The following is a 72,089-nucleotide window of genomic DNA, read 5'->3' as shown; positions in this document are numbered from 1 at the left end:
ATTGTTTGGTGAAAAAAATTAGGGGACCCTCAAGGTTTGAGTAGAACACAACAGTGATATCCTATCCCTAGTGCATACTCCAACCACCTAGTGCATACTTTTTGCAGGGTAACATTACTTGAAAAGTTTATACTGCAGATTATTACCACGTAATCAATGTTTAAAGTGGCTTGTGCTAGTAAGGGTTTCGGATATAGTTGCAGTCTGCGTAATGGATTTCTAAATGGTGGCTAAGCGAGCTTGTTGATACGTACACATAGTTACTTCGAAGAGCGCAGAGATGGGACACAGGATAGACCACGCAATACAGGTACCGTGTAGTATGCTTTAAACCACGAGCAGCTATGTGCATGAAATGTTTTTAAACTTGATATGCACCCAGTACATGGTCCTAAGAGAATACTCCAGTAGCATTTGTGCCTTTTGTTTTTCGTGGCTGCTTTAAACAACGAAGTCATTATGATAATCACATGTTCTGATGGCCAGTGGCAATGTACATTTGTACCATCAAATACTGTGATATTACATATTGTATTGTGAAGCATGTATACTAGACGCGTGTATTTGTAAAGCATAAAAATTATTTTTGAGCAGGCACGTGGCTTTGTGATAGAATGCCTACTTGCCACACAAGCAGCTTGGCTTCTATTCTCACTCAGACCTAGAAGGTTTTATTTGTTATTCTTTTTATTTCCATGTTTTTATATAATAGACCAGATGTAAAGTGAACATGGAGAATTTCATGCACCAAAAAAATGCCAACACTGCAGCTGTACAGGTGGAATCACACTTGTCCAGAGCAGCGGAGCGCATGGCTTTTGTTAGTGACGGCTTCTACGTCACCTTAGCTACATGCTTCTGTTCACGCTTAAATTATCGCACAAAGGCCTAGCACGCCGTATGCCATGTTAGATATTCATACGGCGTCGGCATTAACATATTTCTGCAGAAAACAGCAACTGGAGCGGTCGGCTGGGTGTTTTAGACAAGTGTGATTCGATCTCTAGAAATATTAAGTGATTTAACACTTCAAATTTAATTTTGTTGTGTTTGATTCAACAGTCATGATTTGCAAAACTGTATATGTTTTAAAAGTTTACTAATGTTTTAAAATGTTAAGTACACCAAAATAAAAGAAAACTTGTGCAACAGTATGATACACAGCATCCGCCCTGGCACATTAAAAGAAAAAAGACTTGAGAAGTTGTGTAGCGCAGCTGGCTACTCAGCTCCAGGAATGTGCTTGTACCAATGAATACTTACCCTTTCTTAACGATTCTGTGGATTTCGAGGGCCTGATTGTTTCCTACGGCCAATCAATTTTTTTAATGTACATTTCTTTTATGTCACTGGAAAACTCGTAATTCAGAATGTCTAATCACGCATTGGCAACACAAAAAAAGGCAATGAAACAGTTTTCACCAACCGTTGTTGCTGATGGAGTCTCATATGCAACACATGTTGAAAACAGTGGCCTACAGCTGTTCACTGCATTGGTACCAAATTCTGCCATGACAGAGTGCATGAGCAAAGTGCTGGAGATATGGTGTGTGCATGCACTGTGGTTCAATGCAGGTTTTTTGTTGCTGTGGAGGAAGCTCCACTGCTGAGCATCAATTTCTTAACCTTTTGATGGTTAATAGGATGAATGCATCCCACTTTTTCCTCAGTAAAACTTTCTCTGCCACTTTACGTAGCCATCAGCACAATGCCTTCCAGTTGTGGTGTACCAGAAACATTAAGGAAACTGAGAAACTATATATTGCACATTTACAATGCATAGTATCAGTGCTACGTTGAGTTTAAAATCTTTTATTCTGTTAATATTTTTTTTTCAGCCGGTGTCATATTGCGTACCAGGTAGCTAAAGTTTCAAATTTATGGTATTCTTCTGTTCAGATTTTTTAAAGAATTTTAGCATGCAACTATAGATTTTCTTTCTAAATTGCAAAAATTATATCTGCCTAAAATCATTGTGAAAGTGCACTCGAATGAAAAATGAAGCAGTTCCTTGCATAGCCTAACAACATAGCATACATGCATAACTGTTTTTTCATGTTTGATGGATGCCACAAAACAGCACATTCTTTGATATTTTTTACCATTATGAGGAGAGGCAATGAGACCAAAAGCTGTGGCTAAGACACTGTTGCTAAAATTTCATGCCAAAGGAAAAATATGGCAAAATTGCTGCTTCATACAGCCAGGAAGCCAAAGAGAACACGAATTTTCAAGATCATCAAATCATGCAAGATATATGAGAAAAGCAAATATGTCACACCTGAATAGAGTTCACGAATATGATGCAGCATTTGTTAACACACTTACAGCATTCAGTGCATTGACACCACGTCAAAGTGGCTTGCCATGATTCATTACCACAATTTTAATTATTTGCGGAAATGCAGGCTCAACTGAGATGTTCGCCCTTATTCATTGCAGATACAAGACAAGACATGCATAGACACAGCTTCGTTAAATGTGAATAAAAAGCAATATTCTCCTTTTTCTTTATTTTTATATGAATGCGTGCACTCATCTATGCCTGCTGTTTTCTCCTTGTTTTCGACGAGTTTCAATATTATCGCCACCTACCGACGAGACAGACACAAGCTGAAAGGGTACGTGTGTGTGAATACCTTGGGACAGAGCCGCTAGACTCAATGCCACAGGCAGAGGCGCAGAATTGCGTAGAAAATCTGAAATTAAGGTTCACTGCAATTTTTCTCCCACAGTTTTAGAAGTGTTCCTCTGAACTGCTTTCATTGGGCCTTTTTGGGCAAGAAATTTGGCAGCAGAATTACAGCTTAGTGCCCTTATGAGACAATGTGACATGTGTTGCCCCACTTATTTAAAGATGCTTCATGAGTCGATGAGCCACATGCGTCCCACTTTTTTCTCATAAATTGATGGCCATATTTTAGTGAAGATTGTGTCACACTATTTTTAGGCATGAAGTTCTGCAAATTTCTGTTATTATGTGAAAAATATCGATGAATTCACGAAGGGTAAGTTAAATTGCATAATAAGAAAAATTGAAAGTGAGAATGCAATATATATACTATATAATTTTAAGCCAGATTAACGATTGTCTGAGCTGCAGCAGGCAACGTGCAGAAATTCTCCAGAACACGATACTAAGCTTTTGCCACGAAGCAGTGTAATGGCACAGCTGCTGTGATTTTCAAACACCATTTTAAAATACATATATAACTCAAATTACTCAAGGGAAAGGGAGCTTGACTTTATCATACTTCTGTATGTTTCCAAATAAAGATCTATTTACACTTCCTGGCCAGTTAATTGCTGTACCCCTAAACAGACATAAAAGTGAAAACCATGACATTTGGTAGTCTAACAATGGACCTAGGGATTTCAACATCACACCAATGTGATTTGGCATAAGCTGTAAAAGCTTATTCAGTCAGTCATACATTGTTACCCTTTTATGCCAGTTTTAACGCGATAGTTTTAAAAATCTCATGGGCATCATTGGTTGTGAGTGATGAACCTTGTGAGCAACCGGAAAAATCAAGAAAGATGCAAATAAAATAAGTAATAAAAAATTTCTTAGTTTGCGGGAGGATCAAGCCCGGGCCGTTTGCATGGCAAGCAGGCGTTCTACCGCACAGCCACACATCTGCTTGGAAATTAAGGAAAATAACTTCATCTGCTTGAAAATGCAGTGAAAATAATGTTAGGCTTTGCAAACACATGTGTCCTGTATACTGTCTTCACAATTCAATATGTAATATCACAGTAATATTTCTTGATACAAGTGTGCATTGTAATCAGGCATCAGAACATGTGATTATCTTAAGGATTTCATAGTTAAAAGGTGGCCAGCCATAACAAAACACACACATTTTGCTGCACACATTTCCTTCAGACCACATAGTGAGTGCATACCAAGTTCGAAAATATTTCATGCACCAAGTGCTTGAAGTACGCACTAGGGCCAGGGTATCATTATCGTGTTCAATTCTTGAAAGCGAACCTTAAGGGTCGCCCAATTTTTCTTTTTTAAGTGATGGAAATGAAGCATTATTCTAACCATGGATATTTTTATGCCAGCAATTAGACTAGTAGGTTAGCTCAGTGAGCCATTTTTGCATTTATATCAGGTTTATTTGACTCAAGGAAAGCAATATTATTTTCAAATGGCACTGTATGCCAAAGACCTGACATGGTGTCTATTGTTGGACATTAATCTCCAGGTATCCTCGGCCCTCCCTCTTTCTCTCGTTGAAGGGCCTGTTTTTTGTTCAAGAAAAGGTGGCAACCCTGGTGGCCGCAAAGTGTGAAAACAGTATAAAAATATTGAAGCAGGTTGTGTAGACAACAATCTACAGACAGTGAGTGGCATACAGAATTGACTTGGCTGTCTTTAATGTGTGTGTGTGGGGGGGGGGGCATAAAGAAAGCTGCTACAGGGCCAAAACAGATCCCTTAATTGCAGTAGCAACTATGCAAAGGGCCAGCTGGAAAGTCTACTTAAATCTTCCAAACATGAGCGTCTCGAATTCTCTGTAGTTTTATCTCGAACAAATTAGGACTTGAAAAAAAGAAAACCTAGTCCTCATATATTTGAAACAGGCACATATTGCAAGAAGGCTGTTGATAAACCAGGAACAAGTTTAGCCATGCCTTCATTGTTGCCAATTGTGAGCACACAATACATACCACAGCGATACTTTTGGAAAGCACACCTTGATGTGACCGAGGTTAGGGGCACAGGCTTTCACCCAGGTGCCGGGGAAGAAGACACCTTTGAGAGGCTTCTTGACGACAGAAACACACGATTTATTTACATATTTACAGGTGTAAAAACACAAGGCGTCGAGATGCGCTTTTACAGGAGACAGGACTGGCCGTAACGAAGGCCACAGAGAGAGCCCTGAGTGCACACGCGACGCGCTTTTCATATCCTCGGTCCGTGCATGCGCCTCTCCTCAAACACGAACTGTCTGTCCCAGCAACGCTGATGCGTGTTCCCTGCAGCACACCCAGACACCTTTTGCGTTTCTGCTGGACGCGTACCACATTTGGCTGGTACGCCAATGTCACAGAACGAGCGCTAAAAAAGAGCGCGCCGCCAAATCCTTGCGACAACGGGCGGCAGAAACGCCGCGAGGTAAAAAAAAAAAAAAGCAAACATCCAGGGCTCCCGGGCGCGCGCTCTCCCCGCAGAAGCACGGCTTCGCAGACGATCCTCCTCACCCCACTTCGGCGGCCCAGCAAGCCCGCGATTTTTCCAGAACGAAGGGGGCGGGGCCATACCGAGTTGACTCACCGGCCGGAGAGGGCATTCCAACTGTCTCGCCCTCTTCCCGGCTTTCGCCGCGTATCGCGCCGACGAAATGACCAGAAATTTCTGGAAGGTGGCGCGGAAGGTATTTAATCGAGCGGCCGAGACGACAGAACAGGAGGTGACGGAAGTTAACGCCAGAGCGCGTAGGGATTCCGCCGTGTAGTCGGCGAAGGTTCTGCCCGTAGTGACAGAACAGGAGGAGACGGAAGTGAGCGCCAGAGTGCGTAGAGAGTCCGCCGTGTAGTCGGCGAAGTTTTTGGTCCGTAGGGACGGCTCGAGCTACAGGCAAGAGCGTGGGTTTACCGCTATCGAGCGAAGACGCGGGCAACAGCTGCGTGTGTGAAGCCGACGGATTTCCGGCGAAGAAGTTTGAAGCTTGGAGAGTGGCCATTTGAGGACGCGAGGTTTCCTGGAAGAGAAACTTCGAGAACTACGGAACGACAACAACGCTGGACTTTGAGTGAGTGATTCTCGGAAGAGTATCATTCAGACTTTTGTTCCAAGGACTTTGGACTGAATAGGTTTTCTATCTCTTTAGTCCTTAAGTGTCTTGGTTGTTCAATGCATGCGACTGCATTGTAGTGCGTATTGTTGTCTGTGTCCGTTGTTTTGAGTGTGGCTGATTGTACTGTGTAGTACGTTGTCTGATTGGTGACGTATTGTATGTAACTATTGTGGAGTGTGCATTCTTGTGTATTGTTTTCGATCTGCCATTATTGAGAATATAATTTTGTTTGTTTATCAACTCTCGGCTCTGACTTGTTCTTTGGGCCACAACCGGCGTCTGCTGGCGCGCCAATACGAACCACTCCTAAATTGTCCACGCTTTCGTGGTGCGGTTCGGGGGGCCGATACTTCGGCTCTTGGAATTAGCCCGGCGATTGCCTCCCTAATAACGGGACAGGTGTGACAATTAATCTGGCGTCCGCGAGACAGGACTTTTTGGTGCACAGTGTGTCCAAAGTAGTGAGAAAGAGCCTCGAGTGTTGATAGTGCTATCGGAACGATTCTGTGTGTTGTTCAGTGTTCTCGTTGACGAGTGCAGTGGAGTGTTCCGATAGACTGAGTGAGGCAGATACTTTTTGCACGCGGCAAGGTTTTATTTGCGAGACACCATGGATCTCGAAAAGTTAGTTGCTCTTGGTGAAAAGATGGGTCTTTCTGGCGCCGAACTACGGAAGTGGGTCACCCAGAAGGAAAAAGAAGAAAAAAAGAGTGCCAAATAAGAAAAAGCAGCCGAGCTGGAAAAAGAGAGGTTGGCGGTCGAAAGAGCCAAAGCGGAAAAAGAAGCTGAGTTGGAGAGAGAAAGGCTGGCCGCTGAAAGGGCGAGAGAAGAAAGAGAAGCAAAGGAGCGACAGCTGAAGGAAGAAAGAGAGCAGCAATTGAAGTTGGAGCTGGAGAGAGAAAAGTTGGCAGCCGAAAGGGCGAGAGAAGAAAGAGAAGCGGAGATGGCTGAATGGGAACGGCAGCGGCAGCACGAGATGGAACTCGAGCGGCTCCGTTTGCAACAGCGAAGCGAAACTCCCGTCCAAGCTAGAGTTGAAAGCAGCGAACGGGAAGATCACGGCTTCCGCTTGAACCCAAGCAAGCTGCTCGTAGCGTTTGATGAAAGGAAGGACGACCTAGACGCGTACCTCCACAGATTTGAGACGATTGCGAGGAGCCAGAATTGGCCGGAACAGCAATGGGCAACTGCTTTGAGTACTTGCTTGAGTGGTGAAGCGCTCAGTGTGTACGGTAGGCTGACGCCGACCGATGCAGCCAACTACGCAAAGGTGAAAGCTGCTCTGTTGAAGCGATTTAGATTTACCGTAGAAGGATTCCGGGACAGATTTCGGACAGGAAAGCCAGCTGATGGTGAGACGGCTACGCAGTATGCCGCCCGACTTTGCCATTATTTCGACAGATGGATTGAACTTTCAGGGACAGCGCAGGAGTACGATGAGCTTAGAGAGCTGCTAATTAGAGAACAATTTCTTACTAGTTGCCACCCAAGCCTGTCACTGTACTTAAAAGAGAGGAAGGCTGACTCACTTGAAGACATGCTGGAATTGGCTGATCAATTCTTGGAAGCGCAAGGTGGCACTAATTTGGCCAAGGTCAAGGAGTGTCCCAATGATTCGAAGAAATTGGTTCCCGAAGAAAAGAAGCGTGCACCAGAGAGCATTCAGCGATGTTTTCTGTGTAACCGAGTGGGTCATCGCGCGAAAAACTGTCGAACGATCTTTACGAGCCCTACGGTTGTAAAATGTTTCAAGTGTGGTCAGACTGGGCACAAAGCAGATGCATGTCGAAACGGAGCGAGTCAAACTCACCAGGTATCCTGTGTGCAAGTGGCACCGAAATCCGATAATAATGCCGTCACCGACGGATTCGTAGAATTGAAAAATGGGGAGAAAATTCCTATTGTCGGTGCTGTAATGTCAAAACAACCAACCGGTGTTACGAAAGGAATGCCAGCGCGGCCTGGAAAAGTTGCGGGCAAAAAAGTTACGGTGTTAAGAGATACCGGCAGCTCCACTGTTATCGTTCGGAGAAATTTGGTACGGGAAAGTGAGTTGACAGGCAGAACGAAACCGGTTTGCCTAATTGACCGTACGGTTCGGATGCTTCCCGAAGCAGAAATTGAGGTTGAAACCCCGTACTTCAGCGGGAAGGTTACTGCTTTATGCATGACGACCCCCCTGTATGACCTTGTCATCGGAAACATCGACGGGGCGCGAGGGCCGAGTGATCCAGAATGTTTGGGAGAAGACCCGAAGATAGAGCCCTCGCCAACCCAGCGGCCGCGAGACACAGTGAAGGAGCATCCCGTGACGGATCTCACTAGAGCCCAAGGCGAAGCTGCGGCGCAAGAGACAGCGAAGGAGAAGACGATCGTGTCGAATAAGTTCACGGGCCGAGCAACCGGACTTACGTCGGCACGACCTCAACCGACTGACAGTGTAAAGGAGACGGAGTTGGCCAGCCGGGCAAAATGTAGAGGCATGATCAAGCGGGTAAATAAACAGACAGGACCCGTCGAATGTAATGACGCGTTAACGGTGTCGGAAGAGACAACGATGGCTGAGACGACGCCTCAGATATCGTCGTTGGAAAGGGCTCGCCGAAAAAGAACGTGGAAGCACAAGAAGAGATCGAGCGAGCACCGCAAAAAGGGGCGCAAGCGCTGTTCGCAGTATTCAGGATAGGTGCTGAGGTCAAAGCAGAATGTGTTTGGCAGTGTTGAGTGCCATATGTTGTGTTAATGTTGTGTTATCCTGTGTCACAAGTGTCGAAGTGTTGTGCTGTGATGGGATGTATAGTATTGTACCTTTGTTGTACTGAGAGAACTTTGTACATTTGTATTATTGGGAATGTGTGGTGGAGTGTTGTACTCATGTGCTTGTGGTTGTGTTTTCACGTGTTGTTTAATTGAATTACAATGAACAATTGTATTGCGTGATATATTGTGAATGTGACGTGTCACGAGCGACGGATTGTGTTACAGTCTGTGAGAATGTGTGGTGACTGTTCGCGCTCGTTTGTGTGGTTTTGAATATTATGAGATAATATTCTTAAAGTGGGGGGCAGTGTCACAGAACGAGCGCTAAAAAAGAGCGCGCCGCCAAATCCTTGCGACAACGGGCGGCAGAAACGCCGCGAGGTAAAAAAAAAAAAAAGCAAACATCCAGGGCTCCCGGGCGCGCGCTCTCCCCGCAGAAGCACGGCTTCGCAGACGATCCTCCTCACCCCACTTCGGCGGCCCAGCAAGCCCGCGATTTTTCCAGAACGAAGGGGGCGGGGCCATACCGAGTTGACTCACCGGCCGGAGAGGGCATTCCAACTGTCTCGCCCTCTTCCCGGCTTTCGCCGCGTATCGCGCCGACGAAATGACCAGAAATTTCTGGAAGGTGGCGCGGAAGGTATTTAATCGAGCGGCCGAGACGACAGAACAGGAGGTGACGGAAGTTAACGCCAGAGCGCGTAGGGATTCCGCCGTGTAGTCGGCGAAGGTTCTGCCCGTAGTGACAGAACAGGAGGAGACGGAAGTGAGCGCCAGAGTGCGTAGAGAGTCCGCCGTGTAGTCGGCGAAGTTTTTGGTCCGTAGGGACGGCTCGAGCTACAGGCAAGAGCGTGGGTTTACCGCTATCGAGCGAAGACGCGGGCAACAGCTGCGTGTGTGAAGCCGACGGATTTCCGGCGAAGAAGTTTGAAGCTTGGAGAGTGGCCATTTGAGGACGCGAGGTTTCCTGGAAGAGAAACTTCGAGAACTACGGAACGACAACAACGCTGGACTTTGAGTGAGTGATTCTCGGAAGAGTATCATTCAGACTTTTGTTCCAAGGACTTTGGACTGAATAGGTTTTCTATCTCTTTAGTCCTTAAGTGTCTTGGTTGTTCAATGCATGCGACTGCATTGTAGTGCGTATTGTTGTCTGTGTCCGTTGTTTTGAGTGTGGCTGATTGTACTGTGTAGTACGTTGTCTGATTGGTGACGTATTGTATGTAACTATTGTGGAGTGTGCATTCTTGTGTATTGTTTTCGATCTGCCATTATTGAGAATATAATTTTGTTTGTTTATCAACTCTCGGCTCTGACTTGTTCTTTGGGCCACAACCGGCGTCTGCTGGCGCGCCAATACGAACCACTCCTAAATTGTCCACGCTTTCGTGGTGCGGTTCGGGGGGCCGATACTTCGGCTCTTGGAATTAGCCCGGCGATTGCCTCCCTAATAACGGGACAGGTGTGACAGCCAATGAGCGTCTATTGCAGACTTGGTCCTTGCACTGCCAGTCATAACATTTGAATGGATACTGGCAAGCTAACTGGCACCTCGGAACCTGTGCCGCTTTAGAAGATGGGTCCCATCTGCAACGAACCACTTCTAAGCAGCAGAAGAAAAGAAAACAAGAATACTTCTTGTTTTTTTTTTTTTTGCTTACCCGAGGCAACATTTGAACCAGCGAATTGAAAGCTGAGCATAATAACTCTTCAGCTATTTATGCATGGTGACAGAAGAAATCATAGCCTTAAATAGTAAATAGTATAGGGGGTGGAAAAGGCAGGGGAGGATGCAAAGGAGAGAGTGAAAAAGAAGATGGGAGAACCATTAGAAAGAGGAGAAAGAGAAAAAAACAAGGGGAGAAACCAATTGTGTAGAGAGAGCAAAAAATACAAATATATTAACTAAAAAAAGCAGGGTTGTGCAAATATTCAAATGCTTCGAATATTTGAAGGAACAGTACTGTATTCAAACTCGCTTCGACTCGATTTTAAATTATTAAAAATTTTGAAGTATTTGCAATGAACAAATAGTTAACATTGATCTGCACATAACCTCCTGTGAAGGTGATTTCACTGAAGCATAGAGTGCTATGCTGTGAAATCACCTATCCAAGAGAATTCGCACTGCCGCAAAACCTCTTCAAAGTTTAAGGGGCACTGCAACTCTTATTGAATATGGTCGTAAAATGCGGCCAATCGGTAGTCAAGACTCCCGAGAACAGGTGAGCCAAATATTGTTGTGCAGCACAAGGCCACAATTTCTCAATAAATGTTCAAATTCACTTGAAAATTGCTTTCCTTTCACTCGACAAATTGCGCTACAAGCTCAAAAATTACCCATTACAGCCATTGTATCAGCGATTGGCTGATTCGAGCATGGCACATTGGACGTTAATGGGGCCAGGCTCACTTGGACTACGATCGAGTCGTGAGTTTGAGTGAGTACAGCAGAGTAATATTACATGAGTTTGAGTTAGAGTGAGTGTGGCTAAGGAAAATTTTAATGAGCTTGAATCCGAGTGAGGAAAATATTTGCAAGTCTGAAGTGGTGAGCCCTAAGCTCAACGTGTATTTCTTGGTTGAGCCTTAGTGAGCACCACATTTTATTTCTGTCCTATGTTCCTATATACCCGCCTATCAGCATAACTATCGACATCATATTTGCTTACATTGCTAATCAAGTCTGTTCAAGCATACATCAACACACAACTGTTCATGCGGTTATTGCACAGAGGCGCAAGTTAGGAGATAAGGGGTCGCCAAGACCTCCCTTCACAAATTCGCTCATGGGACATTCATGGCAAAAATTTCTGATGTGAGCTGCATATTTCATAAAAATATTTTTATTGGATTGCGACTAGTGACAGCTGTTCGCTCACTCAGACACAGGTCAAATCGCGAGTCTGAGCGTGCCGAACTGAGTAATATGTTGGTAAGTTTGAGCCTGAGTGAGAGTGGTTGACAAACAGTTTAGCGAGTCCCAACTACTTCTGTTGAGCTAAATTTAAGTGAATTTGAGTCCAAGTGAGTTTCCATGGTGAAATGTATTTCTTGAGTGAGTTTAAATAGGTTCCACTTTTTCTACCGGCCTATGGCTGCTGCTCTCAAACATCAACACTTAATCCTTGGGCAGCATTGAAGGAGCTGCAGCCATTCAGCCCTCATGCCTGCGATGCAGGATCGTTTTACTGAGGCAGGGTCTCGTTTCAGGAAAGGATGAGCCAGTTTTCCACACACAAATGTCAAACATTTAAAATTAAAGTAATTTTAAATAAAAGCAAAACAATCACACTGAAACTGCATCCATTACCAAACTACTAAGACAAGCATAGCTTTGTAATTAAATGAAGTTCTGCTGAACATTTGAAACAAAAACAGTCACTAGTAGTTATAATGCTGGTGTCATCCACAGTGGCAGACTCATTCTTTGCAGGTGTATTTGTTGGCTGAAGCAGATGAAAAGCCCAATTCACCCATAAGTCATGGGCAGAAGTGCTTCAGTCACAGTGTGAAAACAATCTCCAAATGTGAGCAGAGAGATCAGAACATCTGATACATAGAACTGCAAGAGACAGGATGTCCCTTGCAGCTTCTGTTTCTTCTTTCTTTGTCTAGTTGTAGTGCTGTTTATAGCAAGTTCACGACGTATTAACAAGCCTGCATTAACACTTTATATCAGACAGATCTACCCATGCATGCACCATGGTGGCTGGTCACTCCACCGTCGTGGCTGGTGACCAGAAGCAGGAACCCGCTCGCCAACCTAGACGATGAGTCAGCCTCCCAAAGGGAGGTCAGGACCAGGACATGATGGCTGGCACCAGGTCCTTGTTATGGTCTCGTGAATGGTAACCAACATGAGCACTGCACTGATGTTACACGCACATCACAATGTCTAAGTATATGCACTGACTTAAATTTGGGTGATGTGTAAAAACCACTGGCCGCTAACAGCAGCAAAAATATGGTTGTCACTAATATAAACCATGACTATATGCCTGTTGGTCCGCGGGCATAACTGCCTGTACCATGATATGAAGCAGCTTTGTGCAACTTCACATCATGAAACGTTTCTCTATCCACCACCCGAGAACGCGCTCTGTAGCGGTCAGGCTCCGCCCAGAGACTTAGACAATATGAAACTAATACAGGCCATGCTGAACTGCTGCCTCAAACTGCAGCCAGTCTAATGGAATCAAACTTTGCCATAGCAAACATTTAGGCTTTTACGAGAAATGATGCTGTTTTCTAGGGAATGTTCAGAATATGAACTATTTGTTAATGCATTAGGAACATCTTACATTGTAATACAATCACATGAAATTTATTTAAAGTTGGAAAAGTAAATTTTCACCAGCTGCCCGCATCAGCTTTCATTTTTCATTTTGCCAAAGTATGTGAGAGGATGCGATAGGATGTGTTTCCACATAGCACAGCTTAGAAAATGAAGTCAAATTAAATTGTGGTTCTTCCTCTTGTTTACTTTCTTTCTTTTCTTTCTTTTTCTTTTTTTCTCCCCCCTTTTTTGTTATTTGTTTTCTTTCCTTTTTGAGTTCCCTCTCACTCTCGCAAACATGTTTCAAGGCGAGAGGGACGCGGCAGCAACGAAGTTTGGAAATTCATGTCAGTATAACTCATTCCCTGATGAAGGGAGGACCCCTCCCAAACTGTTGGGAAATAAATATATTTATCCTTGTTGACAACGCTCCCGTTGTGCCATATCCCATATATATATATATATATATATATATATATATATATATATATATATATATATATATATATATATATATATATATATATATATATATATATATATATATATATATATATATATATATATATTTCATGACCTTTCACTGTGTTCAAACTTTGCGCACCAGCAGATGGACGTGAAGAATCATTGTGGCTGACAGCGCCAAGACTCATTCATAGAGTATAAGTGGACATGGCGCAATGCGCAGTGCTTTATAAGCGCTGTGCCATGTCCTATCGTGTAGCTCGACAAAAGAAATACTGAACGCTGCATGTAACAGCAACGCGCGTCCTCGCATCATGAAAGCATGCATGCAGTTCCAAGTGCATAAATGGAACGAATTAACGCACATGTGAAGAGCAATACGAAAAGCTCTTTCACAGCATGCAGATTATCAACAAATAGGCGTCATACACAAACAGCCTTCTTATGATTGGTTAAACCTAAGAAAGGTAATTCATATTTATTTTACCGTTGCTGTTTTACAAATTTGAGTAAAGATATTACAGGCGAAGCGTTTCTTCTATCTATCTATCTATCTATCTATCTATCTATCTATCTATCATCTATCATCTATCATCTATCATCTATCTATCTATCTATCTATCTATCTATCTATCTATCTATCTATCTATCTATCTATCTAGCCGCTCACGTCTGGGTGCTCTCGTGATCACCTCCTTAACTTGGCGTGAACCAAAATTAGTATGGGAGAGTTCCATAGTTTGACGAATACGACGCGCCGGTGAAGACATGAATAAGGTCACAATCCTGTTACGCGCGTCGTCAAACGCTTCCTGCTGAACAGTGACACATACCCGCGGGCGGCTATGTGCCCCAAGTAAATGGCACTTAATTTTTTGCATCTACCCAGGAATGACGAGAACACACGTGGAAAATTTCGACGCGTGAGCATTGAGAAATTATCAACCATTTCCCCGAAGAGAACCCTGCTGGGATGCGAAGCAGTAGTGGTGCTCACGTCGTTGACCCAGTTGAAACGGGCGTCGACGCGGGTGCTGGAAGAACGGCTGGAAGCGAACTCGGTGTATTGTTTACTCGAGTAAACGTTTGTTTGAAACGCAAAGACGAAACGCATGGAGGCGGGTTGGGTTTCGTGTAAGTTTCATCGCAGATAACAAGCTAAAAAAGTGTTTCCACTCGACGTGCGGTCGAGCGTTGCGGGTGGTGGAGAGGATGAAGTGGGAGAGATGTGTGTTATGAGTGGGTGGAGGAGCCGGCAGCTGCTGCGGGTGAGACGTCAACGTGCATCTGCGACTTGACCTACTTGGCAGTGCTCCAATACCTGCGGCGAGAGAAACGCGCTGCAATGCGTTCGCACGGACGTACGTACGGCGTTAAACACGTGAGTCAGAGATGCTTCGCATCTAAAAAGCCTTACATCGGCAGTGCTGACCCGACGAATGCAAAGAATAAATGTCGCGGTCCCATCAGGAATCGAACCCAAGCATTCTGCGCGGCACTCAAGCATATTCTACAACAAAGTCACGCCAGATGTCGGACCTACTTTTCAAATAGCTTAATACCTTCATATGGTCATGAAACGTAAATAGTGGTTGCAGTGGTGGCAATCCAGCTTTATAAACATTTTATATGTACTCCTATGATGCAGTTGTGATATCGGGTTGACGTCAATTGTTGCTAGGTGCCATGCACTGAAGTTGATCTATGCAGCAGCGTCCAGGGCTACCATCCTCACTAGCACCAGCACTTCATACCAGCTTATTGATTCTGGTGTTCCTAATGCTCAAGTTCATGTTTGCATCATTGCACAAGTGCAAACAACTAGTTATATAAACACTTGGAATTCTTCAATGTATGTCTGTGTGTGGAACATTTGGACGTATATTTGGCATAATTTCATGACGTGCCGCTATAAAAAAATCACAACATGGTCATGCTAAGCATGCCTCCCCATGCTTCGCATAATGTCGATTCTGGAGCTACGTGGAATATGCTGAATTTTTCAGAAATATTCTTGGGTAAGACGTACTTTCGGCATGAATCTTGACATAAGTATGTGTCAGTTTTTTACAAGAAAATGTAACTCTTATAAATGCTGATTACCATATTTTTAATTGTATAGTCAGTGTACTCAACATTTTAAGCAGTACTCTCTTTTGTATTCATACAAAACACAGCTGTAGTGTATGGCTCATAGTTGAGGAAAATGCTGGGAAAGCACAACTTTCACTTTTGCAGTCAAGACGACATAACTTAAGGGCCCATTGAACGTTTGTGTTATGCATGGTGTACTACTAAGTTATTACCGTTACTTAGTGCGATCAGGCTGACATTATGATCTGTGCATGATACAGCTCCTCAGCTGCACGATAGTGATTTTCATTGCAAAGCTGTTTTCTGGCACGACAGGCATGATGAGAATTTTGCGAGAGGATGTGACAACGACCATGTACGCTAAATCTGAGTGTGCCGTCAATTCAGTCGATCTGTGTATAGGAGCGAAAATTTAGCCAGGTAACGGTAAAAAAGTGACGCATAGGGAAAAAACGAGGAGCCCTCAAAAATGAAGGCGAGAGAAGTTCAGTGTGCGTATGCCTCCTTCTTTCTCTCTTTTCTTCTCTCTTTCTCTTTGAGAGCTCGCCTTTTTTTTCTTGCTCTGTTCCCTGTTTTATCTTTCCTCTTTGTTTTCTTTTCTGCCTTTGGATGCATCACTTTCTACATTCTTTCCTTTCCAGGTGAAAATACTCCACGGTTTCAGTTCACTTTAACTGAAACCATGGCTGCATACAGCTGGGACTAAGTACAAGCCAACACATTAGCAACATGTTCCAGTTGGTCCCAGCATGAACCACTCGAGACTGAAAATGAAACCAGCTGGCCTGGAAATGGAATCAGCTGGAATCATTTGTTATAATGAAACCAGTTGGTGTGAATTATTATTATTATTATTATTATTATTATTATTATTATTATTATTATTATTATTATTATTATTATTATTATTATCTTCCTTATGGCCATTCTCTTCATCCCAGAATAGCTGTAGTGCAAGGCAAATAAGTGATAAGGGCTCATTGCCTTCATGATGTTTTTTTTTTTTTTTTTGTACATCTAATGCTGACAACATTTACAGTTCATTGTATGCCAGTACAAGTTTAATTTCAAAAAGGCACAGGGTATTTCAAGCAGTGCAAACAACTAAAAAACAGTTTGTGTAAAGCACAGGACATATGCACAACCAAATATTGCTGTGTGCTGCATCGAAGTTTAAACGGGCTGGCACTCCCTTACCTCCTATTGCCTAGTACCTCTCTGCCAGAGGAGGACATGGCACTGCAATTTATAGAAAGGAATAAAGCTACTCTGAAAAGGTCTAACTGCTTTGCCTCATACTGCCATCACCTGATCTTTTGGAGATAAGGTAAGGTTGCATGAAAAACAGGTAGCCGTGCATCAGTCATTCCCTAATATGTACCTCCTTCAAAAATTCAAAACATCCCCGGCATGTCCTGAAATGACGAAAATATTCTTGTCCTGTAGGGTGTGCCACAAGACTGGCTGATATACCTGAGTCCATTAAATGCAGTTAAAATATGTAGGTCTTTGTAAGGACATTATAAATACTGCCTTGAACAGTGTAACAGTGAAATACAGATTTAATGAGTAAACTGCAAATCAAGTGCAATGTTACCAATGCAATAATAATAATAATAATAATAATAATAATAATAATAATAATAATAATAATAATAATAATAATAATAATGAATATATTACTAACATGATTATAATAGCATTGTGGGGTTTCCACATACAAAGTAACTAATTGCAAGGATTAAAAGGGGGTGCACAGGAAGGCAATGAGGTATATTTATAACAAATTCAATCTAACGAATTCTCCTACTGAGTTGCAAACGAAAGCTGGTCTATTAACACTACAAGGTAGGGCAAAAATAGCAAAACTAAAGATTTTGTTTCAATTAATTCATAGTGACATAAACATCGACACGTCAAAAGTAATTTTTTTCTGTCATTTTAAGTTAACACCTTACAGGCACTCACAAACACATAATAAATACACTTTTAAATCAAGTTGCTATAAATATTCATACTTCCCCCAAACCATAAAAGAATGTAAACCAAATAAGTCCTTTTGGTACTAATGCCTCATCTTTCACTGTGTCCTTAGATATGGTACAAGCATCACGCATAACCGAGAGGAGAGAAAACAAAGAAAGGAAGGCAGTATTTGCCGAACAGTATATTAGACAGCGCTTTCTTAAGAATTACATAGAAACTGCAGTTGGGTAAAAATAACTAGATGGCGCTGTACCCCTACTCTCAGATTGGCTGCACGGGGGGCTGTGCCTGGATATGCATAGAATGAGTGGATCTCTCAGTGTCCTTTATAGTCACCATACGTAGTGGATCGTTGGTGGGGCATGAACGAAGCAGAGTGGCGGGCACGTTAAAGACGCTTGCACTCGGCTCCTTCGGCACGCGTCTCATCGGTGTTACCCATGCGTCATTTGCATTCTCAAACGCAATCGAACGCATAGACGCATGCATGGACGGACGCTTCACCCCACTCATCATCAATCACTCCATGAATATGCTGTAATTTTTTTAATTTTCTTTTTTTCTTCTGTAATTTAAAAATTTATTATTAATTTTCCTCATTTTAACTTGCACATATGTTGTAATACCACTACTAATATTATATTCTAACAAAGCTTATTCAGCAGCTAAGTACCTCTATATCACCCTAACATTTCATACAACACTACGCAGTATAGATTTAAAACTACGCTTCAAAGTTAGACTCCACTTATTTACTCATAAATTGTGCCATTCTCTTGATAGAGTGATTCATAGACTGAATTATTTTAGAATTTTCTAACACATTTGACAAGGTCAGTAATAAACATTTACTTAAAAATTAAGTCATCTGGACCTTGGCAGTCCCGAACAAAGTTTAGTACTTTGAATGCTTCGCATGAAATTGAACTCACTTTGTGCTCAGCTAAGCCCAGCTTATTTCTCATTTTAACTGCCAATGCTCCTTCCTTGCTATCATTTAAACTTCATCATGATTTGCTGATAATAGTGTTGTCATTTGTGAAATCACTAACAGAAACTATTTGTACCACATGTTATAAATATATTGCTAAAAAAATAGGCTGGAATTAATCTGAAACTCCAGCACTAACTATAAAGTTAGTGCGGGATAAATACCATATTCTTTCGTCACGATCGTAAAAATTCACGTGGCGGAGGCATACTCATCGCCACTAAAAAAGAACTATCATGCTCTCTAATCAACACATCTTCACAACTAGAATCATTATGGGTAATATGCCGTGCCCCTCCCGAAGCAATAATACTTGGCGTATGCTATAGGCCCCCTCGAACTGACCCAGACTTCCCCCGCAAACTTAACGAAATCTTATCCCAGCTAACTAATAAACACCCTAACGCACGTGTTCTGCTTTATGGTGATTTTAACTTTCCCTCCATTAATTGGCTCAATCAGGTTTCACCAACCTCGGGAAATACTGAAGCAAGAGAATTCGTCGATGTTTGCCTCCACTTTAACCTCATCCAACAGGTAACCGAACTAACGCACGTCACTAGTGAATCCTCAAACATTTTAGACCTGGTATTAACAAATAGCCCTGAAAGCTTAAAATCTATTGCATACTTACGTGAAATCAGCGATCACAAAGTCATCCATACCATATTTAACTTCACCCCAAAAATACGCTCCATTTTCCACAAAACGATTCACTTGTATGATAAGGGTAATTATGAATTAATTAATCGTGAATTACGAGATTTCCTACCATACTTCGAACTCAATCTCGGTTCCTGTTCTCTCAATGACAGCTGGCTAATGCTTAAGGACAAGATAACTGACTTGACTAATAAATTCATCCCCACAGTGAGCTTTACTGCGAATAAAAATAAACCATGGTTTTCCACAAGTTTGAAAACATTTGAAAATAAAAAAAGCGCCTCTTCCGAGCTGCGAAGTTTAATGATAATGCGTGCGCATGGGGCAAGTACTATGCTACGGAAGATGCTTATTATGCTGAAATTAGAAAAGCGAAACAGACATTCTATCACAATGATTTAACTAAAATTCTGAAATATAACCCTAGAAAATTCTCGGAAATCATAAACCTGCAACTAACACGAGACATCACGCTTACAAACGATAAATATGAAGACGTAAGCGACACTGTTTGTGCCAATATCTTTAACACCGCGTTCTCATCAGTGTTCACTAAAGAAGCCAACGTACCGTTTCTTACGCCACCTACTACGACATTACCAGCGATGGACCCTGTTGTGTTATCCGTTAGTGGCATTTCATCACTCATTGACAAATTAAAACTTTCATCATCAGCTGGCGTAGACAATATTAACTCTAAATTGTTAAAAAATACTAAGGAAATTATTCAAGTACTTTTCGATGATGTTCTCATTGTCACTCGAAACAGGAATTTTACCAGACGACTGGATGGAGGGAAAGGTCATTCCAGTCCACAAATCAGGTAACAGACAGTCCCCCCTAAATTATTGACCCAACTCTCTAACAAGCGTCCCCTGTGAAATCATGGAACATATCATATAATTACACATCATGAACTTTCTTGACACCAACAATTTTTTTCATTTTTCTCAGCACGGATTTCGTAAATCATTATCCAGTGAATCCCAACTTGCTATATTTATTCATGATATACACTCTTCTCTCGACCATCACTTTCAGACCGATTCAATCTTTCTCGACTTCGCAAAAACCTTTGATAAGGTACCGCACAAACGCCTACTGTTAAAACTTTCCCAGCTGAACCTGCACCCCAACATTCTTGCATGGACCACACAATTTCTTACTAACCGCTCTCAGTTCGTCTCCATTAAAAATACCCGTTCTAGCTCCCTCCCAGTAACATCCGGCGTCCCCCAAGGATTTGTACTCGCACCCCTCTTGTTCCTAATATATATTAATGATCTTCCTGTTCATGTATCTTCCCATATCCGTTTATTTGCCAACGACTGTGTCATCTATCGCACAGTTACTAACATTTCTGATCAAACTACACTCCAACAGGATCTGGATCTCGTGCAACAGTGGTGTGATCTTTAGTTAATGAAGCTTAACCCTACTAAATGCAAACTCGCCTCATTTCAACGCCAGCGTAATCTTTTATCATTCTCATACCTAATCTAAGGTATTTATGACTGCACATAACAAGTGCAGTCATAAATACCTAGGCGTCACCTTAACATCTGACCTTTCCTGGAACACTCACATAAACAACATCATATTATCCGCGAACAGACCCCTCGGTTTCCTAAAGCGTCATTTGCGTCACGCACCACTACACATAAAACTTCTGGCTTACAAATCGCTCATCAGACCTAAACTAGAATATGCAGCGCCCATCTGGAGCCCGCACCTGATATACCTAATAAACGAAATAGAATCTGTACAAAATCGTGCCACTAGGTTCATTCACTCTTCATATTCATACGAAATAAGCATATCATCCCTAAAACATGACATTGTAAATCTTTCTGTGCATCACCGCATCGCCAGCCTCTGTTTGTTTCACAAGTTCTTTCACAGTTCCCTCAATCAAGCACCTTACATTATCCCACCAACGCGCATATCTCACCGCACAACCCATTTTTATTCAATCGCATGCGCACGTGCTCGCACTACTACTTTTGCTGCCTCATTTTTTCTTCGCACAGCAGTGAACTGGAATGGCCTTCCCCGTGACATTGCAGCCATCACGTGTTCATCAACGTTGGCGCAAAACATAAATACATATTGCTTGTCAGAAGATCACTCTCTGTAACCTCCATTTGTTAACCTACCCCTTATGTAATACCCCCTCACCGGGGTCTTTAAGATAATAAAGTGAAGTGAAGTGAAAGTTAGCAATGCTAACCACATGCTTGGCTTGTGCGAGAAATGTCGCACCACTCCTTCCTTTCTTAATGCTAACGTACAATCAAACCAAAACATGTGCACGCATGTGCCTTTAACACATTTTGTAAACATATTTGTCCAATGCCTATGAACAAGCCTTACCAATGCCTTTTGGTCTGTTTGACACTTCAGGGCCTTTGATGCACTGTAAGGGCACAAGAAAACTTGTGGGTCTTAAAAGTGACTTGTTTCAAGACTTTGCAATATGATGGTTAATTGAAAGTGATAAAATACTGAAGTTGATAAATGAGTTAGTTGTGGTGTCTTGTATAATAATATGCATACTCTTAAAAAAAGAAGCAAGCATGCAAATTACTAAATTCATAATGAAAACATAATGACATCAGTGGAAGATTGGTTGTTGTGGTAACTCACCTGCAGTTTGATCGTAATTATGGAATATGAATGTTTAACTATCTTGAGTTTTAATGAACTGGCATTTAGTTTGTGAATAACAGTATGCTAAAGAGCATGTACATATTCTTGTTTGGTTGTACAACAACAGCGTTAGGAAATATTTTTAAAGAATGAGTGGTAAAAAATTTGTGGCACAAGCCAAGAACATTATTAGCATTGCTCATTTTGTAGCCAGCCTGGACATTCGAGAATGATTTTAACAGACATCTGCCCAGCCAAGTATTTAAAATTACCAAGGATGTTTCAAGGGATGACTACATAATAATTGCACCTGCATGCATGAGCTTTTGTCTCTCAAGTTTCATGCATGTGCTTCGTCCTGGCAGAGCATGGTGCAAATACACCCAATGGTTGTCAGCCACTGTTTGGTAGACAAGTTGCGCAGCAAAACGAATTTGAAATAAAATTTAACACAAAATGTTTCATTGCTATTTCCCAGTTGATGTATTATTTCCATTGCAATATAAAAACAAGTACATCAAATACTGGCTGTATCTCCCTTTGCAGCTATGATAAGGACTCCTCGAATTCTTAAACGTAGGAATCGAGTATGTGGCGGAAACATCAAGCCCTTAAAATCTACAGAAGTGTTAAGCAAGGGTAAGTGACAATTGTATAGGTAGCAAAATTACTTTCCTAGAGCGAAGCAGCCAGCTGCACTAGATAAGCTGTCATGTTTAATGCGTATAACCTGCCAGGGATGAAACTTATGATACTTTTACACATTTTCGCTTTATTTCAGTGCACTTAACATTTTAAATTTTATTAAACTAGTAAAAAATGTTTAGTTCTACAAATAATGGTGACTGAATCAAATAGAACAGTATTCAACTTGGTATGTGAAATCGTAGAATATTTTGCACACTCTTCGAATTTGGCAGTTGCAGAATTTCCCTGGGACGCATACTTTTCTATATGGGCTTTACATGTTTTCTAGAGAAGGCTTCTGGGCCATCATCGTGAAATAATTTTTTTAATTAAGCCATCATAGCAAGTGTGGTACTTCATTTGTTTTTTGCAAAGCAGTTGTAGGGTTCACATATCTCTATTTTCAAGAAATATGAAGTGAATGAATGAAAGTATAGTTAGGCAGCTAACTGAATGATATCATGATCCGTATGGACTATGACCACTGGAAGGGTGGAGCGTGTGTTGTTACACGTGAACTTACAGGCTGTTAAGGGTAGATAGACAAATATGGCTGATTGTGTGTAAGTATTAGGGCATGTCAGTTCAGATTAAATACCAGACAAAGATTACAGGCAGCAGTCCTGATAGATGTGAACTGTTGGAAGCAGTTCAAGCTGGAAAAAGAAATGGTGTATTTAATTGTGACACATTTGTTGAAACTTTGAAAACCAGGAAAATTTCTCGAGCAGGCAATGTTAAGTGATGTTTTTGATGACTGTGACATTGCACACTGTCACTCTTCACATGTGTCTGTTTCCTTATATATTTTCTACCAAAGCCACAAACAAAGATAGATGGCAGTTAACTCGCGTCCTGTTCCCCGTCTTATGCAAGTGTCATTCTGCACTTTATTACCTTAGAAGTACTTGCTGCTGGGCAGGTTGGTATAACATTATTAGAGAAAATTCTAGACGATGCGAATGTGTGGTGCAGTGTAAATATTTTCTGTAGGTCAGCTGCGACCGATGCTCTTTTTCTGTGCTTTTTCATTTTTCCAGTGGTGCTTAGACATCTGTAATTTTTCCCCTTAGCCTAATTACCTCCCTGAAGCTATGCATCATCTTGCCCATTAACAAACATTGTTAAACTATTGTATGTGGCATTGTTGATGCAAAATGACCTTAGAGTATATGCTAAAGCTCCTGCAGGATCACCGGCTGAGTGTGACAACCAGTTCACCATTTATAGGACGCGAAGTATTGACATTTTCAATATATCTGTTCGCACAGTGCTTCATTGGAGTCATGCAAGCTTAAAATATGGTGCTCCCACAGAGAAATTTTTCTTCCTGTGCTGTGACCAACGGAAAAACTATGTAGACAATAATGAAAAGAGATCACAACTAGGCTTAGCTGTGTGATATCTGCCTCAATAAAAATGTAATAAATTAATGCAAGTGTGCTTGTATCACCATGGTGTTGCCAGTTTATTACTACATTTGATATGAGTCTCTGCTCGCTCCACCATGGTGTTCCTAAGGGCGTACACAGTCTTACCTCTGAGACAGCATTGCCAGAACTAATTTCACTGTCACAATCTTGAACAGGTGTGCAACAAGCATTCGCCAGTGCAGAGAACACAAGAGAAGTGGTCACTGCTTGCATGTTCAAGGTCGTATACACGCACACCGGACTATGATTTTGCAGTGTCTTACATTTTGAGTGGAGTATACATCGTGATGGCGGGAGCCATCTCTGTGGTCACCAGCTAGGCTGTCACAATGTGCATATTGTTGCTTCAGACAACTGTTTAGGACAAAAAAAGGGCACCGTAGAAAAAAATATTTTTAGGCTAATGTAAGGGCTTGTGGTGAGGAGACTCTCAAAAGGTATATGGTGTGTCATCTTGCAAAGAGAAGCAACATTTATACCTAATTTATGTTAGTAGGAGTCTGCTAAACATTGGCCATACAAGCTTGTGGCTAGAGAAGGATGATGTCCAGAAGATGCCCTCCTGAAATGTTAACCTGCACCGTCCTCCCTTGCCCTTCTTGGTGCACTGGAATTTTTGCCCTATAGGTACTAATTCCTTCAGTGGGTACTCTTGAAGGGCTTCTGAATAAGCTCACTCTTACCACCTGCTTTACCCAAGGGCAAATCCTACTGTTGGAACTTGTTTGCTTGACAGAAATTTTTAACAGAAAAAGAAGCTTCACTCGTTACACAAATAAAGCTATAGCATTGCAAGATTACTATGATGTTATGTACACAGACCTCCCACATACAACTAACTAAAATCTCACCACTTACCTCTATGGTGAGCCTGATTATGCCTTAAGACAGCATGTAAGTTTCTTGATCCTATACTTTTTAATCAGTACATGAACCTTGAAAAAACAAGATCATCACGAGCAGTCCGTAAAACCAGTGCTTATGAACTGCAATGATGCCATCGAAAGCATCAGCGAAAGTAAATTCACCCTGCTGGAAAGCAAATTCTGCATGAAGCCTGTAAATGTACTGTTAACAAAGTCTTCTCGACAACTTCATTATGTCTATTTCTGCAATTTGCATAATCCTGTTTCGTACATACCTTGCTGTTCACCCTATAATTATTGACCTCTGAGTGTTACTCAAGTGACCATGCTCATTTAACATACCTGCAAGCCTCAGTGCTAACCTAATGAAATTGGAGACTTTAATAAAGTAATGCTCTCTAATGCTCACCCCTTCAAAAAAAGTTTTTAGCATCCCCTGAAAACCTATTCTTTAAAAATTTGATCATCAGAGATGCGATGTATCTCCACACCTAATGACTGACATTTGTCCAATTACAGCCACATTATAACAACAATGAGCCTTTGTAAGATGCGTGAACACGTGCCATCATCTCAGGTCAACATGTTTCCTGAAACCAGCTTGCTCTTAGTTATGCGACGGAATGGTTTTCATAAATCATTTTCTTGCTAAGCTCAACTTGCCCCATGACAAACTGTGTGTTTAATTTCAGACCATTCTTGGGGAGCTATTTTTCTTAATAACTAAAGAAAGCCCGATAAAGTGAAGCATGAGCTTTTAAAAGGAAATTTGCAAAACATGCACAATCGTCTCCAATACCTAGCCTGAGTATATATTTCACTAATAATGATCATTTTCATTTTAGAGCACATATCTGATGGCACAAAATCTGGAGTACCAAGGAGTCTGTCACAGGTATCTTTCACTTCTTTATTAGGGGTCATGCAACAATTTTAAATTATTCATGCGATATACTAGAAGTTTACTGCAGTGTGAATCACTTGCCACAATTAAAAAAAATAATTATGGGGGGAACATATGGACTCTTTACAAAGGTTGAAGTTGGTGCTGATGCCGTCTGTCGCATGACCAGTAATGATACAAAGCACGGCGCATCGCATTAGGCCTAATAGCACTGCTACGCTTCCATTTCACACACACACACGCGCGCATAATGTATGCTTTACTGCAATACACTGCAAGCACTTCACCCCATGACACTGGTGTATTGCGGCAATGTTAACTTTTAAAAAGACCTTTACGGGTTAGCAATTGAAGCTCGACAATGCTCCCAGCAATGAAATTTCTATTTTATTACATTTTTTTCATTGTTATACACTTGCCTAAACTAGTGTTACCAGCCGTCCTGAATTTCGCTGGACTGTCCAAGACTTTGCCCGCACTGTCCCAGTCGGGACAAATGTCCCCGATTTTTTCCGGACTGTTCAGTAAATGAAAAAAAAAAATAAACGTTTTGCGTTATAAAAGGCATGCCAAGTAACGAGCGTCCGTCTGATCACATAGACAAAGAAATGTTGCTGTGGTTAGCTGCAAGGAACTTTAAACACTTCAGCTGAGCTTTAGCGTCAACTTTTACTAGAGCATTCTAGAGCGAGAGGAAGTGTCACGAAGAGCACATAGCAAAATTTAGTGCCACATCAAGAGACCGACGCAATGAAGAGAAGAAATAACGGATTTGTTTGGAAGGCACCGCAACAAAGAAAACTAATTTCCTCACCCACACACAACTACCTTCACTGTTGGTTACCCCAATCTACACACACTGCTAAGCAAACAAATTGCCATCATCTGCGACTGCTTAATAAAGCCACTCGGACAAAAACGTTCTCTAATTCCAACTTGTGCAATCCGTATCTATCTCGCGCACTTACGCAAGAACAAGCTTCAATGAAAGCGTTGGCACAGTATATACTTCCTCCCAAGTGACACCAGCTGTTTGATCGGTCCTCAAGCAACACGCATGCACTTACCATACATCCGCGTAGTACATGCATCAGACCAATATTCACAAATCACGACTAGAATACGATGAACCCGCCACAGACTGTGTGTCACAAGCTAGTGAGGAACTCTACCTGAACCACGGAATAAAGAACGCCCATAGAGAAATAAAGTCTTCTTCTTTCTCTATGGAACGCCCAAATCGCCTTAAAAATGTTTTTTAACACACCGATTTTAACGCCATCTATTCATACACTTTAAGCCAAGTCAAGCCGGTTTTAAGCGGCTATTGGGTGAACCGAACCGTTTTGCCTCGAAAAGGTTCGTGCCACCGGGGAAACCGAAACACTTCCTTTTTTTTTTTTTTGGCAGTGTTTCGGTTCAGCAGTAATTCGTTTCACCTGGTGGCACGAACGTTTTGAAACCCAAAATGCTTCGTTCACCCAATAGCCCACGGAGGAAGAAAAGGTACCTTTCCTTCCTCCGCGCACCGCGCACTAGTCTCTTAGAAGCGGCTTGACTTGGCTTAAAGTGTATGAATTTTGCGCGCTTGATCGTTGTGTCAGCTGAGCTTGTGCGACGGCAGTGTACCGAGCGTTTCAAGAGGTAAACCATTGAAAAACGCTCTATTCACCCATAGTGTTATAGAAAGTGATTCGAGTGCAAGTCACTGCCGCTTTTGGTAGTTTGTGCAAGTCGCAGTGTTTACACGCTGATGGGCGAATGGAACATCACCGCGGTGCTCAGTAGATAACACCAAATATCTCAAAGTGTTTACCGCCAAATCTATGAGCAATGATAAAGAGCTGTACGAGCGTGAATTAAAGGCCATGTGTGCTATGTGATTTGTGAATACCTGTTTCATGCATAACTGTAATATTGCGGCGTACGTACTACGTGGACGTGTGCTTCTTGTGTTGCTGAGGGTCGATCAGTATCAGTTGGACAGTCATTTGGGTGAATTACTTGGACTGAAGCTTCGTCTTGCGTAAGTGTGCGAATTATAGATACGGTATGCGCAAGGGTGAAGCGACGTGATATGATCAGGCGTCCAGCCGACGCCATCGTCCGAGCAACAATTGTGTTGTCTAGCTTAAATCGGCGGCCCCCAAACGTATTTTCTAAAATTGCTCAACATTGCCGCATAGCAGTAATGTTATGCGGTGAAGTGCACGCATTGTATTAAGGTAAAACATGCATTTGCATGCGTGTAAAATGTAAATGTAGCACTGTCATTAGTCCTCGTGTGTGTTCCTTAATTACACACGCACTGTCTCTTGTCTCGTTAATAGCGATACGGTGGACAGAATCGCCATGGCTTCGGCCTTTGTAACGAGTCCATATCCAGTTACCCTGGAAAAACATTTTGTGACATGCAGTTTGCAAGGAAATGAACTTCTAGTTTATTGCGGAATTCATTCAAGGTTGTGGCATGGCATCTCTCAAAAAGTGCTTAACGCCTAAGCTGACTCCAGTGGTACTCCACCTTTCCTGCCGTCGTATATATGCACCAATTAAAAGATGATTATTAAGCAAATATGCACACGAGCTAAGTATGTGAGATGACTATCCATGTTTCATAAACATTATTTCAAAAGTAGCTCGTGGTTCACATTATGAAGTTATTTCCAGTGATCAAAGGAAATACCCACTGAATAATGGTCAAAAATTATATGTGCAGTTTGTCAATGAAACAATAAGCTGACCTTTGCAAAAAAATTGATTTCTGAGAACCATGCTGTGCCAAAACTAAGAGCAAGATGGTTTCAGCAAACTCATGGTATTCCGAGATGATGGCACATGTTCAAGCGTCTTACAGGGGCTGATTGTTGGTTAGATGGGGTGGTAATTAGGCAAGTGCCTGTTATCAGGTGTCTAGATGCATTGAATTTTGGTCACCAAGTCTTAAAAAGATGGCTATAAAGTAGCCAAGCTCAGACTTTATTGACGGGATGAGCGCTTATAAAAGCCAGTGCTTAATAAAACCTCTATTTAATGAAGTTAGCCCTAAGGCTAACAGATATCTTCAATGAGCTGGTCACTTTTCATAACATATCTCATAGGTGAATAATTATTGGGTTTCCAGCGAGCTATGAATGAGGTAGCATTTTGTGAATTGAGAAACGATGAGCAATGAAGTTATCAAAATATTTTGTTTTAATACATAGACAGTAATGCGAAATGAGGCTTCCAGGAGGGTGAATTCCCTTATACTGACACTTCTGGTTCCATCATTGCAGTTTATATTCACTGGTTTCATGCCCTGTGTACGTAGTGTCACTAATGACAACCTTCTTTTTCCAAGCTGAACTTCCTGATTAAAAAAAAGATAAAATATATTGAACTGCATGGTTTTTTACCATTTGATCAGGCACACCACAAAGGTCATTTGGGGCTAATTAGTGGACTGTATAGACGAGGTCTCTGTACAGGATATGTCATGGTAATCTTTCAGTGCTCTAGCTTTGTTTGAGTAATACTCGAAACCTTTTTTTTATTAAAGATTTCTACTGGGCAAACAAGCTCCAGCACCAGGTTTGGCCCTTAGGTAAAGCAGAGCAGGTAGTAAGAGTGAGCTCGATCATAAGCTCTTCAGGTGTACCCACTCAAGGATCTAGTATCTATGGTGCAAAACCTCCAATGCACCAGGAAGGGCACTAAAGAAGGGTGTAGGTCAACATTTGGATAGGGCATCTCCTAGCCATCATCCTTCCGTAGCCATGAACTTGTACTGTCAATGCTCTTCAGACTGTACTAACAGATTAGAGACTTGGTACAAAAGTTGCTTCTTCATTGCAAGATGGCCCATCAGACATTTTCATAATCCTCTCACAGTAAACTCTAACATTTACTTCAAAATACTTCCTTGCACAGTGTCCTTTTCTCATCCCCATGCAGTTGTCTTATTCAAAAATATGCGGCTTGTCACAGTCAATCTAGCTGGTGCCACGCAGGGAAGGCTCCAGCCGTAGTGATGTGCACTTCACTGGAGCTATCAGACACTGTAGAATGGAAGCCTGCTGTGCATGCTTAAGACCAGTGACCACTTCTGCTTGCGTTCCCTGCATTGGCTCGTACCTGTCGCACACCTGTACAAGATTGTGGCAACCCTGTACATGAGGCTTTTGTTCTGGCAAATGGTGCCACAACAGTATGAAGGTGTGCGTCCTGTAGCAACACCACTGCAGAGCAAGCTGAAGTTCATATTGAATACAATACTTCACTTCCGAAGTAATGCTAATATAAGTACTCTTGCATTCACTTATAGTGTCAGGCAACACATCACTTTTCTCAAGTGTGATCTCTTTTACTTCTACTAATCTGCATAGTTTTTTAAAGTTAGTCACAGTAAAAAAAGAAAAGATTCTTTTTGGGAGCACCACAGTTTTAAGTTCACAAGACTCCACTGAAGCACTTACAACATATGCAAACAGTCACATCCTGAATTTCAGCACTTTTTTTTCCCAACAAAGGTAATCTGGTTGTCATCTTCAGGCTGTGATCTTACAAGAGCTTTAGCATAATTCCTGTTGCTGCTTGTGTTAATGATTCTCCATACATTGCAATAGTTTAGCATTGTTATATAACTTGACAAGATTGCGCATAGCTTCGGTGAAGGAATAATTGAGACTCACATAAGACAAGAAACACATGACATGCTAAATTCCATCATCTGTATTTGTTGCTTTGCCAGCAAATATGTAAGGAATCAGACGCGTGTGCAGTATTGGTAACGTGCTAAATCACAGTCTTTTAACATCAAGCAGCATCACAAAACATTGCTCAAGAAACATTTCCATTTTTCAAAGTTTTAACAGATGTGTCAATAATACATGCATCACTCTTTTCTCAACATGAAATGCTTCCAACAGTTCACATCCCTTTTTATCACAACCCAGCCTGGAATTTTTATCTCATATTTATTCTCAACTGATATGCTCTGGCACTCACACAATAAGCCAGATTTTTCCGTCCACGATGCACAGCCTGTGAGTTCACTTCTAACAACCCGCCTCCACACTGCAAGTTGTCATAGGCCAAATAGCGGTTAATATATCAATCACATAGCTACACAACTATGTTTGTCGAAAATGAATATATATGAACAATACAATTGCTTTGTAAAAAACAAGTGTAGGACGAGTAGAACACTTTCTATGAAGGCTTTGTTAAATCATTTTATGACCATGGCACAGAAGTTTTTTGCAGAAAACATGTAAAGCCAACACGAAAAATTATATGCATCATGAAAATTTTTTTTGTTTATTTTGTTGCAATAAAAAGCTTACAACTGATAGTGTATGATCATGCAATGACAACAGGAAAAAGGAATGAAACATCTTTAATCAATTTTTGTTGCTGATGGAGTTCTATTGTACTCAGCACATATTGCATACAGTGGCCAACAGCTGTTGGGTGTACTTGCATAGGTTTATGCCATGGCAGAGTGCATGCGCCAAATTACCTGTGATGCCGTATGCATGTGCACCATGATTAAATGCTGATTTTCGGATGTCATGAAGAGAGTGATTCTCAGCATCAACTCCTTTTGCTATGCAATAGGTGAAAAAGAAGATGAGGAGGTGTTTTATATACCTAGTGTATAATTTTAGGCCTGGTTTTTTGAACATCAGGAAGCAACATACAGCAATTTAATGTCTCAAAACTCACTACTCAGGCTTCACTACCAGGCGGCACCACAGGGCAGCTGTTATGATTTTAATATCCATTTAAAAATACTTATTCTACTCAATCTGCGAAAGTGCATTCGGTTAAATTCTGGGTTTCTCAACATACACAAAGATTCATATACATGTTCTGCCTTGATAGTTGTCAGTCCCCTTAAGAGACATAAATGTGAAAATCTTTACGTTTGTTGTTCTTCTGTCCAGTTCCAACGTCTGTTTTTTTCCAGTAGCCGATACAATGGAAAGAGCAGAGACGATATGTTTGGCAAAAACTTTGAGTAGCAACTGATCATGCCAAGAAACGAACGAAGCTCGGCTACATTTTTCGGGCTGGGAGCATCAACAATTGCTTCGATATTTTCTTCTATTGGGTGCAGCCCTTGCTGATCGATCCGATGGCCAAGATAGGTAACAGACGCCTGCCGAAATTTGCATTTATCAAGGCGTAGTTTAACACCACTCTCCCGGAAACATTGCAGAACGACTTTGAGCACGTCGTCACTTCCTGCTTTTTCGGACACCAAGACATCGTCCAGATAAGCTTGCGCGCCTGATAAGCCCTGCAGAACAGTTTCCATCCTACGTTGAAAAATGGCTGGCACAGAGGCAATGCCGAAAGGTAATCTGTTTTAGCAGAAAAGACCTTTGTGCATGTTAATTACGCACAACTGGCGCGATTCGTCATCCAGCGGAACTTGGTTATATGCATTCCTTAGATCTAGTGTACTGAAATGCTTGCCGCCGTTTAAGGACGCGAACATGTCATTGATTACTGGCAATGGGTATTGCTCCACCTCACATGCCGCATTTAAGGTGACCTTAAAGTCGCCACAAATCCTAACGGTGCCGTTCTTAAGCACTGGTACAATGGCCGTAGCCCATTCGGAATGTGGCACCGGTGACAAAACGCCTAGTGCCACCAGCCTATTAAGCTCTTCAGAAACTTTGTCGCGTAGCGCGAAAGGAATAGAGCGGACCTTACAGAACTTCGGTGTGACTCCCTCCTTCAGCTGAAGGTGCGCCGCAGGTCTCTGTATGAGGCCTAGTTCCGAGCTGAAGACGTCTGCGAACTCGGAGATTAAATCCGAAAGGACCTGTGTGTTGGTAGACGGCTGTGCAGTCGGCAGCTCAGCTGAGAGGCTGAGAACAGGGGAGCCTGTGTCACTCAGAAGAAAAATTAGGTCTCGGCCACATAAACTTGGAGCGCAGCAATCTAGCACTACCAAAGGGCATTCTACGGTTACACCGACGTACGATACCGGCAACAGGATCTCTCCAAAGACTGGCAATTTTCCCAAATAGCATGACAGCTTTATGCATGATGGCTTCAGCGGAGGCCAAGCGTTCTTGTGCTGCTCAAAAACCTGACGTGACACGACCCAGACCGGTGAACCAGTGTCAATAAGCATTGATACAACAACACCTCCCCACGTGAAGTTGCGCCGTATTGGGGGCTTCACAGTTTCCTCCCGCGTCGATCTTAGTGTCCAAATGTGCAGGCTATTATCAACGCCTTCATCTGTTTCCCCTTCGTTAACAGCCAGGACTCGGCCGCGTGTTTCCGAGGGTGCTGTTGAGTTCGAGACTTTGCGGTTTGATCATTCTGGCATTTTCGAGCTAGATGACCGCGTCCACCGCAACGATAACAACGCGCGTTATTCCAATGGCAGGCATTACTGTTATGTCTGACACTTCCACAACGCCCGCATTCAGCGAGTACCTCTTTGCTCGTGGAGGACTGCGCCTTGATTCTGAGCACAGATGATGCTTCGCTGGCCATTTTACGGGCATCATTCTCTGCCGCTTCAGCTGCGAGGGCCATTGTTTCGGCGTCCTCTAACGTCAGATCTTTCTTTGTCAGCATCTGCTTTTGCAGCGCACTCGATTTGATGCCGGACGCTATTCTATCCCGCAGCATTCGGTCGAGCATGGTATCAAAATTGCAGTTGTTCGTGATTCGGCAAATCTCAGTAATGAATTCTTGAACAGACTCACTGTCCAGCTGGCAGCGGTTGAAAAAGCGGAAACTTTCTGCAATCTCATGGCGCTCAGGATCAAAGAACTCGTCCAAGGCTTTCACGACGTCCTCGTACTCCAAAGAATTAGGCTTCTTGGGCGCTATTCTTACTGATAGTATCTGGACAGTGCGAGTACTTAAGGCTGCCACCAACAATGCCCGTTTCTTGGCTGACTCTGTCACGACTGTTGCCTCAAAGTATGCTTCTGCCTTGATGACATACGCCTTCCAGTTGTCTTTCTCGTCGTCGAAGTTCGGCAGTTGCTGGTGCGCCATCGTCGTAGCCGACATCCTGCTTGAATCCACGGTTTTTCTTTCCGGTTCTTCATCGCCACTGTTACATCGTTTGTCGGTCCCTGCGCGTTGGCGCAAGCGAAGTAGACACAAGCTGACGAGCTGGTAGAATGGGCGTTTATTTTCAGTGTACGTTGCAATATAAAGACTTAAAGTAAAGAGGGAAAGGGAAGCAAAGTAAGTGAAACAAGAGATAGAAGCTTTGGCTATAACTGAGCCAGAAACTGATAAGAGTTACACTTCTGTTACAACAATTAGATACTTTGCTATGCTGATAGGTCAAGAAGATACATTAAGCCCTCACCTTGAGCCCTCGTCGAGAGAATAGTAAAGTATCTGCTTGAGAGCTATTTCCTTTAACAGCAGAGTAGAGTTTTAATAGAGTTGTTATGCTAGAGGTTCGCCATGTGATGGAGATGAAAAACTATCACCGTGAAGCAGCCGATGGTTTCTCCAGCATCTTCGTCCTCTTCAGCTTCGCTCCCATAGCAGGCACGCCAATTCATCTAGCGCAGCATGTCATAATTCTTATGAGCAGGATAATGGGTTGTATAGAAAGAAAAAAAGAAATGGACAGAAAAAAAGAAATAAAAGTGAAATTCTCTGCGAGAAAATTTCTTCGAGATGCGACATTCAAATCCAAAGGCAAGTGTTGTTACCACTCTGCTATCCAGTCATGCTAGAAGATAACCTAGCTTTTTATAATATAGTATACAATATAACAGAAGGGCTGTAAAAAGAAGTGGGGAGGAGAAATAGAGATTCAAAAATTTGAGAAAGAAAGAAAGAAAGAAGAGAAAAGAAATGAAATACTTAACAAACAGGGAGCTAGTAATTAAAAAGAAACAGATGCAAAGAAAAAAGGGAGCAAGCATAGTGAATTGGGAGGTGAGATAGTAAAAGCTATAGCCAAGTTAACCAACTCTGCGTTGACTCAGCCCTATGCCCATTATATGTGAAAGAGGCACCAATGTTTTTTTGAAGGTCCAGTCATGTAATCAAAGCCATGTGAAAGTTTGAGATTTTGTGCAGATGTGTTGCACAGATATATGTCCTCTAAGTGTGCGAGGGCAGTACGTTGTGAATTCTCAGGGGCACTCAAACATGCCTGAAACAATTGATTGAGTCTCTTTCAAGTGGAAAGTGTGTCGTGTCATTTGATTTCATGCATCCTTAATGCAGCCAAAATTCATACAAATTGCTGAGTGAGTAGTGCGCTCCAGGGAGCTTGCATAATCGGTTGACAGCAATGTGCAGCAAGAGCTGCAGGAACTTTGAAGTGAGAGACGTGTATATACAACGATCACCAGACAATGAGCATGGTACAGAATTACCCGAATGTGCTAGGCCTTGCTTCTATGATGAAGACAATGTTTTATAAATCCGATCAGTAGCAGTGAGGGACAACCATATGTAGAGGTGCAGCTGGAATGTGTATATAATGTTTCAAACAAAATATATATTATAAGTTGTTATAAACAAAAACTTATAGGTTTTATGTCGTCCTGTTTCCTAATGAGGTGTACACAACATTTTCTGGGTTAGGCACAGTATTCATTTTATTTGCCACACTTAGGCTTTTGCACATATAACCATATACGGTATGTATGTACGTGTGTGCTGAGGGTAAAAGTGTGTTGAGCGAAAGAGAAGATTTAAAGCGGCCTGTGACACTTTTCAGCATAGTCAGAAAACGCTGTCAATCGGTATACTCGAGGCTCTTGAGAACACGCGAGCATTATAGTACAGCACGCGGCCTTAAAATTAGAATTCAGATATTTATAAATCGCTCTTTCTTCTTTCTACAAATGACGCCATCCCAGTGAACCACAAATATTGTACAGACATCTATGGTATGTTTCTCGTGGACATTGTAAATGTCTCTTAGATATCCATAGAAATCCAAATTATGAAGATTAGATGTGCCCGCAACTACGAAAAGCTCTTCCGAGTAAGGTTGTAGGTACGTTGCTCATGGAAACTGAATGGACCTTCAATAGATATACATAGACATTGTCATTTAGCAAATAAAAAGTTTTTCATGCACTTCGCACACTTACCTGATGTAGTTAGTGTGTTAGACCTGTGGTTCCATGGCAGTCTTGCTCATTGCCGCTCAGCGGTGCTTTATAGAAAGCATGAAAGGCGTGAGGCTGGCCAGATTGATTTATATGTGGGGTTTGAAACTTCCAAAACCACCACATCAGAAACGTCGTAGTGGAAGGTGGCGGAAATTGAGACCCCCTGGTTTCTTTAAAGTGCACCGTAATCTGAGCAAACGGGCCTACAGCAATTCCGCCTCCATTGAGGATGCAGTCGTTGCAGCCGGGATTCGAACCCGCGACCTGTGGGTCGGCAGCCGAGTACCTTAACCACTAGACCACCGGGGTGAGGCTGGCTGGATTACTGTCAGTCGACATATTTAAGGCCAGTTCATGGTGTTGATGCCTTGTGTAAGTATAGCACACCGGCTAAGAGCATACAATCGCAGTCGCAAAGACACGTAGACGTATAATGCACTAGAAAAGGCACTAGTTAACTAAAACGCCCATTTCCTTGAAAGCAGTGAGTGATATTTTGACATTTTACGGCTGGTGTGAAGCTGCGTGGCACCGCCGCTTTTGGGCCAGAAAAACCACTCTTATTTCTCATGTTGCTTTGTGTACATGGCCCGTCCCCTAACCACTAGGGCGCAGTGAGCCTCAGTCCGTCCTTAAAAGACTAAGGGGCTGTCACTTGTTTAGACAAACTGTGTAACAATTCGGAATGCATGATACTCTACTATGAGAGAGCATGGAGTCGTCCCGCAGGCAGACCAGGACTTCATAAGACAACGCCATTCAAGTGTTTGCATGAGTGTCAAGAAAGAGTGATTAACGATTCAAAGTGCTCCCTTGGTACTCTACCATGCGAGAGCGTAAAGCCTTCCCATCTCAGTAATCGCATATGCAATACATCATTTTCCAATATTCATTTCAAGCGATATGAATGTCACAAACTCCTGCAACTCATCAGAAAGGGTAGAAAAAAACGGCAATCAAACGTTTGAAGGTCACCTGCAAGTTTTAAGCGTTTTTCTTTTCAAAAACTAATGTTTTTCAACTAAAAATTATTACTATCAACCGGTTTTAATTAGCTAACCGGATTTTTTATCGGCATAATCGCCATTTTGTCATGCGATTGTCTGTAAAGACCGTATTTTTCTTAGCCTCGATGATTGTGGTTATAAGAGTGAAAGGAAGAGAAAAGTGAGCCCCGTAACTGTCTGCATCAGCGTGCGACACCTCAACAGTAGCACACAAGGGATGGGGGTGAGGAGGGATTAAAAGGATAGGATTGAAGGTATAGAGAGAAATAGAGATGCGCTAGAACAGCAAGCAACGATACATGAGAGATATGAAAGATGGAAAAACGGTCGTAGGAGTCTGAGGACGAGGCACCACTTGTGAGAGCTTGCGACAGGAGGTGACGTAGGGCTAGTCCAGTCGGCCAGAGTCTGCGCTGACGTCGTCGTAGGGAACCGGCGGCAGGAGGTGGCGTAGGACCAGCCCAGTTGGCCAGAGCTGCGCTGTCGTCGGAGATCGCGAAGGCACAACCGGTCGGCACGGAATCTAGCGAGCGAGCTCTTAGCCTCGTTGACTACCCGGGGTCACAGTGTGCCCGGGGTTCTAGTAGGCGCAGAGCAACCGCGCCTGCACGCAGATTGGCTGCTTCAACACAAGACGCTCTGATGTCATACTATAGTGTACTAGAATATTCTAGTACACTATAATCATACCATGGCAACGGGAGGTGAACGACAACTCAACCGCGCCGCTGTCACATGTCCATAGAGCAAATAGGGACAGCGATTTGGAAGCGATGGTAGCACTGTCTGGGTTTTGTAGGGAATCATAAAAAGATTGCAAAATGACTATTTTACTAATAAGTGAAATAAGTTTCGTTACCTTGTACATGTAAATATATTTTTAAACCAAATATAACTAAGAATATTGTTTGTATAATTTAAAATTTCGTATGAAATAAATAGGTTTCAAAAGCACTAGGGTGTTTCGATATGGCGGCTGGCCATAATACATTTTTGTTCGTGGAAAAATAAATTTTCCCCCCAACAACACCAAAACAACTTCTCAGGAAGTTCAGAAGGCAGCCACGTGACCAAAAAAAATTTTTCTCACTGAAATATCCTAGCAGTTCACTGTTTTCAATGCAGAAAATAACAATTTCTTTCGTATACATTTGGAATGGTCACTGAAATGGCTGGGACGCTTGGCGTGGAATGACCCAACTGGAACAGGTGTATTAGCATTACCAGAAAGTTCTCCTAACTGTAGGACGGCCACAAGAGCACAACTTGGCCCTAATTACGGAGCAGCGCAAATCGTCTTAGAACTGCTCGCGATATTGATTTTTTTAATACGATGTGCAAAATGCTAAAAAATATGCTTCGACGCAATATAGAAGCACCAACCTATGCCGAGTGAGGTGGCTCATGAAAAGAGGTGACGCTAGACAAAATATCGAAGTTCAGCAGACATCTGATTGATCGAGGTATTATTCACATCACGGGCATTCAACTATACTAGAACACCTGGGGGAGGCTCTAATTACAAAAAAAAAATACTAGTGAAAAAATTCTACAAGTTCCCTTGTGTCTCACGAAATACCGAGCAATGCTTCACCACGTGGCACGAGCAACGAAGCACCACCTCTGTCCCGATTTTCTTTTTCTATGGTAATAGAAACATTTTGTACAACATTTATTATTTTTTATATTGTTCCTGGGTCATTTGTATTCAAGATGGATATTCTGAATTTTGTTTGTCTTGAATATTTTTGCATAGATTGTATTGTTTATTGCACTGTTTACCAGCTAGGGCCCCAAAATTATACACTTTCTACATTTTTATTGATTACAAATTGTTATTGTTGCTTCACAACATATATTTTCGGAAAGACCATATCTTTGTGGAAAAGTTCGTATGCTGCAATGCGTGCTGGAGTACATTTCAAACTTGCAAAATCAATCTTACCAAAACATATGAAAAATGACCATTTTCACACGTTAAAGAAAAAGTTGAACAAATAATAACCTTAAAACCAAATAAACATATCTCACAGTCAACACTTGTCACTAATAATCGGTCAGAAGTGGCCAAGCATGGAGGACTATTAAACAACACAAGCATCTGAAGCTTCCCAATTTGGTGTCATGGGTGCTTCAACCTGCTCCAGATATGCATTTTTGTGCTCTAATAGCAACATTTTCTGCTTCAAAACCTATTGCAGCTGCATAACAACTGGTTTTCTAGCACCTCCTTTAGTGGCCACCAAGGTGACGGCGCTGGCTCTTGTTTCTTCAAGAATAACATTATATAGCACATTTTACACAGTTTGGATCGAAGTACAGCATAAGTTTCCGATATGTTGGCTCCACAACAAATGCAATTTTTTTCTGTATTAGTATGTAATGCTTCTAAGTTTGCTGGTGACTGTGTAGATTGCAATGACAGCTACAAGCTGAGAGCTTTATTGGGAGGTTAGGTATCCAGACAAGCTTCATCGGACATTTCCTGTGTAGCAATTCTGGTGGGTGCACGACATGTACCCTTACTGTACCGTACCTCTTGCGGATAAGCCCGGATAAGTGCAACATTGGATTGCGCGATTAATCCTCTGTCTGCCATTGCATTTCGCTGCATAGTCTTGTACTCCCACATACTTCACAGATATGATCCCTCGCAGTTTGGGTGTCTCACCTGGCAGCATTGCTGATAGAATGCGTGCCATCATGCAACTGCCATCGACAGCTCAACCACTTGGCATTGATAGTAGTGGTGACCAAAGAGATAGTGAGAGCCAGCGATATGGCTGCCTTTTCTGGAAATATGGTGCAGATAGCTGGCTCTTGGTGACCACCTCCAGAAGTAATTTGCATGGTTTTTAAGGATATTCTGTGCCGTCTATGCGTCAGCACTCCTTTAAACGTGGTTTGGTTGAGTGTAGTCTGTCAGGCCTGCTTGTACATAGCATCAATACTGCTGTCATTGAATGTAGCACATATAACTTCAAGCCTACTTTTGTGTACTCCTGCTAAAATAAAAACAGTCTTGCATCGGCCAGGATTGCCAAGAGTGCTACAACTTCTGAAGGGTACTTGAATATAAAATTTTGTTTTATTGTCATCATCAGTGAAAGTATTCGCTTGCTGTTTTTTTTCCTTAGTTGCCAATCTTTGTTCTATATCTTTATACATGAATTCACAGGAGGTCCCCCTGACAGTTTTTACTTTGGGACCTCCTTCTGTATTATATGAACTTTTTACTTGCACTGTATTGTACTGAATAAAGGTGCCATCAGTGTAACTATGCCCACTGCAAGGCAGAGGGCTCACCCATTGTTAGTTTATGTTTATTAAAAAGAACAAGAGTAGCATAAAGAATGTACAGACAATATCATTTGCATTGCGACAATATGTGAAATGGTACAGGATTTTTCAGACTTTCACATTTAAATGCAGGATATTGCCACAGTGGTCATAACACACTAATTTGTGTTAACTTTTGAGAATATATTTGTCTTTTCAAAGTGTAATAGCCCTGGTTGCCAGTCACTAAAGTACACTCAAGGTAAGTCTTTATTGATTCTGAAAAAACTGATGCAGCGAATGTGTCCACTGACTCTATTGGCAGCCATCATTTTTATGCCTTTGGTTTATCACACCAATTTATTTGTCCACAGAAAATAATTCTTCCTGTTTTTTCTAGCATTCACGTTGCACCATTGTGGAACACGTGTGGAAACTTGGGCACCGTGCAACCATGGAGATTCACAGGACACCACCTGCAAAGTAATGCCTACTGATAAAATACAATTCTCCACAATAAAGAACAGTCCAAGAACATCTAAGCGTTTCTTATGAGTTGTGAATGCAAAATCAACTGCAAACGACCAGTTGAACATTAGGGCAGGCATAGCAGTAGCCTGTGTCAACACTGCTTTTTTCAGCATTCAAACTTATTATGTTGTTTTCATGCATTGATTCTCTTTTTAGTGATTGCTAAGTCAAATATCGGAGTCAAGCAAGAACGTCTGCACCGTCTGTAGCTAGATGAGACATAAAAAATGGCACCATCCAGTCCAGCAGCTTGCTAGAGGGCCAGCCAACTGCATGGCTCAGTTGGCTGAGTAGTAAAAGATTTCTGGTTGAAGTAGTGCCTGTTAGAATGCTTTGCCTAATGACTTGCATTATTCTCTTCTGTCCCTGTGACCCCAATTCGAGGCCATTTGTTCAAGCTAAGTATAGCTAATTGTGAACCAAACATTTTGTACTTCAAACTTAATTAGTCACATGGAGAACAGAGCATTACCTTACTTAAATTCAATGAGATGGCCCTCGATGTTCGGCATCTGTGATGCATAGGGTGTGTGAAAATGGCATTTCTCAGTGGACATCAGCTAATATGTTAGACAGCACTACTACAGGGTGTCCAGTCAAGTTGTAATCGATTTTTAGCCATAATCTTTGTTGTACATTCCAGTAAACAGGCATTCGAATTGCTTGTCCCCAATTGGTGTCTAGGCCTTACGACCACACTATTGATGACTGGAAGGGACCTGACTGAAGCATAAATGCAAGCCCTTCCTACAAGAAAATTCTGCTGATGTTTCACATTCTGATGATCCTGAATTTATTGGCAATGATGCTTACATTGGCAGCCATGTGGAGCGTGACAGTGAGGACAAAAATGGCCTACAATACACTTCAATTGGCACGATGCCTGAAACAAGGGGTCCAGTAAAGTGGAGAAAAAGAGCGTTAAAATAATATGCATTGTCAAGTGCAAAGACAGTATGGTCGAATGACTGAAGGAAAAAGGTGAATGGTGGCTAAGTGTTACAGGATTACGACCGAGGTCAACTTCAGCGGCCGCTTTGTGTCTAACAAACATGAATGTTCGCTCAGTTTTTGTATATAGCAATCATGCTCTAATGAGTGGATGAAATGTAAAAGCAAGCAATAGTCTCGAAAGCTCAAGTTGACATAACTCAGAGTTCAAAACGAACACGGCAACATGTTTAACCGAAGCACCAGCCGCTGTACTGTGCCTGATGGGCAATGTAGAGAAAGAGGAAACGAAAAAGAAAACTTAAGCAAGGAAATGCTGACCGGCCGACAACGACGCGAGATCACTCTGTCACCACCCCACCACCCGGGACATGACATTTGAGGAAACTTTCTTGTAAACCCTAAGCTTGGATGAAGTAGGGAAAGCAGAAAAATGGAGTATGAATATATTTCTAGAGCGAATTTTTCAAAGCGTGTTTTCTGCAGCCTTCAGAACAGAAACTACTGTGAGGGCTTCCACACCTGTTAGGACCCAGAGGATTCATTTGGAGACAGCCATGATTTGTCAGTTCTCTTTTTGTTGACCCGAATTAATTTTTTTTCTCTTTTGCTCTATGCTGAAAACCGAAATGAACAAGTTTCAAATAAACTAACCAGCAATTTTCTTTTAGGGACTGAGCAGGCTATTGTTCTTATGCAGGGAAACTAGGTGTCATCATTTAAAACACCAAATAACACATGTTTTCGCTTGGCATAAGCTGTATCTACATTGGTACATTCTTGTTGACCTTGGCACACAGTGATCAAGACCAGCATTAGTTGCATCACGGATGTGGTAATCACTTGCTTTACATTAACAGCTTGAAACGTCATCAAGAGGGCAAGAAGAAATCCCATGGCAGCAACTTTATTTAAAAAAATGATATGGATGATGAAATCAATAACAGTGATATTGATAAAATTGAGCTTATTAGCAGAATTCGTACGTGAAACCTTCATGATGTCAGTTGATTTTGATCTGATTTGCTCCCGTTTGGAGTTTAAATAAAAAAACAATGCACAAGTCAGATGGGCAGCACCACATAACACAAGAAGAAAGAACAAGTAAACAAAACAAGAACTTTCTCCCCTCCTCCATCAGGTGAACAAAATGGGCGAAGTGCAAACCATTAGATATTTTCGCTCGTCCGCCATCTGTTACGTTACGATCACGAATTTTATTAGGGTAAATTTTTATTTATGCCACTTGGATATCTTTACTACAAATGCATGACCTCCGAGATCAGAAATGTGATTCACTGATTGATATGTAGGGTTTAACGTGCCAAAACCACCATATGATTATGAGAGACGCCGTAGTGGAGGGCTTCAGAAATCTGAGCAAACGAGCCTACAACTTTTCCGCCACAATCGGAAATGCAGCCGGGATTCGATCCCCCGACCTGCGGTTCAGCAGCCGAGTACCTTAGCCCTTAGAACACCGCGGCGGGGCAAGATCAGTAATGTGCAAGGTACCAAGGGTGTAGTGACCTAACTGCACTCTTGCTAGTAGGCGGAAATGTGTAGGCCCGTGTGCTCAGAATGGGGCGCACGTTAAAGAACCCAAAGTAGTCGAAATTTCCAGAGCCCTCCACTATGGCGTCTCTCATAATCATATGGTGGTTTTCGCACGTTAAACCCAACATATCAATGAAATCTCTGGCTGGCTAGCCACTACTATAGTGCTGTGTTACAGTATCAAGTTCAGACCTCAATTGAACTGTTATTGTGTGGTAAGCTATTTGTCCTCCGCATTTCTACTTTATTAATTTTGCCAAAGCTGGCATAATTGTGTATTTTACAATAACCATAACTATTAGAATAACGTCGACCATATGAGGTTTTTGAACATGCGCCTAAATCTAAATGCGTGGGCCTTTTTGCATTTTGCCTCCATTAAAATGCGTCCATCACCTAGAAAAATGAACGAAGCCATGTCTTTGAACCTAATAGTGCTACACCATATCTGATAAGGTATCATGGCGAGTTATACTCGCGTCATCCCTGTGTATGTCTGGTAAAAGTAAGGAAAATAGACGTATAAAATCTCCATTTCATTTCAACCTGAACAAAAGTTGGCCATGCTTGAATAAATGAATAGTATAGCTGATTTTTAACAGTTGCATTGAAGCATTTATTGGATGTGAAGCATTTCACTACAGACCACAGGGCAATCTTGATTTGATTGATTGATTGATTTGTGGGGTTTAACGTCCCAAAACCACCATATGATTATGAGAGACGCCGTAGTGGAGGGCTCCGGAAATTTAGACCACCTGGGGTTCTTTAACGTGCACCCAAATCTGAGCACACGGGCCTACAACATTTCCGCCTCCATCGGAAATGCAGCCGCCGCAGCCGGGATTTGAACCCGCGACCTGCGGGTCAGCAGCCGAGTACCTTAGCCACTAGACCACCACGGCGGGGCCCACAGGGCAATCTTGCAATGCATGTACATGTATTGTATTCTCTATCTGGCTTCCTGTGTCTTTATGCTCTGGTAGTTTTCTTAATGAGGTGTTGCCATAGAATTTGTGGCTTGCGTGTTTTTCATTTAAAATGTTTTTTTTATTCTTCTAGGAAGCATGATGCGTGTTTCAGGATTCACGTATTCTTGCTAAATAATTTGATATCTCCTTATTTACACGAATTACTACTTCCAGCTTCGGTTTCTGGGAGCCAAAATGGACAGGAAGCATTACTGTGTTGAAAGCTAGAGCACGTGGCCCCAGAAAGCTCGTGGCCCCAGAACACATAGAGTGGTGCATGCTCTTCTCTTAAACACACACACACACACACACAATCAACCATATATAACTTCGTTACACTATAGTGTAATGAAGTTTTTTTTTTTTTCGAAAACGCCTGACCTTCATAGTGCTGTTATAGCCATTCTAGTTAAACCAAGCATCAAAACTGACTTTATCTGTTGTTTTTTTGAGCATTGATTCTTATGCAAAGAATTACACCACAGGATTCACAGCTTTATATTGTCTGACAATTTGAAAAATTTTCAAGTGCAGATGTCATTTATGATTGAAAAAAAAAAGTTAATAAATGTTGTTATCAACGTTGCCTGCAACAATCTAGCATCTAGCAGAACATTAGCGTTATTATCGTCAAGCTCAGCTATGACATAGTTAAAGTAGTTACCGATCTCATTCATACACTGTGTCAATAACAACTATCACAAGTAGCACAGATACGTTATAATAATATTACTTTTACGCTCAGCTTCAATGGTGAAACAATATTGTTAATGTCATCGAAACTAAATGTTCTGCTAACGTTCCGAATAAACGTAGCGATAACGTTATCTTGAATATTATGTAAACATTAATAAAACGTTATGATAATGTTTGCATAATGTTAAGCAAAACACAAAAGTGACGTTACAAGTTACACTTTTGTAACATTTATGAAATATTAAGAATTATTGTAAATTATGCTCATGCAATGCTAAAAACAGGCCCAATGTCAGAAGTCTTTTTAACTGAAAAGACAAACTTGCGAATCATAGCTGGAGCATGTCTTCAACATGCAATAGGGGATTCTAAAGTACATTAACTTATTGATGGAACGCATGTGTGTTAGCGGCTTGTATATATATGCAAGGACTGAACCAGACTGATTCGAAGCACTCTAATCAGCAGTTTTAAAGACTTTCTACATTTTGCAGCTGTTTGGCAGCATTAACTCAGCTCAACTGCATGTCTTGATTGCAAATATACTTTATTGCATGATGCCCGTATATACTTTATTCCTCGATGCTCATCCAAGGCTTGGCTGTGATCAATAAGCAGGCCACGGCACTTTGTTCTGCAAAAACAAGAAATATTCAGGAATTACTGCAGATGATAAACAAACAAAATAGCTTTAGTAGCAGCATAAACATTGCAGATGCTTTTGATAAGACAATGAAAACCATTCACCACCACTGCACAATTAATGCACGTCGAGAGACAGATAGATATGTGTGGTTGAACGTCCCAAAACCACCATATGATTATTGGGAAGTAAAAACAGCGCAACAATATAGACAAGGACAGAGGAAGAGACGACACCGCGCTGTCTCGCAACTAAACTTTATTGAAAGATACATGCACATATATCAAGCATTTGACCCGCTCACGTGGACAACCTTGACAAATGCTTAATATATGTGCGTGTATCTTTCAATAAAGTTTAGTCGCGAGTCAGTGCGGTGTCGTCTTTTCCTCTGTCCTTGTCTATATTGTTGCGCTGTTTTTATTTCCCAAGTATGAACCACCAACTAGCCCAACTTTCGCTGTTATCACCATATGATTATGAGAGACGCCATTGTGGAGGGCTCCGGAAATTTCGACCACCTGGGGTTCTTCAACGTGTTCTCAAATCTGAGCACACGGGCCTACAAAATTTCCGCCTCCATCGGAAATGGAGCCACCGCAGCCGGGATGCGAACCCGCGACCTGCGGGTCAACAGCCGAGTACCTTAGTCACTAGACCACCGCGGCGGTGCAAAATTAATGCACATAGCCTTGTAAGTGGTCTGTAAAGTACTTGTTCGCAGCAGCTGTTTTTAAAAACTCGAATTTCGTCCAACCACCAATAATGATCACTGTCAGCACTGCCTTGCAATAGTGCTACCTTCCTGGTCCACATCACATAGTGCCATTATAGTCCCACAATGGTACGTGTTGTCACTTGCTGCCTGCTTGCACATGCCCGCACTTCAAAATTTAAAGCTTTTGACCCCTTCGTTGTTGTTCATGGCCGTCGCACGGCAACCACTTAATTGTTTTTTGCACCTGTATCATGACAGTGGCACAAATCAGAAGAATAACCTCCACGCTGGTCTGCACTATCTTAGGGCCCGACGGACTCTCCACGCACATGAAAACTCATCGCATACTTTTGCCAACTTCTCCTCCCATCTGTCGCTCGCTGTGCTTGCACATCCAGGGAAATACCGAGGGGCCCTGGTGGCTGCTTTATATGGCCGCTAGTGTGGGTGAGGGCAAGGATGGTTTCTGGTGATCCCTACAAGTCGCAACACAGATGCGCTCTGAAACCACATCTTGAAAAAGCATGTTAGCTTCAGTCGCGGGATCGAATCCCGGCTGCGGCGGCTGAATTTTCGATGGAGGCAGAAATGTTGTAGGCCCGTGTGCTCAGATTGGGGTTCACGTTAAAGAACCCCAGTACAACACTGGGTTAAAGAACCCAGTACAACAAAACCTTGTCTACCAGATAAGCAGCAACACTTTGACTTGATTTCGTTGATTGACCATACTGCATTGACTGCTGAAAGGTCCGAAGCCTGGTAAGCATGGAGCTCAGTTGTCCCTACAATACTAGCATGAAAGTTGGTCAGTTGGTTGAAAAATCTAGCAGATATCTTTACATCAACACTATTGTGGTGGTTAAGGAAGTTCGTCACTATGTTTGTCGATAGCGGACGAGAAAGGATTAACATGAACAATTTATTTGATGGCACGGGTGGAACGGCTGACGGCGCACGGATACGCTACCGTGTGCAGCGCCGTTGAGTCGGACGTCGTGGCCAACCCAGCAGTCAGGGTCGCAACTCCGGAGGTCCAGGATCAGGCCACGGCTCACGAGGACCACACATGGTAGGCCTCGCCCACGAACCTGCTCCCGGCCACTGCACCCAGGCAGGAGCCGTTCAGCAGGCCCCGTCTTGGACCTTGTACAGGCCGACGGACTCGATCCCGAACAGACACACCGGAGCTCGACCTGACCGACACGTACGGGTCCCACGTCCGACCCAGGAACGCTGCCAGGAACTCGTCCTCTCGAGCGGCGCACCGCTTCCTTTGCCTTGGCCAGGGCACCGCCAGGTACCCTCAGGTGCACACTGAAGCTCATGAGCTCGTGGCCCACGTCCGAGTCTGGCGCGTCGCTCGGTACGGCTCGGCACCGCTCGGCGATCCTCGATTCAGCCAGCAACTCCCCTGGCACCTGGATCCTCGGCCACCCTGAACCTCGCCCGGCTTTGTGGTCCTCCGCACACATGCCCGCGTCTCGCCCGGCAGAACGTCTCGCTCGTCCCTTGCCGATGTGCGACGCTCTGGTGACACCGGCGCTTGATGGCATGGGTGCGGCTACGGAGCAGTCAACCCGCATCGGAGACGCGATACTCCATGCGTGTAATGGGCCAGCCCGTCCAGCGAACAGCTTGCGTCGAGACGCGATGCCTGGTGCAACCGTGACCATTAGCCAGGCCACCTACGTCGCTGTGCCGAACGGCTGACCGTGGAGACGCCTCGCCGAGATCCGCGATGCCCCCGGCAAGGAAGAGAACAGCAGGCCAGGCCGCGCCCCGAGATGCAGTACTCGTGCCGGCAACGTCACTCCAGCTGGTAGTTGGACGGCAGTAGCGTGGACAGCCGCGTTTCCTGGCCGGAACCTGGATCGCCTGCGTCCGACGCTTCGGCCCGCTGTCTCCCGTCTCGCCTCAGGCTCCTGCACCGCGCTTTCGCTGGCACAACCGCGTATCTTGTAAACGTCAGAAGCTGCTCTTCCAGCGTCACTTCCCTTTCCAACGTTCTTCCATTTCTGCTACATCGATGGCTGCGTGTCCATTGCCGATGTGCGACGCCCTGGTGACACCGGTGCTTGATGGCATGGGTGCGGCTACAGAGCAGTCAACCCGCATCGGAGACGCGATGCTCCATGCGGGGAATGGCCAGCCCGTCCAGCGAACAGCTTGTGTCGAGACGCGATGCTCGGCGCAACCGTGACCATTAGCCAGGCCACGTACGTCGCTGTGCCGAACGTCTGACCGTGGAGACGCCTCGCCGAGATCCGCAATGCCCTCGGCAAGGAAAAGAACAGCAGGCCAGGCTGCGCCCCGAGATGCAGTACTCGTGCCGGCAACGTCACTCCAGCTGGTAGTTGGACGGTAGTAGCGTGGAGAGCCGCGTTCCCGGCCGGAACCTGGATCGCCTGCGTCCGACGCTTCGGCCCGCTGTCTTCCGTCTGCCGATGCTTTGGCTCGTCCCCAGCCACTAGGCTTACTGCCACGTAATGGTCACATGTGGCCCAATCGTGGCACGCCACCTCTATGGGCCACCACAGGTCATCAGCTGATTCGCTGACACTCACGCACACATTACACGCGCGTTTCCCCGCACTTCCATCGTCGTTTTCTTCACTCATCACAACTATCTAATAAAATATTTGTTGCAATCACAACGTTCCCATCTTTCATAAGAAGACATGAGTCAGCAGTGTTGGTTTCAATAACTACATCTGAAAAAGCTATGCAGTGAAAATGTTGTCCCTGAAAACCTGGAGGAGTAGGTCCAGAATCAAGTGGCTTTTGCAAAATTACTTGCTTTTCTGGGAGTGCTGTGTTGAACACGTCAGTCTGACTGCGCTCACACAAACTCTTGCTGAAGCAGTCGATTTGGAGTTTTCAAGTTGCGCTTCAATGGACCCAAAATGTTCTCAAACGGGAATGTTGAAAATGAGTCAAGATGGCCAAACTTCTGCACATCATCAGGAAGGTGTACAAGTGCATGTACATTGTACACGTAAACACCCTCCCCATAAAGATGTCCAGCATCAGTAACAAACCATCGGAGAAGGTTTTTGGCAAAGTTTAAGTGCAGGTGGCAAAGCTCAGGGTTTGAGAGCGTAGACACTGTCACACTCAGGTTCATGAAATGCTGGTAATAATATTTTTCAATTCGCCCTGATAGCACCACAGGTCCAAAGTAGAATAAAAAGTTTCGAAACTCTGTGGCCTTCTATCTTTCCAGTTCGCAAAGACTTTGGGGCTTAAGGGCCATTTCCCGAAGTGTGTGCTTGTGCAAATTTATTAGCATCTCTGATATTTCATTCTGCACACGTACTGGAACCTTTGACCTATGAGGTACTCCACGGACCCAGTAGTGAAGCAGATTCCTCACGACCCCTAGGTACACAAGGTGCACGTAATCCAATGGAAAATCGCTAACCATGGCAATTTTTAACTCGGTCAGTGGTGAGTGTCTACGATGGTGCTCTTCTTGATCTTGGTTCAGAAATGCTTCATCAATTCGCAGTGGATCATTGAGCTCTGGAAGAATTACTTTTCGAGAGCTTTCAGAATAGACTCCTTCTTGAGTGCATCTCTCGCAACTGTAATAGCCCCCATGGCCTTCGATGCACTTCAAGAATGCCCTTACAGGTGCATCACAGATAAATGCACGTACTTGAACTGTAAACTTTTTGTCACCTTGAGTGAAACCTTCTATTTCCAGCATGCTCACTTCTGCAGTAAAATCACTCATGTAGTCCTGGAGGCTCTCAGGTTTTGTGTTTTCAACAAACAAGGCAATGACAAACGGCTTGATATCAGTGGACTCTTCAACAACTGCCAATATTGGCCAGAACTGTTTGCGTGAACTCTTTGCAATGGGAAGCCCATCAATATTTGTGAGAAGTGCGATCGTATCACTCGTGATGCTTCCTGCTTGTATCCTTTATTCTAGTGTTGATTTAATACCAAAGTAGTGGTATAAACCAGATGTGCCCATTTTTTTTAAGGCGCAAGACCTCGGTGTCCCCATTAGGTTTCGTGAGTCACTGGGTAACTCCAAATGGTGCTTCTTCAATATTTTCAGCAGCAGCGTTAGATGAGATGCACAAGTTTAGTTTCACAGGCCCAAGCTGCCAGCTCGCTGGCCTAGCTCGGCTGTTCTTCATAAGTTGTTTCAAACTCAACTTCTGCCACATTGCTGGCTAATCTTGGCTGTGCTACAGCTGACGTGCTTGCAAAAGCATTTGTAGGGTTGACATGCTCTTGATTTGAAGCCTTCGTGACATCACTGCTTTTGTTGTATTCATCATTTGCGAAATTCTTATCCTGTTCGAAAAAAGATGAAGTTTCAATGTCTGTGAAGTGTTCGTGCACACATTCAGCAACTCTTTTTTTTCTCTGCCGGTCGCCGACATGTTGTAAACGTCTCTGGTACCGTTTCATATCTGCATATGATATAGCGAATGCTTTCAATTTAAGTTGACACACAAAGAAGCTAATAACTACTGCAGTAACACGAGCTAAAATGGTGATAATATGGCATGCCATAGAGAAGGGAGTACTCAGGATTAATTTTGGCCAGCTGGGAATCTTTTATGTGGATTGAAAAGTATAGCTCTGCTTGTACTTAGCCTCTTCGCGATGCGGCGGCCGTGGCCTCGACTTTAGCAGCATGACAGCTGATATACAGCCACGACGGGTAAAGGGAGAAGTTCAGGGGAAAATGGAAGCATGAAGACATCAAAAATTTGCGAACACGGGGTGTCGTTGGGGCGAACGTTTCGAGAAGCGGATTTGTTTCTTCAGCCTGGCAAAACCTTTCAAAATGTTGGCTCCAACAACACCCCGTGTGCAATCATTTCTGCTCTTCACAACTTAAAGGTTATGCAAATGCTACAAGAGTACTTCTGGTCACCATCAAGCCCGATCATTTCTCGATCTCAAAACCGGTGACACAAGAGCGCTTTTTTGATCGCAAACAATTGGCCAATGCATTGCCTTACAGCCCGATCCGAATCGAGTTTGGCGCAGACATCGCACAAATAGCGATTGGACCTGATCGCGATTAAAACGGACTGCACCGGTGTCGCACGAGCAGTTACGATCACAAAAAAGGGCCTATCTGGATGAGCCTTCAGCCGGATCAGGTGCTGCTATTTTGACACCTCCAATTGCGATCAGCCCCTATCGCAACGCGATCAAACTTTCAGATTGCGCTGCGCCAAACTCGATCCGCGGATTGGTTTTTGTATCATCGTGGTTTCGACGTACAGGGTTGGTCAAAAGTTCTTAGGCCACTATCCCATGTATTTCTATCGCAGCGTGGCCTGGGAACTGTTGACCCCTCCTGTACTTTTGTGTCAGCCATGGCGGGGTACTGCGTGACATTGTTATTACATGCACGCAGTAGTTTCACTTCATCGAGAGTAGCAGCTTTAAAGTGCAATGAACTCATTTATGCTTACCTTCACTATCATCACAAGCGTGAACAAAAAGCGCGCCGGTCCCGTCGTCCCGATCGTCTACGCTCGCCATGGAAACCGGAGGAAACACGAGCCAAAAAGAAAGACGCTTTTATGGTTGCCAACTTGAGCCAACACACAAAAAAACTAAGTGCTGCATCTGATTAAGACTGCTAGTGCTGCAGCAAAAAAAAAAAAACATTTGCAAAACAAATTAGGTTGTTGTTCAATGTAGGAAGTTTTTGTTATCTAAATAAAATGTGTTTATCTTTTAACACATCAGTGAATTTTCACTAGCGCCACTTTCTCAATTGAGCAAAAACAGAGGTAAAAACGAAGCTGCACCCGTGAAGTGGCTTAAATTGTAAAAAAACTAGGTTAAAGCATAGCCTCCTTTATTTTGGTTAAAGTCAACGCCTTGTTTACGGTAGGTGGAGCCGTAGAGCAAGCTGCGCTAGAGCTGCAATGACCCATTGGCGAAATTGGCGTCGTAAAGGTCGTAATGGTAACAAATTTTGATGTGGGGCATCGTCTCGAAACGTATGGAGTGAGTGTGCATCATCTGCAAAACTGTAGGGTTCGTGTTGCGGCATGCATATACACCGGACGCTCACGTTCGACGCACAGTTAGGCCAGGTGTTCTGTGGGTTGGCCTTCGCAGTTCTTGAGACTCTCAGCGCTCGCCTACTGTGCTTTTTATTTTATCGCGGAAAATGGTTGGTGCGTTGCTCGATGCCGACCACCTGTCCCACCTTACGGCATGTTGCCTGGCTGGAATGTGCTAGCTGTGTTCAGCGTGTTACCAAATTAGGTTCAGTTCGTGGTGCGGCCCAAAGGGTAGCTCGCCGAGCTGCACACTGTCTTTGCGCACTGTTTTCACGCCTTGCATTCTTGATTCACCGAAGCGGCGAAGACGAGAATGTGCCCGTTGACCATATTTTGTTGGTTTCGATGTCATGTCTTTGCACGGATTGACCTTCGGCAGGACATTTCCTGACTAGTGTTCAGCTATTTTGACCGAGTGGCCGACTGCATGCAGTTGCCTACGAGATGCGTTACTCGCACACTTGCGTTACGTCTCATATATGTAGCGTCCTTGTTGCTGTTCTTGCTAAGGAGTTACGTTAGCGTAATGCTTTTCATGGGACGTCTCATTTTTGGCCAAATTCATTCGGGCTGTGCTCCAGATCAAATGTACAAACTAACCTCATCATGTTAACGCAGTGCCAACAATCCTGACCGAGTTCCTATATCTTCATTAATTTAACACAATTTCAAGGTGCACATGACAGAAACTGTGTGAAATCTGGTATTGGGTCTTGTTGAAATATTGTTGCACAAGAGCAGACTACACACAGGGAACGTACAACATGACTGCTCATGTTGAATGTTCTTTCTGCTCTGTTTTCTTTTATGCATTGAAATTTAAACAGCCAGACTACTTTCACTGTGATGTCCTTATGTTTGGCTTTGTATAGTTTTATTAATAATATTATCGGGGCATTTACATGCCAAAACCACAACATGAATATGAGCGCACTGTAGCAAAGAGCTTTAGGAATTGCAGCTATCTGGTGTTCTTAAACGACATTGCACCAAACAATTGTCGGAAAGCTTAACTCGAACGCTCCCCAGCGTGTCTTGGACTGGTTTGACTGAGGCCAGCCGCGAAACACTGGGCACTGTTGCCAAGATTATAGCTCGGTAAGCTTGGATTGTATGTTGGCATGCATGCGTAACACCTCGGCAACAAAACTCAAAGCTGCGTGGCGCTGGTGTCAACCAAACTGCTTCAGGACATGTTGTGGAGCATTCGAGCTAAGCTTACTGACGACTGTACATGGGCCTCTGGCATTTTGCCTCTGTCGAAACAAGCTGTAGGTTTGGCTGCTGATGTTGAGACGGTGAATGAAAACAAGCCAGAATGAGGAGCATTCATTACATGCTCACGCTACCATACTTGTTAGGAACAGTACTTCTTACTGAGATGAGAAATGTTTTGACATGTTAACTATAAAAGCCTCATAAATTATCTCAGATTCTGGTGGCTGCGGAAACTATACACAATAATTATGCAGTGACATACAAGAATTGGCAAAGCTTGTACTAAGCCGCTCAAGGCTTGAAACAGCAAAACTGGACGATTGTGAAGACTTATCTGGTTGCTTCTAGGCTTTAGCCAGGTGATGCTGGGTTGTTTTTACGTTGATTCTTTGATCAGAGAAGCCCATAGACAGGCACGAAACTGTTATTCAAATTCCAGAGACGGAAACTCGCCCTGAAACTCAGCGTCCACACCTCTTATAGATCGACAGGCATGTCCTTAGCACAGGCCTGTTGCTTCGGGGTCTTCTCGCCTCTGCTGTTGCCTTTCTCGTTTCCTAGTATTTTCTCATAGGGGCTCAGGGGTCTTCTGTTTGCTGTTGCTTTTAAGTGATTTGTTGGACTAACTGTTGCCTTCATCATTATTAGTGGACCAGAGGCGAGTAGTGATATTTTCCCAATTTCTGTCACACATACCCATTTATGATGATGATAGTTTTCTGGAAGGCTGCACAGAGGCACATCCCTGTTACAATATTAATTTTCTGTCACTGACTCGCGATTTCCTAAACAGCTTCGCTGATAGAAGTCCAAAGGATCACAAAAGCCTGGTGAGGTCATGCTACGATGTACTCTCAATTATGTTAAGTGTCTTGTTTTTTAAGAATTACCAGAATCTAAATGTCTTCTGAAGTAAGATAAATAACAATACTTACAAAGCTTCTGGCTATTTTCATTATAACTTGCATTTTGCCCCTCCATGAGTCAAATTTTTGAGCTTACAAGACATGAGAATTGGCCCAAAATCAAAGTAATCATCTGGAGTTTGAACGCAGCCCAAATGAAGTCTATAGAGCTTCACCTAAACCATGAAGTTATATTCATCATCATCATCAGCCTGACTACGTCCACTGCAGGACAAAGGCCTCTCCCATGTTTCGCCAGTTATCCCGGCCCTGTGCTTGTTGCTGCCAATTTATACCCGCAAACTTCTTAATCTGATCTGCCCACCTAACCTTCTGTCTCCCCCTAACCCGCTTCCCTTCTCTGGGAATCCAGTCAGTTACCCTTAATGACCAGCGGTTATCCTCTCTGCGCGCTACATGGCCGACCCATGTCCATTTCCTCTTCTTTATTTCAACTATGATATCTTTAACCCCCGCTTGTTCCCTAATCCACTCTGCTCTGTTCTTGTCTCTTAAGGTTACACCTACCATTTTTCTTTCCATTGCTCGCTGCGTCGTCCTCAATTTAAGCTGAATCCTTTTTGTAAGTCTCCAGGTTTCTGCTCCGTAGCTAAGTACCGGTAAGATACACCTTCCTCTTGAGGGATAATGGCAATCTACCTGTCATAATTTGAGAGTGCTTGCCGAATGTGCTTCACCCCATTCTTATTCTTCTAGTTACTTCAATCTCGTGGTTCGTCTCTGCGGTTATTACCTGCCTTAAGTAGACATAGTCTTTTACAACTTGAAGTGCACTATTACCTATCTCAAAGCGCTGCTCTTTTCCGAGGTTGTTGTACATTACTTTCGTTTTCTGCAGATTAATTTGAAGACCCACCTTTCTGCTCTCCTTGCCTAACTCCGTAATCATAAGTTGCAATTCGTCCCCTGAGTTACTCAGCAATGCAATGTCATCGGCAAAGCGCAGGTTACTAAGGTATTCTCCATTAACTCTTATCCCTAACTGTTCCCATTCTAGGCTTCTCAAAACCTCCTGTAAGCATGCAGTAAATAGCATTGGGGAGATTGTGTCCCCCTGCCTTACACCCTTCTTGATTGGTATTCTGTTGCTTTCTTTATGAAGCACTATGGTAGCAGTTGATCCCCTGTAGATTTCTTCCAGAATGTTTATATATACTTCATCTACGCCCTGATTCCGCAGTGTCTGCATGACGGCTGATATTTCTACTGAATGAAGCGCCTTCTCGTAATCTATGAAGGCTATGTATAGTGGTTGGTTATAATCTGAGCATTTCTCTATTACCTGATTGATAGTATGAATGTGGTCAATTGTTGAGTAGTCTGTTCGAAATCCTTCTTGTTCCTTTGTTTGATTGAATTCTAATGTTTTCTTTACTCTGTTAGCAATTACCTTTTTAAAAAGCTTGTATACTACAGAGAGCAAGCTGATTGGCCTGTAATTCTTCAAGTCCTTGTCATGTCCTTTCTTGTGTATTAAGATGATGTTTGCGTTCTTCCAAGACTCTGGTACTGTTCTCGTCAGGAGACACCTCGTAAACAGAATGGCTAGTTTTTCTAACACAACCTGTCCTTCATCTTTCAGCAGATCTGATGTTACCTGATCCTCACCAGCAGCTTTGCCTCTTTGCATGCTCTCTAAAGCTTTTCTGACTTCTTCTATCATTACTGGTGGCGTGTCATCTGGGTCACTGCTAGTTCTTATAGTATTAAGGTCGTGGTTGTTTCGGCTACTGTACAGATCTTTGTAAAAATCCTCTGCTATTTTAACTAGCCTATCCATATTGGTAGTTATTTTGCCTTCTTCGTCCCTTAGTGCATACATCCGATTTTTGCCTATCCCAAGTTTCCTCTTCACTGCTTTGACGCTTCCTCCAATTTTCAGAGCGTGTTCAATTTTCTCCATGTTATACCTTCTTACATTGCATACCTTACGCCTATTAATCAACTTCGAAAGCTCTGCCAGTTCTATTTTGTCTGTTGTACTTGTGACTCGCATGATTTGACGCTTCTTAATTAGATTCTTCGTTTCCTGGGAAAGCTTGCCAGTGTCCTGTCTAACTACCCTGCTTCCAACTTGCACTGCACACTCCATAATGATACTCGTCAGATTATCATTCATTGTATCTACGCTAAGGTTGGTTTCCTCACTAAGAGCCGAGTACCTGTTCTGAAGCGACACTCTGAATTCCTGTACTTTCTCTCTCAGTGCTAGCTCATTGATTTGCTTCTTGCGTATCAGTTTCTGTCGTTCCTTCTTCAAGTCTAGGCGAATTCGAGACCGTACCATTCTATGGTCACTGCATCGTACCTTGCCAACCACTTCCAGGTCCTGCACGATTCCTGGTTGTGCACTCATTATAAAGTCTATTTTGTTTTTATTTTCGCCATTAGGGCTCCTCCATGTCCACTTGCCATTTTCTCGTTTTCGGTAGAAGGTATTCAAAATCCGTAAATTAGTGCGTTCTGCTCTCCTCTGGCGTTTCTAGTACCGATTCCATAATCTACTGCCTGGTCTCCAGCCTGCTTCTTCCCTACCTTTGGTTTAAAGTCGCCGATCACTATAGTATACTGTGTTTTTACCTTACTCGTTGCCGATTCCACGTTTTCATAGAAGCTTTCAACTGAAGCGTCATCATGGCTGGATGTAGGTGCGTAAGCCTGTACCACCTTCATCGTGTATCTTTTCTTCAGTTTAATTACGATACCTACCACCCTTTCATTAATGCTATAGTATTCCTCTATGTTGCCAGCTATGTTTCTGGGAATCAGAAACCCCACTCCCAGTTCTCTTCTGCCTGCCAAGCCCCGATAGCAAAGGACGTGTCCATTCGGTAGCACCGTATAGGTCTCATCTGTCCTCCTAACCTCACTGAGCCACATTATATGACATTTAACACCCTCTAGCTCCTCGAATAGTACAGCTAGACTTCCCTTACTGGATAAGGTTAGCGTTAAACGTTGCCAAGTTCAGGTTCCAATGGCGGCCTGTCTGGATCCAGAGATTCTTAGCTCCCTCTGCTGCGTTGCAGATCTGACCACCGCCGTGGTCAGTTGCTTCGCAGCTGCTGGGGACTGAGGGCCGTGAGTTATTCGGCGTATGCATGTGGGAGGTAGTGGCCAGATACTGCACCAGGGTGGCCAATCCTTCTCTGGTGAGGGAGTGCGTTCCCGGTGGTGGTTACCGGTGAGGCCGCACCCTAGGCCTCTTAATGCAGTTCTATCGCCACGCAGATTTTTTTTTATCCTGTTGGGAACTGTGCGGCACCGGGATTTGAACCACGGACCTTTTGCATGCGAGGCGGATGCTCTAACCACTACTCCATCGCCGCGTCTGAAGTTATATTAATCTGTTCCAATTACTCTACTGTTACTCGTACTGTACCAGGTAGTGTTGCTTGAATAAGCCAGGCATACATAACGTATACCTGCAATGCACAATCACTAAAATGTACTTGTAGTACCGAATGCATACATTTCATTATAACTCCCAAACTGCTCATCATACTTCAGCCCACACACATTACCAGAAGGCTGTCGACCTACCTCTTGTTTGCACCATGACCCACTGTCGCTCCTTTGCTAGACAACCCAGGACTGGAACAGTCTTTTTAAGAGCATCACCATCATTCAAACTTCGATAGCTTTAGCGAAGCCTTAGCATCTTTGTTTTATTTAGAATAATTGTTTGACTCACTCCCGCATGTAAAGGATTGGGACCTCAATAAAGAAATCGCATTACTGTTTTGACAACCTTTTGTGAGTCACCAGTGTTGTTGGGAATCAGCAGGGGCATGCAAATTTTAAGCATCATTTGCCCAAGCCACACCAGCACTCCCTCACCGCAATGCGACCCCCCCCCCCCCCCCACCAAGACTCAACTAATTCATGCTGACGTCCATGGTAGTTTGGCTATTAAAGTACATGCCGCAGTGATGTATGAGAAACTTGAAAGCTACTACAAATACATGACGAAAAGACAGCTGTGCATGACATTTCAAGCAGTAAAATCAGTTCATAAGCATGCATAAAATAGTTGCAATATCAATTGAAGAATAGCCACGGATTGACTGCACTATGTTATTGTAACTATCATTATCCGGTGTTACTTAGCGAAAACCAATTTCATTTCTTAAATGAAATAATGTTTTCACTGTATGTTTTCTCTGTACATCATGAAGTATTTCTCTGCAGCTAAATTTCTTGTTAATGGGCATTTTCGGCAAATAATGATGGTAAATATTACATGAACATTGCTGGAATGTTTACCTGTTATGTTGATTTTTGTGCAATTTTAACATTTCTTTAACGTTTGAAATATAACATTCAATGTTTTGTTTGAATGTTGCACTAATGTTCCACATTCAACGTTATTTTAACAGTGTATTTCTAATATATATCTAACGTTTTACATACAACAAAGAACGTTATACGTTTCATGTAAAGCGTTCAGACAATGTTGTTTGAAAACATAAAACGTTTCTTCAACATTCGCAACAAAATTACAACCGTCAACGTTACTTTAATGTATTGTGCTACCATACTCAACACGCTGCTACGAAGTTCACAACAATCTATACCCATTTTTGTTAGGCTGCACAACTAAGGCCAGCTTAAACATCTTCAATGATACAAGAAACATGTCACAGGCACTTCGTGCATTTAATGTGTTTATCACAGGCTAAAGAAAGTAAAAAGTAGATACGATGCTAATATTGTTTTTGAGCCTGCCAATAAGCTAGGTGGGATTTTTAGCAGATGTGCAGAGAAAGGATGATAGATACGAAGGAGACTGACATCTTTTTGTAAAATGCACCAACGAATTCACTAATTGCCGCACAGGTATGGTTTATAAGGTCACTTTTAGCTGTAGCTGTTTCTATGTAGAGGGGCTGGGCTGCTGTATTAATCAGAGTTTAATGGAATACAAGAGATCACTATCCAGAGGCTCACCTTCTAATCTATCTTGACATTGTCAAGAGTGTAAGTGCATGCTGCAATTCGATGAATGCACAGTTTTTACAGGTACAGAAATGAAGAATGCGCCTGACTATTGAGGCATGACATATCGATAACAGTAGTAGCTCATGCATGAATCGACAGTCTATTAACCTACACAAAAAGAAGTCAAATGTCTTAACAGTTAACATGTACATAGACTCCCATCCGTGCTGGAATGATAGGTCGACCTATTGCTTGTGCATGCAGAGATAAGTATTCATGCCTTCTTTCTTTTTTGCCACTGTGCGCCATTGCAGTTGTTAGTGTAAATGGTGTTGTGACATCTTTATTGCGTCTGTGTTCACATGCCTAGTTGGAATGAATGCGTACCAAGCTGCCCAGCTTTCTCTTATCCTAACCAGTAGGTTGTGCAACATAGCAGAGAAGCTTTCATGCTACACTAAGGAATCATTCCATTCACAGTACGTAGTCATAGACTTTTAAGCGTACCATAATCAGAGCTGAATATTGCAGTATGTGTGTAATTACCTATTTCTGCTGTGTTTTCTGCTTACAATATAAGAGGAAGTTACACTGAGAAGTCGCACTGCATTCACCGCAACTAGTGGAATATCGCAAGCTGCGGCACGTTACCATTTTGAACGTTACCAGTCCATGATCGGCTCAGGTCAGATCAGTGCTTTCCATTATTAGGCTAAAGAAACAGGTACCTGAAAATTGGTTGCTGGTCCCTCTAAAATGAAACATTTAGTGTACATTATGGGTCTCTGTATTTCGGCAACGGTACGGCGTCCGATTTAGGCGTGTGTTCGTGGCTGGTTTAATGCAAGGACGAAGGAGTATAGCTCGGAAAGGAAGTGAGATACCAAAGCAGAGCAGAGGCTGTGGCAGCCAGCTAGTCAAAAGCCCCAGAACGTTCTAGGTGCTTCACGCCACCGACGCTTGTCTTTTTCTCTGGCTGGCTAGCCACTACTAGAGCTGCGCTACAGAATCAAGTGCAGAGCTCAATTGAACTGTTGTGTTGTAATAGGCTATTTGTCCTCCGCATTTCTACTTTATTTATTTTGCCAAAGGGGGCATAATTGTGTATTTTGCCATAACCATAACTATTATAATAACGTAGACAATATGAGGTTTTTGAACATGCACCTAAATCTAAATGCATGGGCCTTTTTGCAATTTGCCTCCATTAAGATGCAGCCATCACCTAGAAGAATGAACGAAGCCATGTCTTTGAACTTAATAGTGCTACACCATATCTGATAAGGTATCATGGCGAATTATACTCGTGTCATCCCTGTGTACGTCTGGTAAAAGTAGGGAAAATAGACGTATAAAATCTCCATTTCATTTCAACCTGAACAAAAGTTGGCCTTGCTTGAATAAATGAATAGTATAACTGATTTCTAACAGTTGCATAGAAGCATTTATTGGATGTGAAGTACCTCACTACAGACCACAGGGCAATCTCGCAATGTACATGTATCTTATTCTCTATCTGGCTTCCTGTGTCTTGATGCTCTGGTAGTTTTCTTAATGAGGTGTTGCCATAGAATTTGTGACTTGTGTGTTTTTCATTCAAAATGTTTTTTTATTTTTCTAGGCAGCATGATGCGTGTTTCAGGCTTCACGTATTCTTGCTAAATAATTTGATATCTCCTTATTTACACGAATTACTACTTCCAGCTTCGGTGTCTGGGTGCCAACATATACAGGAAACATTACTGCGTTGAAAACTAGAGCACGTGGCCCCAGAAAGCTGGAACACATAAAGTGGTGCATCCTCTGCTCTTAAACACATGCACACACACAGGCACACACACAGGCACACACACACACAAAAGCAACTTCTGGCTACAGTCAAAATTCACGACAATTTTCTAGTAGAAAGTAATAGTAGGTATAAAATTCCAGTATGTGTAGAGATCTTTGCGGAGTACCCAGTTGCCAGAAGGTGGTATCGACATCTTCTGACACTTCATGCAACCACAATTATAGGAACGTTTGTTTGTTTTTCTTGAGTGATCGTGGTGAAAATGTTTTAAAAAGTTTTGCATTCATAACTACATCACTGATGAGAATTGACACCAGCAGAGAGTTAGAGTGTGCCACATATCTGTAACATCAGTTCTGTGTTCCCCTGATATATCTGGTCTCACCTATCTGTTGCCCCACCTATCTGGTCTCATTTTTACAGCCATGGTAACCCTGTATGCTTAAGCCAAGATTTTTAAACGAAGTGAAATTCACTAAATTTGCCTTCAAAGGTTTGCATGAAGATGTGAAGCACTTTCTAAAAGTCTAGCAACTTTGGCTACTTCTCTAACAGGCTGAGAAAAATTGTGTTGCCACAATTCACCAGCCTATTGGTTGCCTGGTGCAAGAGAGCTGTTGGTCAGTCGCTGTTCATTGCATGTCACTGTAATGTGGTGTCGCTTCACTAAAATTTTTACACTTCCTACACACTGACGTCAATGACAGTCGCACTAGGTTTTCAACCACGATAATGAACATTTAGGCACACTTTGGAAGTGAATTAAGATATATTCTAAACATTTGCAAAGTTCAACACTTTGTGCTGAGTGTCCTTGTGTACAGAGGAAGCCTACAAAAGGTTTTTCGGGGCCTCCAAATTTGGTGGCACCACCCCATCAACAATGGTATTCAAGGTGCTTCAAGAAACATTTTTGGAAGTGCTTAAAAGTTGGTGAAATTTAATATTTACTAGCTGCCTTTATGATTAGACTTTCTGTAGCAGAAAATATTGTAGAATACTGAACACATTATTTATGGCTACTTAAAGATCAAATTAACTCTTTAATTGGTGGCAACAGGTAGTTGAATCAATTAGGGAATTGGGTCCTTCCTGTGGAGAGTCAACTGCTGCTTTGACACGGGTAAAAATCTTCAGCGTAATTGCCATCATCTTGTGCGGTTTGACAGTATGAATGCACAGTGAGTGAAATGACATTTAACTGAGCAGAAAACTGAAAGAAGTGCTGTGCTCTTAAAGGGCAACTCCGGCGATTTTTCGAGGTTAATGGATCTCATTAAAATTCTCTGGGTACGTTCCTTTGCACATTTCATTCATTTTTGCTAAATTATATGCTTGAGAGATGTACTGATTTCTTGCACATGAATTTATAGATTGACTCAAAATGCTTATTTGGCTTGGCAAAATAATATTCTTCGAATAAATGCACAGAAGCATGATCTGTTCATTAAGGCTGACGTTAACTTCATGCACACACTATTTGATGACTGAGAACCTACGGCACGACTTGGCAATGCTGCAGTCCACAACATTAAAATGCTTCGATCGAAGGTATAGCAACAGTCTTGATTATATAGGGGACTACTGCCAGCTCAGATCCTCAAGTGCAGAGGCAATGTCTAGAAAATGTTTTGCACAACTCTGAGGCCTTCCTTAAGATATTGTTAACTCTCCTCCATTTTTTTCAAAATGGTTGCTCACTAGAAGGGCACAGTGTGCCTTTTCAGTGGACAGCCGCATTTTCACTGTCTTGTTCTTTTCTGTTGTCTGTGCCTGCATGCCTTACTTTCTTTCGTGTTGAATCTCGGACAACTAGCTCAATTTTTTGTGGTGATGTGCATGCAATATATATAAAAAGAAATTTAATGAATGTAAATGTGGGGCACTTTTTAAGAGAGTACTGGCAATCTACTGGAGCCTTACAATCGCCCCCCTCCCCCAGCATTGATAAAAGTTGTGTTGGTAGTGGTGTTGAAACTAACTAAATTCCAGAAGTGATCTTAATTTTCAAGGTGAAAAAATTTCACGAGAAAACCAGGGCTTGAAAGAAAGGGTGACATGCTAACCAGCTTGTAGTCCACTAAGGAATAATGCTACAGTACACGGTAACTAGACTATCTGACCTTCACACAAGTGTATTAACATGCTAATGTAGACAGTGCTGGCATGCAGTGCACCGGTTTTGCTTGCAGCTGGCGCTTATTACCTCAACCTTCATTCGTGCACTGTTGCAAAGTAAAAGACAGTTGAATATCCTGAGCAGGAGCATTTAAAGGTATGAAGCAGTTATTCCGTATAAACTATGGGTGCATTAGACAACGAGACTGCTAAACGTGCGCTACACTTCTATGGTGCATTACCTGCATAGTGAACAGTTAGTCCTATAGTATCACTGAAGGACTCTGCTAGTATGTATGCCGTACTCGGGCTACGTAGTATTGCAAGCAACAAATGCTCTTTTTTTCTAAGCTTATTTACATCCGCTTTTTCTAATGACAAACGCAGAGACAAATAAAAAGCTGTTTCAAACTCTGTTCGACTTTTTCATTTCTTTTTTTTTTTTCGCTCCTCTGGACTAGATGAGCATATCGTGGTGCATACAACGCCTCTCACTACCTACACTGAATATATGATTTGTTATTCTGGAAGCAACAAACGCATCAGTTTACAAATAGTTCTGGCACCAATTGTTCTTTGCAGAGGAGTACCCGTCACAATCAAGCATGAGTTTTTGGCAGTACGCACAAATGTTAAGTGTCATAAAATTGAGTAGTCCGCTGCAAAGAAAACTTTAATTTGTTGCAACGCAAAGCAACACAGACCACGGCATTGTGCTTTTATTACGAGGTAACGGAAGCGCAATATAAGGAAAACATGGACACAAAATCCGGTCGCGAAATCAATAATATATCTCTCCCCCCCTCTCTCTCTTATGCGCGGACACCAAACATAATCAAACGAGTCAAGCAGGCACCCACCACCATGGGTGATTTCGGTACTCCCCAAGGGAATGTCCTTTCCCTGCTCCTCGTCAATATCACCCTCTTGCGCCACCCGGAGGCCCTAGATGAAATTTTGTAATTAATTTTCGTAAAGGCTATGTTTACAGACAGAAAGTCGGGGACCGAAGGCAGGTCGTGTTGAGAAGGTACCGGCCCGGGACCCGATCAGGTATCCATAGGGCTCCTCTCTAACCTAAGCGATGACATGACTCAGTTGCTAGTAGATAAAATGAACCAGTACTGGGACGCCGGATATACTCTTCCCATAGCGTGTAAATCGGCCGAGCTCACTTTCATCCCGAAAGCCGGGAAAGCGCTCAATATTGATAACCTCCGTCCCATATCCCACACGTCATGCGCTGGTTAGGTGATGGAGAAGGCCTTACAAATAGGGCTAACCGAATATCTAGAAAAACAGAACCTCTTGCCTGGCACTATGTACGGCTTTCGTCCCCGTTTGTCAGCGCAGGACATCCTCCTCCAACTAAAACACGAGATTGTCAACCTATCCAGCGGTACCACTGAAACGGAAAGGGCCATTCTTACAATTGATTTCAAGGGTGCCTTTGACAATGTTCGGATCTTCAATATCTTGGAAAACCTACGGGAACTCAAGTGCGGTCCATAATTATATACACATGTGCAGCACTTCCTTACAGACGTACAGACAAGTCACTATTCACATAGTGGTCCTTAAATCTCAACCCAAGGGGCTTCCCTTTCCCCCTCCTCTTTAATATCGCCCTCATGCGCCTCCCGGATGCCCTAACTGAAATTTCGTAAGTACGCCATGCCATGTATGCTGAGGACGTCTAGATTTGAAGCTGGTCTCACAACCTGGGTCAGATATAAGAAGCCTTCCAAAAGGCCACCTCCATCGTGGACAAGATAGGACGCAAGAGTGGTCTGGACTTCTTCCCCACGATATCAGCAATCCTAGTATATAGAAATAAAGCATCTGACAATACATCCCTAAAGGTACAACTCAATAGAACGCAAATTAAAGAGATTGAAACTATCCGAAACTATCCTCTTCAATAAACGAGGCAGCAACTTATTTGCTTTACATAAGCTAAAAACGTCGTGCCTACAAATCTCTCGCATGATTAGTCGGGGAGCTAACCGATGACGAGGAATGAAAGAACACAACATAATGCGATTCATTGAGGCATTTGTTTTCAGTCGCATAATCTATAGCTTTCCTTACCTGAGGGTTTTGAAAGCAGCCGAGCGCAAAATAGGCAGAGTCATACGTGTGACTCTCAAGAAGGCTCTGAACCTTAACCCGTGGACACTCATGGAACGTCAGCTTCAAATGAGGCTCCACAATACCGTATCAGAACTATTCCATGCACACCACACGAATGAAGCCATGTGCATCGCCATCACTAAAACGGGACGGAAAACACTATCAGAACTTGGCACCGAAGCCCCCATTGAGAGAAGGGGAAAACAACGTATCTCACATGAATGGTGGCAGGACTTCATCATCACACCACTACCGCAACATGCATCCTCAGTTCCACGAACATCGACGTCGATCACGGGCAAATGTTCACGACAACTACTCAGATACTTAGGGTGCCTTCTTTGTCGATGCAGCTGGACTAGTGAATGGCAAATATACAGCAAGCGTCATTCATCGTGGAAAGCAGGTTGATGGTATATCAGCCCAGGACACAGACACAAGCAGGAAGAAGCAGGAATTGCTCTTGCCCTACGAAACCCAAGGTCCACCTTCATTCTAACAGATTCAAAAGCAGCCTACCGAAATGGTTGTAAAGGCTACATTGGCCCCATTGCGCATCGACTTCTTACACAATTTTCGTCCTCACGCTCACAGGGCGAATAGAAACAGCTGATATGGATACCCGGCCACTGCGGAGTTAGAGGCAATGAACTCGCCCATGCCTCGGCCCGGGATATGTCTTCCAGACCTCCACCCTCGGCTGTGCGTATGAACCCGCTCCTATAACATACACAGATATTCTAGAACATCAAAGGCTCGAAAGACGGAAACTTACGCCCCCGGGGCAAAAGCTCAGTAAAGAATCTCAGGTAGCGTGGCGTCACTTGCAGACCTAGTCTTTTCCAAATCATACATTCTGTCCAAGATAGATCCCGACACATTGGCACCACAATGCAGATTCTGCGTCAATAAAACAGCCACATTGTACCATATGGTATGGGAATGTCCACACAATCCACCTCTACAACCCAGAACACAACACTGTATAGGGTGGGAGGAAGCCGATTCCAGCTCGGATCCAAAGATCCAAGATGCCCTCGTGAGACGAGCCAGGACAGGGGCCTGTGCCAATACGATATGAGATCCGGACAAAGGATCCCACACACCGACATTCCTTCCTTGGTCGCAAATAAATCTTTTATTATCTATCTCTCTCTCTCTCTCTCTCTCTCGTGGCTCACGCAAAGGATTGTGGACAACGGCGCCCGTCTGCATCGACTTCCGGGTCGAAGTGTGCTACCGCACGGGCATTTTTACCAGTGCCACCACGTTCTATGACGGTGGTGAAGTGGCTAAGGCACTCGGCTGCTGACCCGCAGGTCGCGGGATCAAATGCCGGCTGCATTTCCGACGTAGGCGGAAATGATGTAGGACCGAGTGCTCATAGTTGGGCACACGTTAAACAACCCCAGATGGTCTAAATTTCAGGAGCCCTCCACTACAGCCAGCGTCTCTCATAATCATTTGGTTGTTTTGGGACGTTAAACCCCACAAATCGATTGCTCTTTGTACTTAATCAACACAGCTAGAGCTGTGTATTATGAAAGTGTTAAACGATTAAGAAACGTGGTACTCTACTGTGGGAGAGCAGGATGCCATCCCGGTTAGATGACTGCACGAAAATCAGTCAATGCAGCAGATACTATCGATTCACTGCTATAGTATAACTGTCCAATCATCAACTACAACTTTCCATTAATCCCATCCAAGTGACCATATGTGCACGGGTGACCGCACGGGCATGTTTACCAGTGCCACCACGTTCTATGACGGTGGTGAAGTGGCTAAGGCACTCGGCTGCTGACCCGCAGGTCGCGGGATCAAATGCCGGCTGTGGCGGCTGCATTTCCGACGTAGGCGGAAATGATGTAGGACCGAGTGCTCATAGTTGGGCACACGTTAAACAACCCCAGATGGTCTAAATTTCAGGAGCCCTCCACTACAGCCAGCGTCTCTCATAATCATTTGGTTGTTTTGGGACGTTAAACCCCACAAATGAAATATGTGCACGGGTGTCACACAGTCTTTGCATAAATACAACGCAAGTACGTAAAACCGCAAAACCACATACGCAAAGGTGCATTTGGCGAAATGTCTGCAAAAAAAAAAAAAGATCCTTATTCTAATTATTAAATAGGCTGCAAAGAAAAGCGAGAAAATCAATGTTGGCGCGAAGTTCTGCATACAATTTTCACGCAGCGTCGAGTCCGTACAAGCTGTCCCAGCGCAGAAGGCTCAAATGGGCAACACTTGTTTTTTGCGGCTCTGCTGAGTGCCACGGGTTTCTAGCTTCGCGAAGGTTGTTCAACGCTTCCTAAATGCAACGGGTGAGCATAAGAATTCTGACCCATTATTTGAGCAAGTATTTATTTTGCATGAGTACATATTACTAAACCCAGCTCTCTGCAAGCCTGACTGGACTGACGGAAGTGCAGTGTCGCTTGTAAGTTGAAGCTGCTTTTATAGACTTGACACTTTCACACTACGTGTATGGCTGTTTTTGCGCAATAAAAAAGATCATTTAATTTGTGCCGATCGAGTTTCCTCTTGCTGACAAATCAGTCAGCTTATGTTTCGTCTCTTCAAAAAACACGAACAAAATAAAAAAAAGGACAACAAAATTTTACGAATGGCCGCATCGCCAAGCGGTTAGGACCTCAAAAAGGCACGAGCGCATTCCGCTTGCATGCGAAGTGGGAAAGAAGGGCTTCCACGGCAGCCCTCCTCCTCGCGATTTTTCGTCTTTTCCCTCTATGCAGGGACGTCACCAGTGACGTCATGAAAATTTTTTTCCCTTTCCCGATATCTTTCTAGTCGGATGCCCGGCAACCATCAGTGGTAAAAGCGGTGCTGCCGCAGCCGACAGCGAAAACATGGGAGGTATAGGGAGTTTCCGCCCCCTGCTTCAAGTGCCGTTCGAGTGCCAATTTATATTGTTAACGCAGTTGAGGAGGCATAAGACGCTTATTGGTGAAAAAACAGAGATGAAGCCTCCCACGTCTTCACACGGGGAGAACTCTATAGTAAATGCGTCGCAGCGTGTTGACCCGCAGGTCGCATTTGATCCGGCATTTGATCCCACGACCTGCGTGCTGACCCGCAGGTCGCGGGATCAAATGCCGGCTATGGCGGCTGCGGTTCCGACGGAGGCCGAAATGCTGTAGGCCCGTGTGCTCATAGTTGGGCACACGTTAAAGAACCCCAGGTGGTCTAATTTTCCGGAGCCCTCCACTACGGCGTCTCTCGTAATCATATGGTGGTTTTGAACGTTGAACGTACACCACATATCAATCAATCAATCAGCGCTTATACGGGGTGGCCAGATAATGGTTGTGCAACTCGAGCAGTCTATTTTCTTTTTACTAGCAGGCGCTTTCTGTGTCCGCCTTGCGAGGCGAGAGAGGGTGAAGGGAGCGACAGTTGGCACGAGACGCGAGCATGCGCATTGGGGGTCTGGACGGCGCCGTCGAAGCCGGAGCCGGGACATGGTTCGATTAAGAAATGCTCAGCATTTAAGAATTATTCGGGATGCGTGCTCCTGCGTTCGACACCTTCACCACAGAATGGCGGACATTCAGCTCTATAGTCACGGGCTTTCCACGTGATTCACATCGTGCTTGTTGAGACGCTACTTTATAAGCGAAATCGTCGTATTCAACGCAACCATTCCCCCTAAGCAACACTTGGCAGCCGTTTTCAGACCAGCAACAGATAATAAAATGTGTGCAGACGGCCCTGTGTTGAACGCACGAGGAAAGTCGGAAACTATTTGAATGAGTTGTGCTTGCAGATCAAATACTACGACCACACTTCTAATGGCACGTGGAAACGCCACCCCCAAAGCTATCTTTTTTTTTTGCCTTTCTCGAGAGGTACCAGCTGCAAAATCAGCTGCCCCACCAGGAAGCTTATTACAGCTTTGATTTTACTTTCCTGGGGTTGTCTCTGTGCATCTGTCTTGCACGCATTACAAGGGCAAATGTCCTATTGCAAAAAAAAGGTGCCATTAGGCTGACCATAAGAATTTTCGTAGTATTTTTTAAAGAACCCTGAGGAATAAGATAATATTATGGAGTATCCAAAGATCTCCAAAGATGCTGTTCCCTGACACCGTTTTACCACTCCCTTCTAACATGTCCGCAATCACTTCATTTTGGCACAGCTGTTTCTTTCATTTGCTTGATGACGGTGGCACCGTTTCATCATTCAACAAGTAAAATTGCCGGACTTTGCAGGCCGCTTAAGAAACTCAGGATGACCCTTGGAAAACTTTCTACGTTACAACTAAGATTCATTCCTCATCTTGTTTATTGAGAAAATATTTCGGTGCTATATAGAATGAAATTGTGCTTCCCCAGAACGCTGTTACGACCGGCCCTAGGGAACCAAGCAAGAAGAGTTTGGGGGAGAACCGGTTCTTGACCGACGGTGTCGTCCACCCCCACCTCCCCATTCAGGCTCCTCCTCTCGCCGGGAGAACTCCGGAATCTGCTGTGCATTCGTGACCATGTTTGTCAACATTTTAGGGTGCCGTGATCATATATGGACATCGTGTTAGGTTGTGCCACTCCATGTGTTGTGAGAGGTGTTTCCCCGTCCCTCGTGGCCGAGGTGCCGGGGACACCGTATTGGCTGACGATGCGGACAAGGCGCCCAGTGTCAACAACGTGGCGCTATAAAATGCCGAAGACGTTTTGTATCACACTCACTCTTCTCTCTTTGGATCAGTTGACCACTTCTCCGCATGTAAATAAATCTCTGTTGTTCGTTCGGGCGCTTCCTTTCTCGCTGAATTGTTGAACGATGGATCCTGCGACGGGGCCAGCTACCGAAAACGAGACCGGCAGGACCCGGAGTCCCAACAACTGGATGGCAGCGGTGGGATGCCGATAACCCCGAAAGCGACCACTGGACGGAGTGAGCCCGAAGTTCAACAACGGGACGACAGGAGAAGGATGACACGAGCTCATCGACTTCCAAAGGGAATCGAACGGCACTTCTGAGAGGCACGACGCCGGAGACATGACTGTGAACTGGGTGAGTTCCGGCTTTCTCTGTTAAATTTTACCAGGCATTTACTCTATGTGTTAAGTAAAAGCTGGTAGAGAGGGGCTGTCTTGGTCATTGGGTTAACAGGTAACTTGCGTCAGGCAGAAATTGTGTGATAGCTTGGTTAAGCTCTTTCTGTCAGTGGCGTCAAGGTTAACAGTGGCAGGGCAGGATTCCGTATAAGAGCTTTTTGAAGCTTTATTTGTAGACTAAGTTAACGGAAAACTTGAGGCAAGGCAGGAACCTAGAGCTGTCGTTGCCGTCAAGGTTAATTAGTTGCAGGCCAGGAATCTTTGTGGAACAGAGACAGCGGTACTGGAGGCAGCCATGAATCTGAAATCCCTGCGAAAGTCCATGTTGTTGCTACTTGCAAGGGAGTTGAATCTGGAGGTGTCGGACTCTCAAAGAAAGCCAGAGCTGATAGAGGCGATTCTCGCATTGGGGGCGGAGGATGACGAGCTGTCAGAATGTGTCGAGGAGATTCAGGAGAGGCAAGCGGCAGAGGCCGAAAGAAAGGCGGCCGCGGCCGAGGCCGCAGAAGCCGAGGCAGATAAGATGCGAAAGCACGAGCTTGAAATGAAGCGCCTCGAGCTAGAGATTAGCCATAATAGTAGAGCAGGAGGCAGCGAGGCATCCGGTACAGCAGAGCGGGTCAGGTTCAAAATGACGGACCTAATGAGATCGTACAAGCTAGGGGAGGACATTGGGCTGTTCCTCGTCAACTTTGAGAGAACTTGTGAAAGGCAAGGTTTCAGCCAGGATACATGGCCTCAACGCTTGTTGTCCCTACTTCCGGGGGAGGCCTCAGAAGTAATCGCGCGCCTCACGAAAGAGGAGGCTGACGAGTACAGTGAGGTAAAGTCGAGCCTTCTCAAGAAATACAGGTTGTCAGCGGAAGGTTTCAGACAAAAATTTCGCAACGCCGTAAAAGAGAACAATGATTCATACCCGGAGTTTGCTTACAAGTTAATGGCCAACATGGGGGAGTGGCTCAAAGAGGCAAAGGCGTATGGGAATCACGACAAGGTGCTCGAGTGTATCGGTCTGGAACAATTCTATCAAAGGTTACCAGAAAAGGTGAGGTTCTGGGTGCAGGATAGACCGGACGTGAACACCGTAACGAAAGCCGCAGAGCTCGCTGAAGAATTCGTTACGCGCCGCGCCCTCGGGGCAAACAGCGAGCCTAAAAGGGAAAAATTCCTACTACCGAATAAGGCGCCGTTTAGAAAACAACCGACAAGTCTCGCACAAAAGGGTGAGGAAAACAAGGCATCTAACCATGAGGCGTCGGCAGAGGCAAGCAAAAGGAAATTTGAGGCAAAAAAAACCGGCGGCTTGTTTCAATTGCCACGAAACAGGGCACTTCGCGAAACATTGCCCGAAATAAAAGGTGGCCTTTTTATCTATAAATGAAGCCGACGAGAACATGAAGTTGTTAGAGCCCTATATGTACGACCTTACCGTGAACGGCAAGCAGTGTCGGGTTCTTAGAGACTCCGCAGCCACTATGGACGTAGTTCATCCGTCCTTTGTTCCGTCCGGACAGTATTCAGGAGACTGTGCCTGGATTAGACAAGCCGTAGAAGCAAACAGTCAGTGCCTTCCCGTAGCTAAAGTTGTCCTTAAAGGCGCATTTGGAACGTTGGAAACGGAAGCCGCGGTATCGCCATATCTATTCCCTCAGTATCCTTACTTATTTTCAAATAAGTCAGATCAAATGCTGAAGGATAAAGGTCTAACGTTGGGAGAAGGCATAGTGCAGGCACTGACTAGATCGAAGGCACGTGCGCTGGCT

At 43.4% G+C, this 72,089-nt stretch overlaps 2 protein-coding genes and 1 pseudogene across 3 annotated transcripts; all 3 read right to left on the bottom strand.

Moving 5' to 3' along the window:
• Nucleotides 1–29,567: 29,567 nt before the first annotated feature.
• LOC142775064 (uncharacterized) lies at nucleotides 29,568–33,612 on the bottom strand. The gene is made up of 2 exons (XM_075876383.1): nucleotides 33,040–33,612; nucleotides 29,568–29,720 (listed from the first exon to the last, which is right to left on the bottom strand). Exons 1-2 carry the CDS (start codon nucleotides 33,610–33,612, stop codon nucleotides 29,568–29,570), a joined length of 726 nt encoding a protein of 241 aa, XP_075732498.1.
• Nucleotides 33,613–45,233: 11,621 nt separating this feature from the next.
• On the bottom strand, nucleotides 45,234–48,530 carry LOC142775669 (uncharacterized). Of its 2 annotated transcripts, XM_075877310.1 has the most exons (3): nucleotides 48,174–48,530; nucleotides 47,032–47,625; nucleotides 45,234–45,337 (listed from the first exon to the last, which is right to left on the bottom strand). In XM_075877310.1, exons 1-3 carry the CDS (start codon nucleotides 48,196–48,198, stop codon nucleotides 45,276–45,278), a joined length of 681 nt encoding a protein of 226 aa, XP_075733425.1. In that variant the 5' UTR covers nucleotides 48,199–48,530; the 3' UTR covers nucleotides 45,234–45,275. The 2 variants fall into 2 exon arrangements, with proteins under 2 accessions (XP_075733425.1, XP_075733424.1); XM_075877309.1 differs by lacking the exon at nucleotides 48,174–48,530 and having other exon boundaries at nucleotides 47,032–47,737.
• Nucleotides 48,531–48,674: 144 nt separating this feature from the next.
• LOC142775668 (uncharacterized) lies at nucleotides 48,675–49,800 on the bottom strand (annotated as a pseudogene).
• Nucleotides 49,801–72,089: the final 22,289 nt, after the last annotated feature.

The sequence above is a fragment of the Rhipicephalus microplus genome, chromosome X (assembly GCF_043290135.1).
Source record: "Rhipicephalus microplus isolate Deutch F79 chromosome X, USDA_Rmic, whole genome shotgun sequence".
Taxonomy (NCBI): domain Eukaryota; kingdom Metazoa; phylum Arthropoda; class Arachnida; order Ixodida; family Ixodidae; genus Rhipicephalus; species Rhipicephalus microplus.
The sequence above is the reverse complement of the archived record's forward strand: the minus strand, read 5'-3'. Positions and strand labels throughout refer to the sequence as shown.

Bases quoted from the DNA above. Each gene is read 5' to 3' on its own strand.
- LOC142775669 (XM_075877309.1), bottom strand. From the start codon at position 47,737: ATGGTCACGGTTGCACCAGGCATCGCGTCTCGACGCAAGCTGTTCGCT. The intron at 45,338-47,031 runs GTAGCGTATCCG...TTGTTTTTGCAG, and splicing joins ACTCAACGGCGCTGCACACG to AACAAAGTGCCGTGGCCTGC.
- LOC142775064 (XM_075876383.1), bottom strand. From the start codon at position 33,612: ATGGCGCACCAGCAACTGCCGAACTTCGACGACGAGAAAGACAACTGG. The intron at 29,721-33,039 runs GTACTCGCTGAA...AATCTTGTACAG, and splicing joins AGTCCTCCACGAGCAAAGAG to GTGTGCGACAGGTACGAGCC.